We start from the raw sequence: 72,089 nt of genomic DNA on the forward strand, positions 1-72,089 counted from the left end.
TTTCCTTCAGTCTGAGTGTTTTCTGAATCTTCTGTATCACTGAAATATTCCCTCAGGCGCAGTCTCCTGAAATAATGTTCCATATCACTGCGGAGTTCAGTTTTATCTAGGACCTTAGTGGGACAAAATGAGAGTCCTCTAGAAAGCACGGCCAGTTCCACTTTGTTGGGTTTATAATCTGAGAGAGTGATGACACAGTTAGATGCTTTTGTGTCTGGAATGGAGTGTTTGTCCAAGTTGTCAAGTTTTGGATTGGTTTTGTATCTGTTTGTATAGAGTCCTGAATTGAGGCGAGGTCTGTGTAGTTTCTTTTCCTTATTATGAACCAGAAAGGTCCGTAGTTTGTTGTAGTATTGTTGTAATTTTTGCTCTGTGCTTTCTGTAAGTGTTTTCCTCAGAGTTTCATATTGCCCCTGGACTTTACTCCTTATGCTGTAGCAGACATGTAAAAGGTGGTACCTTAGTCTCTCAGAAGTCCTGTGACAAAGGTTTTGTGCATAATGGGTATTGTAGGTATAAAGAATTGGGTTTGTAATCCAGAGTCCTTTGGGAATTAGATTCTCCTTTTTGCATTTAGATAAGAAACAAAATGTCGCTGTCCATTTGTGCACGTTTCTTCAGAAGTGGTTTTAGTTCCATAAAGATGCGGTACATTCTGGTATCCTCCATTTTGATACAGGAAAGATGTACTGTATATCTTTGTACCGTGTTAGCCAGTAGATAGAAAATTATTTAGAATTGAGAGTCCTCAGTGGTTGATACCTTTTAATGGCTAACTGAAAAGATGGTAATACATTGCAAGCTTTCGAGACTACTCAGGTCTCTTCATCAGGCTAGACTAATACAAAATCTGAAGAATCACATATTTATGCACAATACAACACAGAAAAAATGGAATAGATGAGACAAGTGACGTGAAGCAGAACTATCACTATGGGGAGGGAGAAACATAAATATTGGACCAGTTCATAGATAAGGAGTCCGGATGTTTTATAGTCCTCAGATTGGGGTCTCCTAATGTGTTGTGATGCCTCAACAAGGTCTTGAAAGCAAATTCCTTAATTGATGTAAAAAGACATAAATCCATGCGACACATTCATTCCAGCACTGAGAGTGTCAAAGGTCGTCATAAATTTATACTCCCAAACACGTCTCTCTCTCTGAGATGTGAAGTTACCTTTCAATACCAGTAATTTCATATCCATGTTGCTGTGATCAGGGATACCAAAATGTTTTGCCACATGATAGTTCTGCTTCACGTCACTTGTCTTATCTATTGCATTTTTTCTGTGTTGTATTGTGCATAAATGTGACTCTTCAGATTTTGTATTAGTTTAGCCTGAAGAAGAGACCTGAGTAGTCTTGAAAGCTTGCAATGTGTTACCTTTTAATGGCTAACTGAAAAGATGGTATCAACCACTGAGGACTCTCAATTCTGAATAATTTTCTATCTACTGGCTAACACGGTACAAAGATATACATCTTTCCTGTATCAAGATTATGGTGGCCACTGTGCTCTTAGGAACATTGTGTACTGCAGAAATTCTTTTGTAACCTTGGCCAGATCTGTGCCTTGCCACAATTCTGTATCTGAGCTCCTTGGCCAGTTCCTTTGACCTCATGATTCTCATTTGATCTGATATGCACTGTGAGCTGTGAGGTTGCCCTCATCCCTATCCTAGTATGCATGGCCCCATCCCTAACCTGGTATGCAGGGTCCCCCATCTCATCCTAGTATGCATGGCCCCATCCTTATCTTGGTATGCAGGGCCCCCATCTTGTCCTGGTATGCAGGACCCCATCCCGGTTCTGGTGTGCAGGGCCCTCATTTCATCCTAGTATGCATGGTCCCATCCCTATCCTAGAATGCAGGGCCCCAATCTCGTCCTGTAAGCAGTGCCCCCCTCTCATCCTAGTATGCAGGGCACATCTCTATTCTGGTATGATTGGCCCCCATCCCGGTCCTGGTAAGCATGGCCCAATCCTTATAAATGGCGCCCACTTCCATCCTGGTATGCATGGCCCCATCAGAAAACATTAAAAAAATTTTAAAAACACATTACACTTACCTACCCGGCGCTCCCTCACAGTGTCCTGCTCCGATGCTAGCAACTGCCTTATGCTTGTAAGTAGCACATACTCACACCATATCGGGACACATGGTATCTTTACATCAAGCCTCCTGATGAGCCAAAAGGGGCGAAACGCATTGAGGCACTAATTTCCATATGGCAGGTGGCGGTTAATAAGATGAGTATCAATCTTTAATGTGCCATCACAACATTCTCTGTTTTATGTGCCTATTTGATCTTTTGTATTTCCCGGCTGTATAGGTATTGAGACTATGTGGCATATTATCTCTCATCGGGAATATAGGCACTGATTTGAGACACTATCTACAAGATTGTTTTTGATATGCTATGAGACATCATTGTTGTTGTTTCATTTGTCTATTGTTTGTGAATGTTGCTATTTTGCACATTTTTCCACTAAGTGATTTATCTGTGTGGGTTTAATCATGCTCCACCGACATCATGAACTATTCAAAAAGAGAAAAAGAAGCCAGCTCACCTGAAGGCATGTGTAGTGGGTAGCCCGGACCACATGCAGTCTTCACGCAGTAACCAAGGAAAAAGAAAAAAGGTCCAGCTTTGCAAATTCAAGTCCAATTTATTGTTAAAAACAAGTCCAAAACAGGGCAAAAAATGGTGTGCTCACATGAGTAACAAGTAGTAGATTAAGCGTTTCGAACAATAGCTTGTTCTTTCTCAAAACCAAAGAAGAGAAAGAACAAGCTATTGTTCGAAACGCGTAATCTACTACTTGTTACTCCATGTGAACACACTATTTTTTGCTCTGTTTTGGACTTGTTTTTAACAATAAATTGGACTTGACTTTGCAAAGCTGGACCTTTTTTCTTTATCATGAACTATTGATTGTGGAAAGTCTCTTCTAATCCTGCATCATATTTGCTACCGTTTTCCTAATGTGGTCTTTGTTTTTACATTGCTTTGGGGATCTAGGGTCTCCTTAGACATAGGACTGGTCTTTGTTTATTGATAGGGGTCTCTCTAGAGATTGGGTAGTGGGTCTCCCTAGTGGCTGCAGGGTCCCTAGGGACAGCCATCGTGGAGCGGGGGCACCACAACGTTCCCCCCTAGGGTGCCAACCTCCGCATTCAGGAAGGTGTGAGCTTAGGTTGCATACCAGGCACTTCAGTATATCATCAAACATTTTATGTTTTTTTAGCACATTTTTTCGTTTGTTGTTTGTCACTATTTTGGTGTCAACCAGTTTTCTGGTTATTTTAACCAGTAAAGTATTTTTGATAGGGATTTATATGATTTTTTGTTTTGAGGCCTAAGAATCTGTGTATTGACTTGTGATGGTGATAAGGCCAAAATGTTTTTTTTTTTTTTTTTAGGACAGTTAAAATGACAAATCCATAAGCAGTGTCTCAGTGGTATGAAGTATGTACCTACCAGAAGTAGAGAGTACTTGTGTGTCTCAGATAGTAGACACAATTGTTATACAGTATGGGACTGTGTTGAATTTGCTGCTGGCTGAGGTCATGAAAAGAACGTACATATTGGCGTGGTACTGGCTTTCTTTGTGCCATAATGGTGATGAGTCCAAATATTTTTAATTACTTTTTTGTTCAGTACAGTTAAAATCCAGAAGCAGTGCCTCAGTGATATGAACTATGTACATACCAGTAGTAGACAGTATTTTTGTGCCTCAGATAGTAGACAAAATTGATACACAGGATGGGACTGTGGAGAATTTTGTGCTGCATGAGGTAATCAAAAATCGTAAGTATGCATGCGCGGGTACACCGCGCAGTTATGGCTGTTACTGGGAAGAGTGGTGACATATCTGTAACTTGCGCAGGCGCAGTTCATGGCCGTAAGGCTATTACTGCGGCTGCACAAGTAAAACATAGACATCACCGCTATTCCCCAAGCAGGCACAGTAACAGCCGCGTCGTTACCGCTCATGCACGGGTAGAGCGCGCAGTTGTGGCTGTTACTGCGCATGCATGAGAATAGCAGTGAAGTAAATGTCACCTGTACAAGCACGGTGCCTTATGGGATTTAGGGACAGCGTCCGGATGTCCCAACTGGTGATTATATATGTAGATTGCACTCATTCTTTGACAGACCGCAGCATGGCCATTAGTTAGAAGCTGCTAATGATCTTTGGAGCAGGTGAGTTTTCCCTGAGTGGTACATATTGGGCCGTCTGAAAACGGAGTTTAGTCTAGGACAATTTGTCTGCACTACTAATTAACAGCAGTTACATTACCAAACTAGGGCAGTCCCTATAGGAGAAAACACAAGAATTATACTGTATTGTCACATACTATCTATTCCTGACACTGGAGTGGCTTATAAACTTACACAGTATATAGTTTGAGGTCTGGGATCTGCCTATATGTGGCTAGTTGTCTGACTGTTTTGGATAACATGATACATGAATTTAGTTTTTTTTGCCTAGTCTCACTTCAATATAAGTCAATATTAAAGAGTCGTCTTTGGTGAGGACGATGAAACCCATAGAAATGAGAGGCTTGGAGAGTGAGTGTGTATACGTCACCTCACCCCATATACTGAACTGTGGGGTACATGTTTTTTCTATTAGTCACCTTCTGACTAACCTTCAGGGGGTGAATTATAGGTATAGCTTTACATTTGGAATTAATAAAGTTTAGTTTTATTCTTTTTTCAGCAAACATGAGGAATGACAAGAGACAACCCATTTAAGAAGATTCAGTTTTGGTTAAACCTATTCCAACATTATGAACATAAAAAAGTCTTCTCCCCTTTGTGACATCTCTGATGTTTATTAACAGTTGATTTCCAAGTAAAATATTTCCCACATTAAGAAAATGAAAAAGGCTTCTCCTCTGTGTGACTGCTCTGATGTCTAACAAGATTCACTTTCCGGTTAAAATATTTCCCACATTCTGAACAGGAAAAAGGCTTCTCCCCTGTGTGAGTTCTATGGTGAGTAACAAAATGTGATTTATCTGCAAAACATTTCCCACATTCTGAACAGGAAAAAAGCTTCTTCCCTGTGGGAGTTCTTTGATGGCTATCAAGATTTATTTTACATTTAAAATATTTCCCACATTCTGAATATGAATATGGCTTATCTGCTGTGTGAATTCTCTCATGTGTAACAAGACTTGAATTCTCAGTAAAACATTTCCCACATTCTGAACATGAAAAAGGCTTCTCTCCTGTGTGAGTTCTTTGGTGTTCATCAAGATTCCTTTTCTGGTTAAAACATTTCCCACATTCAGAACAGGAAAAAGGCTTCTCCCCTGTGTGAGTTCTCTGGTGTGTAACAAAATGTGATTTCTGGTTAAAACATTTCTCACAATCTGAACAGGAAAAAGGCTTCTCCCTGTGTGAGTTCTCTGGTGCTTAACCAAATCTGATTTCTGGTAAAAACATTTCCCACATTCTGAGCATGAGAAAGGCTTCTCCCCTGTGTGAGTTCTATGGTGCTTAACCAAATCTGATTTCTGGTAAAAACATTTCCCACATTCTGAGCATGAAAAAGGCTTCTCCCCTGTGTGAGTTCTCTGATGTGTAACAAAAAGTGATTGATGTGCAAAACATTTCCCACATTCTGAACATGAAAAAGGCTTCTCTCCTGTGTGAGTTCTTTGGTGTCTAACAAGACGTGATTTAAACGTAAAACATTTCCCACATTAAGAACATGAAAAAGGTTTCTCCCCTGTGTGAGTTCTCTGATGTGTAACCAAATATGATTTATGTGCAAAGCATTTCCCACATTCTGAACATGAAAAAGGCTTCTCCCCTGTGTGAGTTCTCTGATGTGTAACAAAATGTGATTTATGTGCATAGCATTTCCCACATTCTGAACATGAAAAAGGCTTCTCCCCTGTGTGAGTTCTCTGATGTATAACAAAATGTGATTTATGTGCAAAATATTTCCAACATTCTGAACATGAAAAAGGCTTCTCCCCTGTGTGAGTTCTCTGATGTGTAACAAAATGTGTTTTATGTGCAAAATATTTCCCACATTCTGAACATGAAAAAGGCTTCTCTCCTGCATGAGTTCTTTGGTGTCTAACAAGACGTGATTTCAACATAAAACATTTCTCACATTCTGAACATGAAAATGACTTCTTTGCTTTAGGAGCAGTTTGTTTTTTAATGCCTTTTTTGTGACTTTGATTTCCTTTAGTAGTCGGTAATGAATCAGAAAATGGGACCTGTTTCAAAGGATCAGATGACAGATCTTTGCTGTGAATGGATGATGATATATCTGGAGTAATAGCAATCACTTCAGTTGTATCTTGTAGGATCTCAAGATCATCAGATTTAAAAATTGAAGATGTCAGCTGTCCATCTGATCTCCTGGTACAGTCATCTGCTAAGATCAAAACAAATTTAAAAAAAATATATCCTTGAGTTTTATATTTATATTTTTGAATGTTTCTACTTAAACTCTCCATAAAAATGGCAAGCTATGTAAAAAACTTTAAATATTTACCAAGACAATGACAGTTCACAGTCTAATAGAAAACCTTGTTGGATGAGCCAGTAGTGTGTGGTGTTCAACTGTTTGTTCATTCTGCCTCCCAAATATCGAATAAAAAGAAACCAATCAATGTTATGTAGACAAAAATAATACCAATTCTCATCTCACAAAAACAAGTCCCCACTCAGGTCCATCATCTGTCATTGGAAAAACAGAGGTTCCCACACTATTAGTGGCTCAAAGGCTGTTGAAAAGCAACAAGGTTTCTATAAACCGATCCAGCAAAATCCGCTCTCACTTCGGAGTCTTGCAGTGTGCGCAAACAACATTTAGGATCTCTGTATTTAGCAATACTATAGTGAGAAGAACCCACTTAATTTGTGGTGTCTCCTGGAGCACAATCTGGGCACTATGTGCTGGGTAAGAAAATGACAAATGTGTAATTTTCACTCTCCAACATCCACTGTGTGTTAATTTCCGGAAAGTGACTGTGGAATCAAAATATTCACTCCTCCTACACACGTGGTCAATGTTGTTGGTACCCCTCGTTTAATGACAGAAAAACCCACAATGGTCACAGAAATAACTTGAATCTGACAAAAGTAATAATAAATCAAAAATCTATGAAAATGAACAAATGAAAGTCAGACATTGCTTTTCAACCATGCTTCCACAGAATTTAAAAAAAATAAAACTCATGAAATAGGCCTGGACAGAAATTTTGGTACCCTTAATTTAACCGCTTTGTAACCGCCAACAGTAGATAAACGTTAGCGCTAGCAGGGCTTTGTGCAGTACCGAAATTTGTCTACGGTCGGCGGTTTTGTGCTCATCGGGACCTCCACATACCTTATAACGAGGGGATTCTGGCGCACAAAGCTTCCTGTGACCTCATCTAGACCTGATTGGTTCAGGTCCTGATGACATCAGCATCACACTAGCCAATGATACAATTCACTAGGAAAGTTTGTGGTAGCAGCGAGAGATTAGAGGAGAAACAGTGTTACAAGTGCTGCTGGTAACAGCTGTGTCAGCGATTGTGCTATAAAGTACAAAAACAGATAAGGCAGGTTAGGGTTAGTGCTATGGTTAGGGTTAGTGTTAGGGCTACTGCTAGGCTAAAGTTAAGGTTTATTCTAAAGTTAGGGGTAGGCTAAAGAATTAGGCATTTCTCAATTGTCTCCCCAATAATTTGGTCACGTCAGAGTTTTCTATTTCGGGAAAAAAAAAAAAAGAATAAAATGGCCGGTCAGTATTATAGTACAGAGGAGGCTTATGCACTTTTATGTTCTGACAGTGAAGAAAGTGCAGTGTCAGATGGTGATGTAGATTTCGAGGGCTTTAGTAGCAGCGACAGTGATAGCTCAGAAATGAGCAGTGATTCTGGTCCATCCTCACACACAAGGACCAGTACAACAAGAAGGACAAATAGCGCTTCTCGAGAAATGTCTCCAACTCAGGGAACAATGCCCAGTACTAGCGCTGTCCCTAGTGCTCGTGAATTGGCGCACACCAATGTCCAAGGGGCTTTGCCTCTTGATGTAGCATTTCCCAGATGGGAGGCTTCGGATTCGGCTACTCCATTCATCTCTAATTTTAATGCCATTACTGGTATAAATGTGGAGGTGGAAAATTTCAGACCAATTTTTTTAAAAATTTGTTTCTGAGAGATAGCTTGCTAGAGCATATTGTCCTACAAATGTATATGCGTCCCAATTCATCTGCCAGAATCCACAATCCTATTATGTTAGGTCGAATTTATGGACACCAACAAATGTCTAGAAATAAAAGAAGAATATTTAGAATTGAGAGTCCTCAGTGGTTGATACCTTTTAATGGCTAACAGTTAGAAATTAAAATAATAATAATCTTAATAATCTTTATTTTGATATAGCGCTAACATATTCCGCAGCGCTTTTACAGTTTGCACACATTATCATCACTGTCCCCGATGGGGCTCACAATCTGAATTCCCTATCAGTATGTCTTTAGAATGTGGGAGGAAACCAGAGTACCCGGAGGAAACCCACGCAAACACGGGGAGAACATACAAACTCCTTGCAGATGTTGTCCTTGGTGGGATTTGAACCACTGAGCCACCGTGCCGCCCAAATTAAAAGGTATCAACCACTGAGGACTCTCAATTCTAAATATTCTTCTATCTACTGGCTAACACGGTACAAAGATATATATCTTTCCTGTCTAGAAATGAAAACATTTTAGGACTTACATTCGCTATGGGGCTTGTTAAAAAAAATGAGCATTCTGTCCTATTGGTCCAACCGCCCTGTTCAAACCACCTCAATGTTTTCTGCCGTTCTTCCGAGGACCCGTTATGAGATGCTCATGAGATTTTAGCATTTTAACAACAATAGTCAATGCCTGCCCAGAAATGCCCCAGAACATGACAGACTATTCAAAATTGGAACCATCATCAAAGACTTGACAGAAAAGTTCTTAACCCCTTTACCCCCAATGGTGGTTTGCACCTTAATGCCCAGGCCAATTTTTACAATTCTGACCACTGTCCCTTTATGAGGTAATAACTCTAGAACGCTTTCATAGATCCTGGTGATTCTGACATTGTTTTCTCGTGAGATATTGCACTTCATGTTAGTGGTAAAATTTCATACATATAATTTGCGTTTATTTGTGAAAAAAATGGAGATTTGGTGAAAATTTCGAAAATTTTTGCAATTTTCCAACTTTGAATTTTAATGCCCTTAAATCGCAGAGATATGGCACACAAAAAACTCAATAAGTAACATTTCCCACATGTTTACTTTACATCAGCACAATTTTGGAACCAAAAGTTTTTTTGTTAGGAAGTTATAAGGGTTAAAAGTTGACCAGCGATTTCTCATTTTTACAACACCATTTTATTTTTATGGACCACATCACATTTGAAGCCACGTTGAGGGGTCTATATGATAGAAAATACCCAAAAGTGACACCATTCTAAAAACTGCACCCCTCAAGGTGCTCAAAACCACAATCAAGAAGTTTATTAACCCTTCAGGTGCTTCACAGGAATTTTTTTGAATGTTTTTAAAAAAATGAACATTTAACTTTTTTCACAAAAAAATACTTCAGGTCCATTTTTTTTATTTTACCAAAGGTAACAGGAGAAATTGGACTGGAAAAGTTATTGTGCAATTTGTCCTGAGTACGCTGATACCTGATATGTGGGGGGAACCACTGTTTCGACGCATGGCAGAACTCGGAAGGGAACGAGCGCCGTTTGAATTTTTCAACACAAAATTGGCTGGAATTGAGATCGGACACCACGTCACATTTGGAGAGACCCTGATGTGCCCAAACAGTGGAAACTCCCCACAAGTGACCCCATTTTGGAAACTAGACCCCCCCAACGAACTTATCAAGATATGTGGTGAGAACTATGAACCCACATGGGCTTCACAGAAGTTTATAATGTACAGCCGTACAATTAAAAAAACATATTTTTGCCAAAAAAATGATCTTTTCACCAACAATTTTTATTTTCCCAAGGGAAACAGGACCCCAAAAGTTATTGTGCAATTTGTCCTGAGTACGCTGATACCCCATATGTGGGGATAAAACACTATTTGGGTGCATGGCAGAGCTCGGAAGGGAAGCAGTGCCATTTTACTTTTTTGGCTGGAATTGAGATCGGACGCCATGTTGCATTTGGAGAGCCCCTAATGTGCCTAAGCAGTGGAAACCCCCCACAATTGACACCATTTTGGAAACTAGACCCCCCCAAGGAATTTATCTAGATGTGTGGTGAGCACTTTGAACCCCCAAGTGCTTCACAGAACTTTATAATGTAGAGCCATACAAGTAAAAAAAATTATATTTTTTTCGACAAAAATGATATTTTTGCTCCTAATGTTTTATTTCCCCAAGGGTAACAGGAGAAATTTGACCCCAAAAGTTGTTGTGCAATTTCTCCTGAGTAGGCTGATACCCCATATGTAGGGGTAAACCACTGTTTGGGCGCATGGCAGAGCTTGGAAGGGAAGGACCACCGTTTAACTTTTTTAACGCAGAATTGGCTGGAATTGAGATCAGACGCCATGTTGCGTTTGGAGAGCACCTGATGTTCCCAAACAGTGGAAACCCCCCAATTATAACTCCAACCCTAACCCCAACACACCCCTAACCCTAATCTCAGCCCTAGCCCTAACCATAACCCTAACCTTAGCCCTAGCCTTAACCCTAACCCAAATGGGAAAATGGAAATAAATACATTTTCTTTTAATTTTATTATTTTTCCCTAACTAAGGGGGTGATAACGGGGGGTTTGATTTACTATTTATTGCGGGTTTTTACGCTTGGCAGCTGTCACACGCTAAAAGACGCTTTTTATTGCAAAAATAGTTTTTGCATCACCACATTTTGAGAGCTATAATTTTTCCATATTTTGGCCCACAGAGTCATGTGAGGTCTTATTTTTTGCGGGACGAGTTGACGCTTTTATTGGTATCATGTTCGGATATGTGACATCTTTTGATCGCTTTTTATTCCGATTTTTGGGACGCAAAATGAACAAAAAAAACAGCATTTCATGAATTTCTTCTGAGGGGTGCGTTTACACCGTTCCGCGTGTGGTAAAATTGATAAAGCGGTTTTATTCTTCTGGTTAATACGATTACAGCGATACCTCATGTATGCTTTTTTTAAATTTTGACGCTTTTATACAATATGAATATGTGGTGCTCTGCTTACATATTCATCTGTATTGGCTTATGACAGGTCGCTGATCCCTCACTGACCTGCCCCCCATTATTACATAATGCATATAATAGCATTGATATTATTGGTGATAATGCCTATAATATTATGGCTATTGTGAGGCTTAGAAAAAAAAATGACATCCAGAAAAATGTCACCGGCGATGGTGGGCTTACATGCTACAGGATGGTGGGGAAGGAGACAGTAAGTTGGGGGGTTGCAGCTGCTCCAGTGATGGAGAGGCGGTAGCTCCAGTAGTGGTGAGGAGGCAGTGGGGATGATTGCAGGCTGTAGGCTTGGGTTTTCAGGTTCCGTTTGATGGATCCGAGTGTGGTTAGCCGGACGTGTTGGGGCAGGGAATTCCAGAGGATGGGGGCTATTCGTGAGAAGTCTTGGAGGCAGTTGGGTGAGGACGAATGTGTGGAGGTGAGAAGGAGGTCTTGGGAGGACCGGAGATTACGTGAGGGAAGGTATCGGGAGATTAGTTCAGAGATGTATGGAGGAGACAGGTTGCAGATGGCCTTGTAGGTCAGTATTAGTAATTTGAATTGGATACGCTGAGGGAATGGGAGCCAGTGAAGAGATTTGCAGAGGGGAGAAGCGGAGGATTAGTGAGGAGAGAGATGAATTACTCGGGCGGCAGAGTTGAGGATGGACTGGAGAGGTTCGAGGGTGTAAGCAGGGAGGCCACAGAAAAGGATGTTGCAATAGTCGAGGCGGGAGATGAGGGCATGCACAAGTAGTTTAGTAGATTGAGGGTTGAGGAAGGGATGGATTCTGGAAATATTTTTGAGCTGGAGGCGACAGGAGGTGGAGAGAGCTTGGATGTGTGGTTTGAAGGACAGGGCAAAGTCAAGGGTTACTCCGAGGCAGCGGACCTCCGGTACGGGGGAAAGCATGATGTCATCAATTGTTATAGAAAGGTCGGGTAAGGAAGATCTGTGAGATGGTGGAAAGATGATTAGTTCAGATTTGTCCACATTGAGTTTGAGGAAGTGAGAGGAGAAGAAGAAGGATATGGCTGATAGACACTCTGGGATTCTGGAGAGCAGAGAGGTGACGTCTGGGCCAGAGAGGTAGATCTGCGTATCATCGGCATAAAGGTGGCACAGGAATCCGTGGGACTTTATGAGTTGCCCCAGGCCAAGTGTGTAGATTGAGAAGAGTGGGGGTCCTAGAACAGAGCCTTGGGGGACTCCAGCAGAGAGAGGGTGGGATGAGGAGGTAGTGTGGAAGTGGGAGACACTGAATGTGCGGTTGGAAAGGTATGAGGAGATCCAGGATAGGGCGAAGTTTTTGATGCCAAAGGAGGAGAGGATCTGTAGTAGGAGGCAGTGGTCAACTGTGTCGAAAGCAGAGGACAGGTCTAGAAGGAGAAGTATAGAGTATTGTCCGTTAGCTTTGGCTGCAAGTAGGTCGTTGGTAATTTTGGTCAGGGCTGTCTCAGTGGAATGATGGGGGCGGAAGCCAGATTGTAGATTGTCAAAGAGCAAGTTAGATGAGAGGTGGGAGGAAAGTTCAGCGTGGACATGCTGCTCCAGAAGTTTAGATGCGAACGGGAGCAGTGATATTGGGCGATAGCTGGACGTGGCTGTTGGATCGAGGGTTGGCTTTTTAAGGATAGGCGTGATTGTGGCATGTTTGAAAGCAGAAGGGAAGGTACCAGAAGTTAGTGATAGGTTGAAGAGGTGGGTTAGGGATGGGATAAGAGTGGTGGTGATGTTGGGGAGGAGGTGGGATGGGATAGGGTCAAGTGCAAAAGTGGTGAGGTGTGATTTGGAGAGAAGATGAGCAAGCTCCCCTTCAGTGATGTTAGATAAGGAGGTTATGGGGTTTGGGCATTGGTCTGGTATACAAAGGGGTTGTGGTGGTTGGGCAATAAAGACTTGCTGTGTTTGGTCTATCTTGTTTTTGAAGTGTGCGGCAAAGTACTCGGCAGAGATTAGGGAAGTTGGAGGGGGCAGTGGTGGGCGGAGGAGGGAGTTAAAAGTATTGAACAATTGTTTGGGGTTGTGGGATAAGGAAGATACAAGGGATGTAAAGAAGGCCTGTTTAGCAGAGGTGAGGGCAGATTTGAATGCGAGTGTTGCTTGTTTGAGTGCAGTGAAGTCGTCTTGAGAATGTGTTTTCTTCCAGCACCGTTCAGCAATTCTGGATGCTTGCTGAAGCATTTTAGTGATGTTATTGTACCAGGGTTGTCCATTGATTTGTCGCACTCTGTTATGCATGACAGGGGCGACCGAGTCGATGGCATTGTAGAAATTAGTGGCAGTGTCTGTGTCGTGGAGTGAGGATATGGAGGACAGTGGTAGAATAGAGTCAGAGAGCGTGTGGGTGTCTAGGTGTGCAAGGTTTCTGCGGGGGTGCACATGTTGCTGGACTTGGATGACAGGAGAGGACAGGGATGAGAAAGTGAGTCGGATAGAGGAAGAGGGGAGGTGGTGAAGTTAGAAAGAGAGCAGAGGCGGGTGAAGACCAGGTCTAATGTGTGTCCGTCTGTGTGGGTGGCTGAGGAGGACCACTGAGTAAGTCCAAAAGATGAAGTAAGGGACAGGAGTTTGGAGGCAGTTGACTGGTGGGTGTCAATGGGGATGTTGAAGTCACCCATGATGATGGTGGGAATGTCAGCAGAGAGGAAGTGAAGGAGCCAGGTAAAGAATTGGTCAATGAAGGCAGTGGCCGGGCCTGGATGTCGGTATATGACGGCCACTTGGAGGTTGGAGGGAGAATAGATGCAGACAGAGTGGACTTCAAAAGAGGGGAGGATAAGGGAGGGAAGTGGGGGTGTGGACCTTGCAGATCAGGTTTTACAGCCATACCAGGTATCAAGAAAACCATATATCTGGTATAAAAAGTTAGTCATGTATTTGTTTAACGTAGCCACATATAAATCTTTTGGGTTATGCAAAAAAAACGGAAATGCAGACACTTTCCTTGATTATCAGGAAAAGGTCACTGAAAATCTTGTTTTTGATAATTTTGTCCCCGCCAATCTTCTCACATCTTCAGATTCTAAAAGACTCACTGAGCGACATTTTATTGCACTCATCCCAGTAACTGAAACAAGAAAGAACCCCCAGAGAAGATGTCGTGTATGTTCCTAGAGAGGAATGAGGCATGATACCCGCTATTATTACCCACAATGCCCATCATTGCCAGCCTTATGCCTCCATGACGGCTTTACAATCTTCCACACAGAACCACGTTTTTGAACTGTTTTGCCATTCAAGCATTTGGATTATTTAGTGACAGACACATTTGAGTAGAGCGGACTTAACAATTTCCGGGGGTAGGTGGGGGGAGGTCTCCAGAGACACAAGCTGGGCACAATATATTGGGCACTACAATGACATTTTTGCTCTAAAACTTCCTCTACGTGTTTCTGGAAATCATCCATGTAGTGAAAATGGTCACTATATCCATAGATATAGTGCCCTTAAAATGCATTTATTCAGACTGTCCTACCACCTCAACACATTAACCTAATCTATCCCTGTGTGGCACAGCCAAAAGTTGCACCATAACCAGGTTCCCCGCATCATGTTCCCACATGCTTTATGCATCCATTAGTCCTCTGTGTCTGTACTGTTACACACTTAACATTATGGCTGGTCCATACAATCAGGGCAACTGTTACCACCCACCTTTCGTGTCTCCCTCTTTCCTCATAGATTGTAAGCTTGCGAGCAGGGCCCTCATTCCTCTTGGTATCTGTTATGTTATGATCTATGTGATTATTGTTATGCTGTAATGTCTATTGTCTGTACAAATCCCCTCTGAAATGTAAAGTGCTGCGGAATATGTCGGCGCTATAGAAATAAAATGATTATTATTATAGATGAATTCTCAGAGGGGTGTAATTTCCAAAATGGGGTCACTTCAGGAGGATTCTGTTGTTCTGGCACTTAGCGGATCTCCAAAGTGCCATAACAGCAGATTCCCCCCTGAAGTGACCCCATTTTGGAAATGACACCCCTCTGGGAATTGGAAATTACACCCCTCTGTGAATTCATCTATGGGTGTAGTGAACATTTACCTATCTACCTATTTTCCAATGTAAAATCTGGGGTAAAACAACATTTTAGTGGTAAAAATATACCATAAGACTATAAGACACATTTTTTCCCAAGAAATTTGGGGGTGGAAATGGTGCGTTTTATAGTCGGAATATACTTACAAATGTTGCGGCGGCGCTCTGTGCTGCGTGGAGGGCTCCGCCGGCATTTTGTCAAAGCCCGGAGACCCCCGCAGTGGTCTCCGGAAAAATTACCACTGTGGGCGGCGCATGCTCAGAATCAGATCTCATCCCAAGATCTCGTTGCCGAGATCTGAATGTGAGCATGCGCCACCCCAGCTGCCATTTTGCCGGAGGCCACCGCATCACAGCAATGGAGCAGCAGGGGCCTCTGGCTTTGACATAATGGCGGCAGAGCCCCTCACGCAGCAAAGAGTGCCACCACCCCAGCACAGAGTGCCACCGCCCCAGCACAGAGCGCTGCCACCGCCGCCCCAGCACAGAGCGCCGCCGCCCCAGCACAGAGAGCCACCGCCCCAGCACAGAGTGCCACCGCCCCAGCACAGAGTGCCACCGCCCCAGCACAGAGCGCTGCCGCCCCAGCACAGAGTGCCACCGCCCCAACACAGAGTGCCACCGCCCCAGCACAGAGCGCTGCCGCCCCAGCCTGGGATGGGATTTTCCGGAGGCCACCACACCAGCCTGGACCATCAAACAACCTCTGTGTCCACTCTTGCACCTGTGCTGATTCCCCCCGGTAAGGTGAATTCAGACTGATAGATGAACCCCCATTTAGCATATTTTTTCCCCTATTTTCCTTTTGAAAATTTGGGGTGCGTCTTATAGTCCGAAAAAATACAGTAATTATTTTTTCTTCACTGCCCAATAGTATAATTTTCTATGGAACAGCTGTGGTGTCAGTATGCTCACTGCACCACTAGAAGAATTCATTCAGGGAAGTATTTGGTAAAATGCAGTCACTTTTGGGGGCTTATGCTGTTCTGGCACCTCAGGGGCTCTGACAATGTGACATGTCACCCACAAACAATTCCAGCAAAATCTGCTCTCCAATATGGCACCCCTTCCCTTCCGAGCCCTGCCATGCGCCCAAAGAGTAGTATTCTCCCACATATGGGGTATCGGCGAGCTCAGGAGAAATTGCACAACAAATTGTATTGTCCATTTACTCCTGTTACCCTTGCGAAAGTGAAAAAAAATTAGGTCTAAAGGAAAATTTTTGTGAAAGAAAAGTAAATGTTTTTTTCTTCCACATTCCATTTATTCCTGTGAAGCCCCTGAAGGGTTAATAAACTTCTTGAATGTGGTTTTCAGCACCTGGAGGGGTGCAGTTTTACAATGGTGTCACTTTTGGGTATTTTCTGTCATATTGACCCCCAAAACTCACTTCAAATGTGAGGTGGTCCCTAAAAAATGGTGTTGTAAATTTTGTTGTAAAAATGAGAAATCGCTGGTCAACTTTTAACCCTTATAACTTCCTAACGAAAAAAATTGATACAGTTGATATAGATGCTACTGTGCAGGCGCCGCCATCGCCGGTGACATTGTGCTGGATGTAATTTTTTTCTAAGCCTCACAATAGCCACAATATTATAGGCATTATCAACAATAATATCAATGCTATTATATGCATTATGTAATAATGGGGGCAGGTCAGTGAGGGGTCAGCGACCTGTCATAAGCCAATACAGATGAGTATGTAATCAGAGCACCACATAAAGCCCCACCCACAGCCCACCCACAGCCCCGCCCCAGAGCACGAGAATCTCATTAACTGAAAACTACAAATACAGATTACACAACAGTAAACCAGAGTTGCCCTCATTTATGGTGGACCATTGGAGCTACTATGAATCCTGAGCAGAAGATTAGAGAAAATAATATTGCTCCCCATTTCAGGAGAGATTGTGCAGTAATCTGAATTCCTTAGGATCAAAAACAATGTAATTGGTTGTAAGGTCTATAGAAAAGGACTTTCAATACCCAAAGTCAATTGAACAGTTTTGGGTGGAGGAGAATGTTGTGGTCTAGAGACAAAATGGCGATCATGGTAATACGGCCGGACTACACCACCGATAAAGCAGCCACAGCCGGTGACTGAGAGGAATCTGTGACTTCTCTGCATTCAGTGGTTACTACTCACCTGGGTAGTCATATGTGGGAATCTCCTCTTTATACCACTCATCACCCCTCACATATGTCTCTGTAGTATTAATATGGGTCAGATCTTCACCCTGAAACAAATATTGTAAAAGTCACCGACAGATGGAGAAGTCCCATCTATGACCAGCTCTAATCCTGCCATCTCCACCGTTCTCATTACACAAGTATAAAACACATAATACTGGTGGATAAAACAAGACTGAGCACAAGACCTTCACAGCCGTCTACACATCATAGGGGAGATCTCCTGACACCTCTCCATCTACCTGAGGATCCTGAGGAGCACTGGGATCTTCTTGTTTACAGTCCGGTGGAAGAAGAGGAAGGGGACATCTCTCTGGTGTTGTCCTCTTACTGGATAGATCTGGAGGAAACACATACAGGGACTGAATTCATTCTCTACATACAGATAATTATAGGCCGTGTGTATTTAGTCCTGTCTATTACCTGGAGATGTGAGGGGCTGGGGAACCTCCATTATGACGTTCTTATACAGATCTCTGTGTCCTACTAAATACTCCCACTCCTCCATGGAGAAATAGACAGCGACATCCTGACACCTTATAGGAACCTGACACATACAATGATACCGTCATCCCCCGATCCCTTCATAGTGTTACTGTATAATGTCCCAGCATTCCCAGCAGTGTCACCTCTCCAGTCAGCAGCTCAATCATCTTGTAGATGAGTTCTAGGATCTTCTGGTCATTGATGTCCTCATGGATCAGGGGGTGAGGTGGAGGCCCCGTGATTGGGCTCAGGGGTCTTCCCCATCCCTCAGACACAGGGTCCTGACAGCGATCACTAGAGGTCTTCTTCACCACTGTGTAATCCTGGTTATGGAGAGACACATTAATAAATCTCACTACAGACATTTCCAGAGTCCTCACCTCTCCAGTTCTGTCCATCTGTTATTCCCATAGATAAGAATGATGTAATGTGACGTCATCAGAATCTCTCACCTCTCCAGTGAGACGGAAGAGGATCTCTAGGGTGAGGTGTAACATCCTCTCCGCCATCTTGTCTCTGTCCATATCCATCCTTGATGGGTAAATCAGGAAAATTCTCTTCTGTAGAAGATCTTCACTGAGAGGATCCGATATTGTAGAGACCTGAATGAGAAGATGATCCGATGTAACATCATAAGAATCCTGTGTAATAATACAATTACTGGAGATAATAAGGGAAACATATGAGGAGATTTATTATCTTACAGGGTTTAGTTTTCTTCCCTGACATCTACTAATAAAACCTATATATTTAGGCCACAGACAACAAGCAGTTTCCTCCTCGGAGTCGGCAGCTGAACACGTTCCTCATAGACTCATCTTCCATAACGCTAATTCTCGTCTCATTACCGACACTGGAATCGGCATTAGCAATACTGCAGGAGATATTCATTACACGCGACATGAGAAATAACTCCTTCATGATGAGGACGACATCTTCATCTTCTACTGTGGCTCTAGAGACAGGTTTGGCCAGAGTCGGTCACTGCCTCCATCCCCACCGGCCGTCTATATGAAGGTTTCCCGTCTTCCCCGCACTGTAATCTTCTCTCACGTTAGATCTCAGCTCTGAGTCACACACAGAAGTTTGAGGCTTTTAGAAAAGATATTTTGTTTCCACAATCACAACAGACAGAAATGATCTGATCCCAAAGTCTCCATGTACAGTGATTTATGGGGTTTATTTCTGGCCTTAGACTTTCCTATATTACAAGATCGATGTGAAGACTTTTCTGCCCAATGATGATATAAGTATTCTAGGAGTGACGCCTTTATCACCAGATAATAGTATGTTTGCAGCTTGCAGAGCACAGCGGCTCCTTCTTCAGGCTCCTGTAACAATCCAGTCTCTCTCTCAGCACTGACAGCTTCTATGGCTGCTCTGGGGAGAAAACTGTTTTTTGTGGTAAAATGTAATTATTTTTTCCTTATCGCCCAATGGTATAAAATTCTAGGAGAAAGATGCGTAATTGAGAGGTGGCGGGTGTAACATGGCGCCTCTTATTGGGGGCTCTGAGAATGTGACATGGCCCCTAACACCATAAGAGCAGACTCTGCCCGGTCAGACGGCGCTCCTTCCCTCCTGAGGAGTGTCCGGCCCCTTATGGGGTATCGGCGCTCAGGGGAAATTGTGGAACAAGTGGTTTCTGTTTTCTCCTCTTCTCCCGTGTGATAATTACAGACTTGGGGACAGAGCGACATTTTAGTGGGAACATTTCATTCCTCCGCTCAATGTTACACAATTCTGTGACCCCTGAGGGTTAATAATCCTCCCTGCCCCCTAGATGAGCCCCCCAGAGGTGGAGGGGGTAACATGGGGCCACTTGTGGGGTCTCTGCTGTTCTGGTGTCAGAGCTCTTCACACGTCACACGGCGTCCGCCGTCTATCCCAGCCACAATGGCGCCCCTTCCCTCCCGAGCCTGTGGGGTATCGGCACTCAGGAGACACAGCGCACTGTGCGGCCTCAGCGCTCCTGTCACCTGTAGGACAATGATACATTGGGGGGAAAGTCACATTTCTGTGAGGAAAACAGGAAAATTGTCATTTTTTCCTTCCACATTGCTGAAATTCCTGTCACACTGTCCGAATTCAGATATTGTCCTGTCAGAAAGGAGAAGACAGGGAGCGAAAGGGTTAATAGGACTCACAGGAGGAACCGGCCCAGAAAGCAGAAGGTCCAGGAGCGTCCGCCACATATATGACTGCTCTGTGCGCACAGGACCTGTGATGAGGTCACAGGAGGGGAGGAGTCAGGGGTCACATGATCAGGGGCCTCAGTGTCTGCCACGGTAGCCATAGCCCCAAAGGAAAGGGGTGCGGGGAGGAATGTGAGGTACCGGCCATGGTAAAGTGCCCGAGGCAGCTGGGTGTGGGGCAGAACCCTGCTTAGAGGGGCATAATGGGGGCATTACACTGTGTGGGGCCAAGAAAGGGGCCCTGTACTATGGGAACACTCCGTCTCCTCACTGCCTGTCCTCCATAGTGGGGTCGTATGTATCTATTACAGGAAACAGAAACGTGATGATTCTTATAAAGAGTCTCAGTGCAGAAGGGGTTAATGTCCCCTGCGCTCAGTAATGGGGAATCTCCACATACCTCCACCTGCAGAGCCGCACTCCACATATATGGCTCCTCTGTGCACAGGACCTGTGATGAGGTCACAGGAGGGGAGGAGTCAGGGGTCACATGATCTCCGGAGTGCAGACCTCCATGGAGCCTTCTCCTCAGTCAGTGACATTCCCGCCATTATTCGCCCCTCACTACTGGCACAATTACCCCGCGCCGCCTTCTCTACACAGTGTTATGTGTGGAATGTAACGTGTGATTTCTCTGGAGGGAAATAGACCCCACACAGGAGGGAATTCTCACCAGTTACCGGCCGTCTACTATATGGCGGCATATGATTGTGCTATCGACTCCACACCAGGAGCTAAAATGCCCAAATCTCTAATGTAACCGCTATAAGAGAAGATATAACAAATTTCCCCTAAACTCACACAGCGGAGGAGGCCTCACTTGGAGCAATGTGACTCGCGCACAGAAAATCTATTCCCGGTTCTGTGATAAGTTATCGGCCGACAGGAAGAAGAAAGGTCTGAATTACAGCCCAGACTGGAGGAGAAACTGCAGGAGTGAGAATTGGCCAATCAGCGCTCTTCACCCCTATACTTATCTACACAAATACAAGATATGAAATGACAATTAGACGCCATTCTCACCACCAGAACGGAGAGACGCTAACTTGGAGTAAAGCCGCGTTTTATCACCATGCCAATAAGCCTAATAAGATGCCGCTCGTAAGCTCAGAATGAGAGAGTCACTGCATATAATCTCCTCTATAAAAGACCCTAAGGGTCAGATCTCAGCCCACCCCGATGTCATGTATAGCACTTATAATGAATACCCCCAGAGTTTGTATTCCCCCCACAATCACCCCCCTCACTACTGGAGTCATTCCTTCACACACTACATCTACCTAACCTGACTGAGTCCGCGGCACAACAACTCCATTTACACATCTCTGAGGAGGAAATAGTTTCAACAATCAAAAAACTAAAAAGAGGAAAGGCCCCGGGGCCGGATGGTCTTACAGCAATATATTATAAAAAATGCAGCGATGTGCTGACACCACATATAAAAACCTCTGTAATTCACTACTAAATGGCTCACAGCTGCCCCCTGAGCTCTACGTGGCGCATGTAACCGTAATCCCTAATCCTAAGAAAGATCATCTCACCACAAATTATAGACCTATATCCCTCTTATACATTGACTTCAAAATCTTTACATCCATTGTGACTAACAGGATCAATAAAATCCTCCCTCACCTCATCCATCAGGGTCAGGTTGGTTTTATACCAGCGCGACAGGCCCCAGATAATATTAGGAGAGCGTTAAATATTATTCATACAACAAACCTACAGCGAAAGCGACTTCTCCTGCTTGCATTAGATACTGAGAGGGCTTTCGATTCGGCGTCCTGGACATATCTCTTTACGGTTCTATCGGAAGTCGGATTCTCCCCTAATCTTATAAAATGCCTCCAATTGTTATATGATAGCCCTATCGCTTATGTAAAACTCCCGTCACCACATCCCCCTCCAATTAATATTCAGAGGGTACCAGGCAGGGCTGTCCTCTATCTCCGGATCTTTTTGCACTTGCAATGGAACCCATTGTGGAAGCAATAAGGAGAGATCAGAATATCCTGGGCCCTGAGAATATGGGAGACCAATATAAAGTTAGCCTCTTTGCGGATGATCTCCTGCTAACATTAATAAGTCCCCACACTACACTCCCTCACTTGTTTTCTCTCCTTCAAGAATTTGAGAAGATCTCAGGGTTAAAGATTAACATTGATAAACCCAAAGCATTATTTGTAAATTTTCCTAAGACAGAGCAAACTAATATAGCCTCCCATTTTGGGTTTATACACAAAGAACATTATCTAACATATCTGGGTATCAACTTAACAGCCAACAGGTCACCTCTGTTTAGGTGGAATTACTCTCCACTGATCCAAAACTTCCAGAGGGACCTGGATAGATGGGCTTCCTCAAAGTTATCCTGGCCCGGCAGAATACATGCATTAAAAATGGTGTCACTGCCTCGCTTCTTATATCTATTTAGGTCCCTCCCAATTATGGTACCAGCCAGAACATTCACTCATTCACACTCTATGATGTCTAAGCTTCTTTGGCTCGGAAAAGAACCCAGAATTGTGCAAAAACTTATGTTCTGTCACAGAAAAGAAGGGGGTTTATCCCTCCCTAATTTTACACTTTATTACAAGTCGGCACAGATTGCTCCATTAATAAGTGCGTGTTCATATCCCAATAGTCCGAGATGGGTTATTCTGGAATCATTTCTCTCCAAACCATTCTCTTTATCAGGCCTAATGTGGACCACAGACCGACTTCCACTGGGGTTAATGAATGTGGCTCCTTTTACAGTCCACTTGTTGCTTCTTTGGAGGAAAGTCAGGTTTAAATATAACTTACAATCAAGCGCTTCTCCCCTGACAGCTATATTACAAAACCCCATGTTCCCGCCAGGCCTTGAGCCACAAATGTTTTCTTGGTAGAAGCTGAAAGGTATTCATATACTAAAATATTTGTGATCCCCATTTAATATCTTACTTGACAGACAGGAATTTGTTCAAACATTTGAACCTCCAGCTAGGGAGGTAATGCGACTGAACCAGATCTCCCACTTTGCAAAGCAGATCCTCCCAAGCGGTACTACTCTCAGGGCAACAAGTTTTGAAAATAAATGTCTAAATGACCCTTTGGGCAGGGGAACAATCTCATTGATCTACAGTCATGGCCAAAAGTTTTGAGAATGACACAAATATTATATTTTCACATGATCTGCTGGCCTCTGGTTTTTATATATTTTTGTCAGATGTTTTTATCACATACAGAAATATAATTGCAACAATATTATGAGTAACAAAAGGTTATATTGACAGTTAGAATGAGTTAATGCAGCAAGTCAATATTTGCAGTGTTGACCCTTCTTCTTCAGGACCTCAGCAATTCTCCCTGGCATGCTCTCAATCACCTTCTGGATCAAATCCTGACTGATAGTCCATTCTTGCAAAATCAATGCTTTTATTTTGTCTGAATTTGAAGGTTTTTGTTTGTCCACCCGTCTCTTGATGATTGACCACAAGTTCTCAATGGGATTAAGATCTGGGGAGTTTCCAGGCCATGGTCCCAAAATCTCTATGTTTTGTTCCCTGAGCCATTTAGTTATCACCTTTGCTTTATGGCAAGGTGCTCCATCATGTTGAAAAAGGCATTGTTGATCGCCAAACTGCTCTTGGACGGTTGGGAGAAGTTGCTCTCGGAGGACATTCTGGTACCATTCTTTATTCATGGCTGTGTTTTTAGGCAAGACTGAGAGAGAGCCCATTCCCTTGGCTGAGAAGCAACCCCACACATGAATGGTTTCAGGATGCTTGACAGTTGGCATGAGACAAGACTGGTGGTAGCGCTCACCTCGTCTTCTCCGAATAAGCCGTTTTCCAGATGTCCCAAACAATCAAAAAGGGGATTCATCAGAGAAAATGACTTTACCCCAGTCCTCAGCAGTCCACTCCCTGTACCTCTTGCAGAATATCAGTCTGTCCATGATGTTTTTTCTGGAGAGAAGTGGCTTCTTTGCTGCCCTCCTTGAGACCAGGCCTTGCTCCAAGAGTCTCCGCCTCACAGTGGGTGCAGATGCACTCACACCTGCCTGCTGCCATTACTGAGCAAGCTCTGCACTGCTGGTAGCCCGATCCCGCAGCTGAAACACTTTTAAGAGACGGTCCTGGCACTTGCTGGTCTTTCTTGAGCGCCCTGGACCCTTTTTGGCAACAAGGGAACCTCTCTCCTTGAAGTTCTTGATGATGCGATAGATTGTTGACTGAGGTGCAATCTTTCTAGCTGCGATACTCTTCCCTGTTAGGCCATTTTTGTGCAGTGCAATGATGACTGCACGTGTTTCTTTAGAGATAACCATGGTTAACAGAAGAGAAACAATGATGCCAAGCACCAGCCTCCTTTTAAAGTGTCCAGTGGTGTCTTTCTTACTTAATCATGACAGATTGATCTCCAGCCCTGTCCTCATCAACACCCACACCTGTGTTAATGGAGCAATCACTGAAGCGATGTTAGCTGGTCCTTTTAAGGCAGGGCTGCAATGATGTTGAAATGTGTTTTGGGGGATAAAGTTCCTTTTCTAGGCAAATATTGACTTTCCAAGTAATTGCTGTTAAGCTGATCACTCTTTATAACATTCTGGAGTATATGCAAATTGCCATTAGAAAAAATGAAGCAGTAGACTTTGTAAAAAATTAAGATTTGTGTCATTCTCAAAACTTTTGGCCATGACTGTACTATGCTATAAATACTCCACAAGATGATACAAAATTGAAGTATACACTATGTTACAGTGGGAGGAGGATCTGGGGTTTGAATAGTCAATTGATGAATGGTATCGTAGCTGTGACACCCTATCGAAAGGTAGTCACCAGACTTCCCTTGTTGAGACCTCCTTAAAACTATTGCACAGAGTCTATTATGTACTGGAAAAAATTCACAGCATTTTTCCTAAAATCTCAGGAGACTATTTTATTGGCTGTGGAATATCTGGTGACATGAGACATATTTGATGGTCTTGTACGGTGGTTTCTGGGCTTTGGGAGAAGGTGAAGCGTCTGATAGCACAGATGTATGGTTGACCAGTTGATCTGGAACCTTCTACCCTTTTACTGGGAACCAGGCCTTCCCGGCTTCCAAAAAGCTTTCAGAAGCTAGTAAACTACTTATGTATGGCCACTAAAATCCACATTGCGGAAAAGTGGAAGTCGCCCTCATTGTCAATATCTGTGGTGAAAGAGAAGATGAACGACATTATGTTATTCTCATTTGTGGCCCCAGCGTTTCTTGTAGAATAAATCCCTTTTTCACACAGTCCTGTAGTAATGACTTTGTTCTCATGTTTTGTAGGAGGGTTCGTCTGACTCCATCTTATGTTATCAGCATAAGTGCGAGAGATGAGAAGACCGACGACCACAGTTTTACCGTGTGTGTCCGGCATCAGTTCTATAGTGTGAGAGATGCAGGGTCTGTGACCGAAGCTGGGGGTATATGGGTATATACAGTGTACACAGGGGTCTACGACCGAAGCTGGGGGTATACGGGTGTATACAGAGTACACAGGGTTCTGCGACCGAACCTGGGGGTATACAGGTGTATACAGTGTACACAGGGGTCTGTGACCAAAGCTGGGGGTATACAGGTGTATATAGTGTACACAGGGGTCTGCTACCGAAGCTGGGGATATACGGGTGTATACAGCATACACAGAGGGGTCTATGACCGAAGCTGGGGGTATATGGGTGTATACATCATACACAGGGGGGTCTGTGACCAAAGCTGGGGGTATACAGGTGCATACAGCATACACTGAGAGGTCTGCGACCGAATCTGGGTGTATACATTGTACACAGTGGTCTGCGACCATAATTGGAGATATACAGGTGTATACAGTGAACACAAGGGTCTGTGACCGAAGCTGGGGGTATACGGGTGTATACAGTGTACACAGAGTGGTCTGCGACTGAAGTTGGGGGTATACGGGTGTGTACAGAGTACAGAGAGGGGTCTACGACTGAAGCTGGGGGTATACGGGTGTATACAGCGTACACAGAGGGGTCTGTGACTGAAGCTGGGGGTATACGGGTGTATACCCTCCAAGACTTCTCCCGAATAGCCCCTATTCTCTGGAATTCTTTGCCCCAACAAGTCCGACTATCAACCACATTTGGATCCTTCTGATGGAACCTGAAAACCCACCTCTTCAAGAAAGCCTACAGCCTGCAATGACCCCGCTACCTCCTTCTCTCTCACCACTACCGGCGATATCACCTCAACCAACACTGGAACCGCTGCAACCCACCAACCTACTGTCTCCTTCCCCACCATCCTGTAGCATATCAGACCGAAAGGGCAGGGTCCTCTCTCCCCTCTGTATCAGTCTGTCATTGTTAGTTTGTTTACTGTAAGTGATATCTGTAATTTGTATGTAACCCCTTCTCATGTACAGCACCATGGAACCAATGGTGCTATATAAATAAATAATAATAATAATAATACAGCATACACACAGGGGTCTGAGACTGAAGCTGGAGGTATATGGGTGTATACAGCATACACTGAGGGGTTTTGTGACTGAAGCTGTGGGTATACGGGTGTATACAGCATACATAGAGGCGTCTGCAACCGAAGCTGGGGGTGTACGGGTGTATAAAGAGCACACTGAGGAGTCTGCGACCGAAGCTGGGGGAATACAGGTGTATACAGCGTACACAGGGGTCTGCGCCCGAAGCTGGGGGTATACAGGTGTATACAGCGTACACTGAGGGGTCTGAGACCGAAGCTGGGGGTATATGGGTGTATACAGAGTACACAGAGGGGTCTGCGACTGAAGCTGGGGGTATACGGGTGTATACAGTGTACACAGAGGGGTCTGTGACCGAAGCTAGGGGTATACGGATATATACAGTGTGAGAGACACTGGGTCTGAGACTGAAGCTGTGGGTATACGGGTGTATACAGCATACACAGAGGGGTCTGCGACCGAAGCTGGGGGCTTACAAGTGTATACAGAGTACACAGAGGGGTCTGCGACCGAACATTGGTGTATACGGGTGTATACAGCGTACACATAGGCGTCTGCGACTGAAGCTGGGGGTATACGGGTGTATACAGCATACACACAGGGGTCTGAGACTGAAGCTGGGGGTATACAGGTGTGTACAGTGTGAGACGCGGGGTCTGCGACTGAAGCTGGGGGTATACGGGTGTATACAGAGCACACTGAGGAGTCTGCGACCGAAGCTGGGGGTATACGGGTGTATAAAGAGCACACTGAGGGGTCTGCGACCGATACAGCATACACAGAGGGGTCTGTGACTGAAGCTGGGTGTATACGGGTGTATACAGAGGGGTCTGTGACTAAAGATGGGGGTATACAGAGGGGTCCACAGAAAAGCGGCTCCGCTCCGTACACCTTGTACACACTCACACAGCTCCGCTCCGTACGCCTCGTACACACACGGCTCTGCTCCGTACACCTCATACACACATGGCGCCGCTCTGTATACCTCATACACACATGGCTCAGCTCCGTGCACCTCGTACACACACGGCTCTGCTCCGTGCACCTCGCACACACACGGCTCCGCTCCGTACACCCCGTACACACGGCTCTGCTCCATACACCTCGTACACACACGGCACCGCTCCGTACACCTCGCACACCCCGTACACACGGCTCCATTCCGTACACCCCGTACACACGGCTCCGCTCCATACACCTCGCACACACACGGCTCCGCTCCGTACACCCCGTACACACACGTCTCCGCTCCGTACACCTCGTACACACACGGCTCCGCTCCGTACACCTTGTACACACACGGCTCCTCTCCGTACACCTCGTACACACACGGCTCCTCTCCGTACACCTCGTACACACACGGCTCTGCTCCTTACACCTCGTACACACACGGCTCAGCTCCGTACACCTCGTACACACACGGCTCCACTCCGCACACCTCGTACACACACGGCTCAGCTCCGTACACCTCGTACACACACGGCTCCGCTCCGTACACCTCGTACACACAGGGCTCCGCTCCGTACACCTCATACACACACGGCTCCGCTCCGTACACCTCGTACACACACGGCTCCTCTCCGCACACCTCGTATACACGCGGCTCCGCTCCGTAAACCTCGTACACACGCGGCTCCGCTCCGTACACCTCGTACACACACGGCTCCACTCCGCACACCTCGTACACACACGGCTCAGCTCCGTACACCTCGTACACACACGGCTCCGCTCCGTACACCTCGTACACACAGGGCTCCGCTCCGTACACCTCATACACACACGGCTTCGCTCCGTACACCTCGTACACACACGGCTACTCTCCGCACACCTCGTATACACGCGGCTCCGCTCCGTAAACCTCGTACACACGAGGCTCTGCTCCGTACACCTCGTACACACGCGGCTCCGCTCCGTACACCTCGTACACACACGGCTCCTCTCCGTACACCTCGTACACACGCGGCTCCGCTCCGTACACCTCGTACACACGCGGCTCCGCTCCATACACCTCGTACACATGCGGCTCCGCTCTGTACACCTCGTACACACACACGGCTCCGCTCCGTACACCTCGTACACACAGGGCTCCGCTCCGTACACCTCGTACACACACGGCTCCGCTCCGTACACCTTGTACACACACGGCTCCTCTCCGTACACCTCGTACACACACGGCTCCTCTCCGTACACCTCGTACACACACGGCTCTGCTCCTTACACCTCGTACACACACGGCTCCGCTCCGTACACCTCGTACACACACGGCTCAGCTCCGTACACCTCGTACACACACGGCTCCGCTCCGTACACCTCGTACACACAGGGCTCCGCTCCGTACACCTCATACACACACGGCTCCGCTCCGTACACCTCGTACACACACGGCTCCTCTCCGTACACCTCGTACATGCAGCTCCGCTCCGTACACCTCGTACACACAGGGCTCCGCTCCGTACACCTCGTACACACACGGCTCCGCTCCGTACACCTTGTACACACACGGCTCCTCTCCGTACACCTCGTACACACACGGCTCCTCTCCGTACACCTCGTACACACACGGCTCTGCTCCTTACACCTCGTACACACACGGCTCCGCTCCGTACACCTCGTACACACACGGCTCAGCTCCGTACACCTCGTACACACACGGCTCCGCTCCGTACACCTCGTACACACAGGGCTCCGCTCCGTACACCTCATACACACACGGCTCCGCTCCGTACACCTCGTACACACACGGCTCCTCTCCGTACACCTCGTACATGCAGCTCCGCTCCGTACACCTCGTACACACATGGCTCCGCTCCGTACACCTCTTACACACATGGCTCCGCTCCGTAAACCTCCGCACACCTCCGCACAGCAGAGTCCAGTCCTGCACACACTGAGGCCCCTGATCATGTGACCCCTGACTCCTCCCCTCCTGTGACCTCATCACAGGTCCTGTGCGCACAGAGCAGCCATATATGTAGCGGACCCTCCTGGATCTTCGGCTGTCTGGGCCGGTTCCTCCTGTGAGTCCTATTAACCCTTTCGGTCCCTGTGTTATTCTTTCCTTAGTTTCCCTGTCTCTGTGTTTCGGGTCGTTGTTCTGTTCGAAGACCCAGCCTCCACCCATCTTCAATGCTGTTACTGAGAGAAGGAGGTTGTTGGCCAAAATCTCCCGATACAAGACCCCATCCATCCTTCCTTCAATACGTTGCCGTTGTCCTGTCCCCTTTACAGAAAAGCCCCCCCAAAGTATGATGTTTCCCCCACTGTGTTCTTGGGGTTGTACCCATATATTACATATAGATAGAAGATTCCAGTGCGGGGAAGACGGGAAACCTTCATATAGACGGCCGGTGGGGATGGAGTCAGTGACCGACTCTGGCCACATCTGTCTCTAGAGCCGCAGTAGAAGATGAAGATGTCGTCCTCATCATGAAGGAGTTATTTCTCCTGTCGCGTGTAATGAATATCTCCTGCAGTATTGCTAATGCCGATTCCAGTGTCGGAAATGAGACGAGAATTAGCGTTATGGAAGATGAGTCTATGAGGAACGTGTTCAGCTGCCGACTCCGAGGAGGAAACTGCTTGTTGTCTGTGGCCTAAATATATAGGTTTTATTAGTAGATGTCAGGGGAGAAAACTAAACCCTGTAAGATAATAAATCTCCTCATATGTTTCCCTTATTATCTCCAGTAATTGTATTATTACACAGGATTCTTATGATGTTACATCGGCTCATCTTCTTCTCATTCAGGTCTCTACAATATCGGATCCTTTCAGTGAAGATCTTCTACAGAAGAGAATTTTCCTGATTTCATAGAATCATAGAATCGTAGAGTTGGATGGGACCTCCTGGGCCATCTGGTCCAACCCCCTGCTCAAAGCAGGATTTGCTAAATCATCCCAGTCAGATGTCTGTCCAGCCTCTGTTTGAAGACTTCCATTGAAGGAGAACTCACCACTTCTCATGGCAGCCTGTTCCACTCATTGATCACTCTAACTGTCAAAAAGTTTTTTCTAATATCTAATCTGTGTCTCCTCCCATTCAGTTTCATCCCATTGCTTCTAGTCTTTCCTTGTGCAAATGAGAATAAAGTTGATCCTTCTACAATGTGACAGCCCTTTAGATACTTGTAGACCGCTATTAAGTCTCCTCTCAGTCTTCTCTTTTGCAAACTAAACATTCCCAAATCCTGCAACCTTTCCTCATAAGACAGGGTTTGCAGACCGGTCACCATTCTGGTCGCTCTCTTCTGAACTTGCTCCAGTTTGTTGATGTCTTTTTTAAAATGTGGTGCCCAAAACTGGACACAATATTCCAGATGAGGTCTGACCAAAGAGGAGTAGAGGGAAATAATGACTTCACGTGATCTAGACTGTATGCTTCTGTTAATACATCCTAGAATTGCATTTGCCTTTTTTGCTGCTGCATCACACTCTTGACTCATATTCAGTCTGTGATCTATTAGTATACCCAAGTCTTTTTCACATGTGCTGTTGCTTAGGCCTATTCCTCCCATTCTGTATATGCTTTTTTCATTTTTATTGCCCAGATGTAGTACTTTGCATTTCTCCCTGTTAAAAACCATTCTGTTAGTTGCTGCCCATTTCTCCAGTTTATTTAAATCTTTTTGAATCCTCTCTCTCTCTTCTCTAGTATTAGCTATCCCTCCTAGCTTTGTGTCATCAGCAAATTTACCCATCAAGGATGGATATGGACGGACACAAGATGGTGGAGAGGATATTACACCTCACCCTAGAGATCCTCTTCCGTCTCACTGGAGAGGTGAGAGATTCTGATGACGTCACATTACATCATTCTTATCTATGGGAATAACAGATGGACAGAACTGGAGAGGTGAGGACTCTGGGAATGTCTGTAGTGAGATTTATTAATGTGTCTCTCCATAACCAGGATTACACAGTGGTGAAGAAGACCTCTAGTGATCGCTGTCAGGACCCTGTGTCTGAGGGATGGGGAAGACCCCTGAGCCCAATCACGGGGCCTCCACCTCACCCCCTGATCCATGAGGACATCAATCACCAGAAGATCCTAGAACTCACCTACAAGATGACTGAGCTGCTGACTGGAGAGGTGACACTGCTGGGAATGCTGGGACATTATACAGTAACACTATGAAGGGATCGGGGGGATGACGGTATCATTGTATGTGTCAGGTTCCTATAAGGTGTCAGGATGTCGCTGTCTATTTCTCCATGGAGGAGTGGGAGTATTTAGAAGGACACAGAGATCTGTACAAGAACGTCATAATGGAGGTTCCCCAGCCCCTCACATCTCCAGGTAATAGACAGGACTAAATACACACGGCCTATAATTATCTGTATGTAGAGAATGAATTCAGTCCCTGTATGTGTTTCCTCCAGATCTATCCAGTAAGAGGACAACACCAGAGAGATGTCCCCGTCCTCTTCTTCCACAGGACTGTAACCAAGAAGATCCCAGTGCTCCTCAGGATCATCAGGTAGATGGAGAGAAGGTGTCAGGAGATCTCCCCTATGATGTGTAGACGGCTGTGAAGGTCTTGTGCTCAGTCTTGTTTTATCCACCAGTATTATATGTTTTATACTTGTGTGATGAGAGCGGTGGAGATGGCAGGATTAGAGCTGATCATAGATGGGACTTCTCCATCTGTCGGTGACTTTTACAATATTTGTTTCAGGGTGAAGATCTGACCCATATTAATACTACAGAGACATATGTGAGGGGTGATGAGTGGTGTAAAGAGGAGATTCCCACATATGACTACCCAGGTGAGTAGTAACCACTGAATGCAGAGAAGTCACAGATTCCTCTCAGTCACCGGCTGTGGCTGCTTTATCGGTGGTGTAGTCCGGCCGTATTACCATGATCACCATTTTGCCTCTAGACGACAACATTCTCCTCCACCCAAAACTGTTCTAATGACTTTGGGCAGTGAAAGCCCTTTTCTATAGAACTTACAACCAATTACATTGTTTCTGATCCTAAGGAATTCAGATTCCTGCACAATCTCTCCTGAAATGGGGAGCAATATTATTTTCTCTAATCTTCTGCTCAGGATCCATAGTAGCTCCAATGGTCCACCATAAATGAGGGCAACTCTGGTTTACTGTTGTGTAATCTGTATTTGTAGTTTTCAGTTAATGAGATTCTCGTGCTCTGGGGCGGGGCTGTGGGCGGGGCTGTGGGCGGGGCTTTATGTGGTGCTCTGATTACATATTCATCTGTATTGGCTTATGACAGGTCGCTGATTCCTCACTGAGGCTACTTTCACACTTGCGTTTTTTTGCGCTGCACACCGTGCGCAGTGCAAACGCACATAAAAAACGCATCATGCGTTTGTGCGTTTTTTTGTGGGTTTTGGTGCTTTTTTTGCGCATACGTGTGCACCCATAGATTATAATGGGTGTTTAGCTGTAGAAAAACGCATTGCGTGTGCATGCGTTTTTTTGGGGCAAGTCGGACACACAAAAAATGCAACAGGATGCATTTTGTGCGCCCAAGCGCACACTTCAAAAAAAGCATGCGCATACAAACGTGTACAAACGCATGTGTATGCGCACCTATGCACACCCATGTAAAAGATAGGAAAAAAACGCAAGTGTGAAACCAGCCTGACCTGCCCCCATTATTACATAATGCATATAATAGCATTGATATTGTTGATAATGTCTATAATATTGTGGCTATTGTGAGGCTTAGAAAAAAATTACATCCAGCACAATGTCACCGGTGATGGCGGCGCCTGCGCAGTAGTGTCTATATCAACTATATCAAATTTTTTGGTTAGGAAGTTATAAGGGTTAAAAGATAAACAGCGAGGGGGTAAATATGACAGAAAATACCCAAAAGTGACACCATTCTAAATACTGCACCCCTCAAGGTGCTCAAAACCACATTCAAGAAGTTTATTAACCCTTCAGGTGCTTCACAGGAATGAATGGAATGTAGAAGGAAAAATAAACATTTACTTTACAAATAACAAAAATTTTCCTTTACACCTAATTTTTTCTTACTTTCGCAAGGTTAACAGGAGAAAATGGACTATACACTTTGTTTTGCAATTTCTCCTGAGCATGCCGATACCCCATATATGAGGAAAACTACTGTTTGGGCGCACGGCAGGGCTCGGAAGGGAAGGAGCGCCATTTGATTTTTTGAATGTAAAATATGCTGGAATAATTAGCGGTTGCCATGTCACGTTTGGAGAGCCCCTGATGTGCCTAAACAGTGGAAACCCCCCACAAGGGACCCCATTTTGAAAACTAGACCCCCCAAGGAAATGTGTAGTGGGCACTTTGAACCCCCAAGTGCTTCATAGAAGTTAATTACCTAGAGCCATGAAAATAAAAAAATCATATTTTTACAACAAAAAATTATCTTTTCGCCCTCCATTTTTTTTCAAAGGGTAACAGGAGAAATTGGACCCCAAAAGTTGTAGTGCAATTTGTTCTGAGTATGCAGACACCGCATTTGTGGAGGTAAACCACTGTTTGGGCGCATGGCAGCGCTCCGAAGGGAAGGAGCGTCTTATTGGAGAGCAGATTTTGCTGGAATTGTTTGTGGGTGACATGTCACATTGTCAGAGCCCCTGAGGTGCCAGAACAGCATAAGCCCCCAAAAGTGACTGCATTTTGCCAAATATTTCCCTGAATGAATTCTTCTAGTGGTGCAGTGAGCATACTGACCCCACAGCTGTTCCATAGAAAATTATACCATTGGGCAGTGAAGAGAAAAATTACATTTTTACCACTAAAATGTTGTTTTAACCCCATTTCCAAAATGGGGGTCACTTCAGGGAGGATTCTGCTTTTATGGCACTTTGGAGAGCCTCTAAGTGCCAGAACAAGAGAATCCCCCCCTGAATTGACCCCATTTTGGAAATGACACCCCTCTGGGAATTCATCTATGGATATAGTGACCATTTTCACTACATGGTTGATTTCCAGAAACTCGTAGTAGAAGTTTTATAGCAAAAATTGCAAAAATGTCATTGTAGTGCCCAATATATTGTGCCCAGCTTGTGTCTCTGGAGACCTCCCCCCACCTACCCCCGGAAATTGTTAAGTCAGCTCTACTCAAATGTGTCTGTCACTAAATAAACCAAATGCTTGAATGTCAAAACAGTTCAAAAACGTGGTTCTGTGTGGAAGATTGTAAAGCCGTCATGGAGGCATAAGGCTGGCAGTGATGGGCATTGTGGGTAATAATAGCGGGGATCATGCCTCATTCCTCTCTTGGAACATACACGACATCTTCTCTGGGGTTCTTTCTTGTTTCAGTTACTGGGATGAGTGCAATAAAATGTCGCTCAGTGAGTCTTCTGACATCTTCACATTCTAAAGGATTGGCGGGGACAACATTTTCAAAAACAAGATTTTCAGTGACCTTTTCCTGATAATCAAGGAAAGTATCTGCATTTCCGGCTTTTTTGTAAAACACAAAAGAATTATATGTGGCCACCTGAAACAAATACATGACTAACTTTTTATACCAGATCTATGATTCTCTTGATACCTGGTATGGCTGTAGAACCTGATCTTCAAGGTCCACACCCCATATATTTGTTGTAGTCAATGACAGACACCGGTTTTGGAGTAGTGGATCCCTGTTGGTCTGCAGTGGCCCTTGTGGCATCTGTGTGGATCGAGCTCAGGATAAAAATATATTTTATTTATCCTTGTACTTAAGGGCAAGCAGCTCTCCATTGCGTAAAGCCCCTGACTGCCTCTTTCAGAACTTTTTGCTGACCAATGATTGTGGAAACCCCTGACGGTTTTTGCGAATGGTCCCACAAGCCCCTATGTTATGTTCAACCAGACTTTTAAATAGAGGTAGCTGCCAAACCATTTTTCCAGATGTCCCCAGATAAGTAGGGCCTCCTGGTGGGTTTAGTTTGTTGTCATTCCCCTCATAAATGTGAAAAGCTGATGTGTATCCGGTTGAACTCTCGCACATTTTATAGAGCTTTATTCCGAACCTTGCCCTCTTAGAAGGAATAAGTTGCTTGAGGTGCAGTCTTCCTTTGAATTTTACAAGGGACTCATCAATGGAAATGTTTTCTGTTGGGGTGTAGAGCTTTAAGAACTTTTCTGTCAAGTCTTTGATGATGGGTCTGATTTTGAATAGTCTGTCATGTCCTGGGGCATTTCTGGGCAGGCATTGACTATTGTCGTTAAAATGCCAAAATCTCATGAACATTTCATAACGGGTCCTAGGAAGAACGGCAGAAAACATAGGGGTGGCTTGAACAGGGCGGTTGGACCAATAAGACTGAATGTTCGTTTGTTAACAAGCCCCATAGCGAATGTAAGTCCTAAAAATGTTTTAAATTCTAGGACATTAGTTGGTGTCCATAAATTTGACCTAGCATAATAGGATTGTGGATTCTGGCTGATGAATTGGGACACATATAAATTTGTAGGACAATATGCTCTAGCAAGCTATCTGTCAGAAACAAATTAAAAAAAATAATTGGTCCAAAATTTTCCACCTCCACATTTATACCACGAATGGCATTAAAATTAGGGATGAATGGAGTAGCTGAATCCAAAGCCTCCCATCTGGGAAATGCTACATCAAGAGGCAAAGCCCCTTGGACATTGGTGTGCGCCAATTCACGAGCACTAGGGACAGCGCTAGTACTGGGCATTGTTCCCTGAGTTGGAGACATTTCTCCAGAAGCGCTATTTGTCCTTCTTGTTGTACTGGTCCTTGTGTGTGAGGATGGACCAGAATCACTGCTCATTTCTGAGCTATCACTGTCGCTACTACTAAAGCCCTCGAAATCCACATCGCCATCTGACACTGCACTTTCTTCACTGTCAGAACATAAAAGTGCATAAGCCTCATCTACACTATAACACTGACGGGCCATTTTATTCGTTTTTATTTTTTTTACCGGAAATAGAAAACTCTGACATGACTGACGTGACCAAATTATTGGGGAGACAATTGAGAAAAGCCTAATTTTTTAGTCTAACCCTAACTTTAGAATAAACCCTAACTTTAGCTTAACAGTAACCCTAACAGTAACCTTAACAGCAACCCTAACTTTAGCCCCAACATTAACCCTAACTATAGCACTAACCCTAACCTGCCTTATCTGTTTTTTACTTTATAGCACAATCGCTGACTGACACAGCTGTTCCCAGCAGCACTTGTAACACTGATTCTCCTATAATCTCTCACTGACAGGAGATCTGAGGAGAAACAGCGTTTATATGAGGCAGATCACCCGGGAAAGTTCACTGCTACAACAAACTCTCCTAGTGATTTGTCTCATTGGCTGGTGTGACGCTGACGTCATAAGGACCTGAACCAATCAGATCTCAATGAGGTCGAAGGTCACAGGAAGCGTTGTGCGGCAGAATCCCCTAGTTATAAGGTACGTGGGGTCCCGATTGAGCACAAAACTGCCGACCGTAGACAAACGACTGCGCTGCACAAAGTCCTGCTAGCGCCGACGTTTATCTACCGTTGGCAGTCATGAAGAGGTTAAGTTAAGGGTACCATAATTTCTGTCCAGGTCTATTTCATGAGGTTTATTTTTTTTTAATTCTGTGGAAGCCTGGGTGAAAAGCAATGTCTGACTTTCATTTGCTCATTTTCATAGATTTTTTATTTATTTCTACTTTTGTCAGATTCAAGTTATTTCTGTGACCATTGTGGGTTATCCTGTCATTAAACAAGGGGTACCAACAATTTAGACCACTTGTGTAGGAGGAGTGAATATTTTGACTGCACAGCCACTTTCCAGAAATTAACATGCAGTGGATGTTGTAGAGTGAAAATTACACATTTGCCATTTTCTTACCCAGCACATAGTGCCCAGATTGTGCTCCAGGAGACACCGCAAATTAAGTGGATTCTTCTCACTATAATATTGCTAAATACAGGGATCCTAAATGTTGTTTGCGCACACTGCAAGACTCCGAAGTGAGAGCGGATTTTGCTGGATCGGTTTATAGAAACCTTGTTGCTTTTCAACAGCCTTTGAGCCACTAATAGTGTGGGAACCTCTGTTTTTCCATTGACAGATGATGGACCTGAGTGGGGACTTGTTTTTTGTGAGATGAGAATTGGTATTATTTTCGCCTACATAACATTGATTGGTTTCTTTATATTTGATATTTGGGAGGCAGAATGAACAAACAGTTGAACACCGCACACTACTGGCTCATCCAACAAGGTTTTCTATTAGACTGTGAACTGTCATTGTCTTGGTAAATATAGTTTTTTACATAGCTTGCCATTTTTATGGACAGTTTAAGTAGAAATGTTCAAAAATATAAAACTCAAGGATATTTTATTAAAAATAATTGTTTTTTTTATCCTAGCAGATGACTGTACCAGGAGATCAGAGGGACAGCTGACATCTTCAACTTTTAAATCTGATGATCTTGAGATCCTACAAGATACAACTGAAGTGATTGCTATTACTCCAGATATATCATCATCCATTCACAGCAAAGATCTGTCATCTGATCCTATGAAACAGATCCCATCTTCTGATTCAGTACTGACTACTAAGAAAAATCAAAGTCACACAAGAGGCAATAAAAAACAAACTACTCCTGAGGCAAAGAAGTTATTCTCATGTTCAGAATGTGGGAAATGTTTTAGGCAGAAATCAGATTTGGTTAAGCACCATAGAACTCACACAGGGGAGAAGCCTTTTTCCTGTTCAGAATGTGGGAAATGTTTTAACCGGAAATGGCATCTTGATCGCCATCAGAGCAGTCACACGGGGGAGAAACCTTTTTCCTGTTCAAAATGTGGGAAATGTTTCCTTGTGCAAATGAGAATAAAGTTGATCCTTCTACAATGTGACAGCCCTTTAGATATTTGTAGACAGCTATTAAGTCTCCTCTCAGTCTTCTCTTTTGCAAACTAAACATTCCCAAATCCTGCAACCTTTCCTCATAAGACAGGGTTTGCAGACCGGTCACCATTCTGGTCGCTCTTTTCTGAACTTGCTCCAGTTTGTTGATGTCTTTTTTAAAATGTGGTGCCCAAAACTGGACACAATATTCCAGATGAGGTCTGACCAAAGAGGAGTAGAGGGAAATAATGACTTCACGTGATCTAGACTGTATGCTTCTGTTAATACATCCTAGAATTGCATTTGCCTTTTTTGTTGCTGCATCACACTGTTGACTCATATTCAGTCTGTGATCTATTAGTATACCCAAGTCTTTTTCACATGTGCTGTCACTTAGCCCTATTCCTCCCATTCTATATATGCGTTTTTCATTTTTATTGCCCAGATGTAGTACTTTGCATTTCTCCCTGTTAAAAACCATTCTGTTAGTTGCTGCCCACTTCTCCAGTTTATTTAAATCTTTTTGAATCCTCTCTCTCTCTTCCCTAGTATTAGCTATCCCTCCTAGCTTTGTGTCATCAGCAAATTTAATCAGTTTACCCTCAATTCCTTCATCTAAATCGTTGATAAAGATGTTGAACAATACAGGGCCCAGGACAGAGCCCTGTGGTACCCCACTTGAGACATTCTTCCAACTGGATGTGCAGCCATTTACGACCACTCTTTGGGTCCGATCACTAAGCCAGTTATGAATCCACCTAACAGTTGCCTTGTCCATTCCATACTTAGTCATTTTTTCAATAAGGATTGTATGAGAGACTTTGTCAAATGCTTTGCTGAAGTCAAGATATACTATATCTACAGCATTTCCTTGATCCACCCAATCAGTGATACCGTCATAGAAGGAAATTAAGTTAGTCTGACATGACTTATTAGTTACAAACCCATGCTGACTCTGTTTAATCACTTCATTCTTATCCAGGTATTGACATACATGTTGTTTAATAATTTGTTCAAAGATCTTTCCTGGTATAGAAGTCAGACTCACCGGCCTATAGTTGCCTGGGTCCACCTTCTTCCCCTTTTTGAAGCTAGGAACAACATTTGCTCTTCTCCAGTCTTCTGGCACTTCTCCTGTTCTCCAAGAATTTTCAAAGATTATGGAGAGGGGTTCAAAAATTTCTTCTGCTATCTCCTTCAGTACTCTGGGGTGTAATTCATCTGGACCTGGAGACTTGAATTCATTTAGGTTAGCTAAGTGTTTCCTCACTATCTTTCTGTTTATAGATATCCTGGATTCTTCTATTCCCTTAATAGGACAGTGAATAACAGTTGATGTTGCATTTCCTTTCTGAGAGAAAACAGATGCAAAATAGGAATTTAAAAGTTCAGCCTTCTCAACATCCTGTCTTACCATTTCATCATTTTCATCCTGTAAAAATCCTATAGCATCTTTGACTTTTCTTTTACTTTTGACATATCCCCAAAATCCTTTATTATTGCTTTTGACATCTCTTGCAAGCCTCAGTTCATTTTCAGCTTTAGATAATCTGATTTGTGCCCTGCAGGTTCTGCAGACAGCATTATATTCTTCTTTAGATATGCCTCCCTCTTTCCATTTTATAAACATTTGTTTCTTCCTTTTTAGCATGTGCTTAAGTTCTGTGTTCATCCATCCTGGTTTCCTTAAATGCTTCCTATTCTTCCCTCTTTTCGGAATTGTTAACAACTGTGCTTTGAGAATTTCATTTTTCAAGATTTCCCATCCTTCCTGGACATTTTTGTCTTTAAGGATATCCAGCCATTGGATCCCTCCAATTCTCTTTCTGAATCACTTAAAATCTGCCTTTCTGAAATCTAACCTTGACGTCTGAGTCTTCACAGGTCTTCCACCTCTAGTTATCCAAAATTCTAAAATAGCATGGTCGCTACCTCCTAGGGTCCCAGCCACTTTTACCTCCTCAACCATTTCCTCCCTGTTTATAAGGATTAGATCCAAGGTAGCAGTTCTCCTTGTTTTCTCCCTTACCTTTTGGAAGATAAAGTTGTCAGCAAGAGAGGATAAGAATTTCCTTGACCTGTTAGTTTTGCCTGAGAGAGATTCCCAACAAATGTCTGGATAGTTGAAATCTCCCATGACAACTATGTCATATTTTTTGGAGAACTTGGCCATCTGATGCATAAAGAGTTCATCTATATCTTCGGCTTGCACAGGCGGCCTGTAGTAAATGCCTACAATGGTGTCCTTTCCATTGTTCTGTCCTTGTATTCTTACCCAAACAGTTTCCACAGAACTCCCAGTCTCTGAAGCTTCAATCTCTGTGCAGATATACACGTTTCGAACATACAATGCGACACCCCCTCCTCGTTTATCAAGTCTGTTTCTTGCAAATAAGTTGTATCCTTCTAGTCTTGTATTCCAATCATGTGTATTGTCCCACCAAGTTTCAGTGATTCCAATGACATCATATTTCTTTTCCTGTGTTAGTAGTTCCAATTCTCCTTGTTTGTTGCCCATGCTTTGTGCATTAGTATAGAAACATTTTAGTTTGTGATTGGTTTCTCTTTCTCCAATATTTTTATTAATTAGATTCTTTCGTCTTTGTTTTAACCACAAAGGGAATCTTAATGAACATCAAAGAACTCACACAGGAGAGAAGCCTTTTTCATGTTCAGAATGTGGGAAATGTTTTAACCAGAAAGGGAATCTTAACGAACACCATAGAATTCACACAGGAGAGAAGCCATATTCATGTTCAGTATGTGGGAAATGTTTTAAATGGAAAACAAGTCTTGATCGCCATCAAAGAAGCCACACAGGGGAGAAGCCTTTTTCCTGTTCAGAATGTGGGAAATGTTTTGCACGTAAATCACATTTTGTTACTCACCACAGAACTCACACAGGGGAGAAGCCTTTTTCCTGTTCAGAATGTGGGAAATGTTTTAACCAGAAATCAGATTTGGTTAATCACCATAGAACTCACACAGGGGAGAAGCCTTTTTCCTGTTCAGATTGTGGGAAATATTTTAACCGGAAAGCGCTTCTTGTTAGACATCAGAGCAGTCACACAGAGGAGAAGCCTTTTTCATTTTCTTAATGTGGGAAATGTTTTACTTGGAAATCAACTGTTAATAAGCATCAGAGACACCTTTTTTATGTTCATAATGTTGATATAGTTTTAACGGCGAGTACTCCTGCAGCTGTGCTCTGCTTGTGAGCAACGCATTATGTCCCTGCCATGTGCTGCTTACAAGCATAAAGCAGTTGCTGGTATCAGAGCAGGATTCAGCAAGGGAGTGCCGGGTAGGTAAGTGTAATGCTTTTTTCTTAATGTTTTGTGATGGGGCCATGGATACCAGGATGGGGGCCAATTAAAATGATTGGGCTATGAATACCAGGACTGGAATGTGGGGCCAGTCATACCCGAATAGTGATGGTGCACTGCATATACTAGGAAGAGATGAGGGCCCTGCATACCAGGATAAGGATGGTGGCCATGCATACTATGATGAGATGGGGCACTGCATACCAGGAGCGGGATGGGGCCAATCATGCCACAATAGGATGGGACCCTGCATATTAGGATAGGGATGAGGGATCTATGTATACCAGGGTAGGGATGAGGGATCTATGTATACCAGGGTAGGGATGAGGGGACCATATATACCAGGATAGGGGATATTAAGTACAGAATTGACCACATTTTTTGCTTCAATTTTTTTTCTAATTTCCTCTAAACCTAGGTGTGTCTTATAGTCCAAAAAATACGCTATATATATATTTTTTTTTCTCAGTGAACTCATTCCTTATGTCTGGCCTCATTAAAATAAAAACACTCATACTCCACTGGCGTGCCGGCTCCACTTCAGCGGTGTTGAGACTCACTGTCCCGGGGCTTATGTGAGGTTCTCACATCACACGAGCCCTGCACCCAATCAGCAGCATCTTCACTGCTCCTTCCTTCGGACATATTGAACATGAACATGAAGCCAGGGCTGCGGCTGCTCTCTGACGGCCTCATGATGCTTGATGTGTCCGAAGGTGGGGACAGTGACGTCAGTGCTGATTGGGCACATGGCTCACATGACGTAAAAACCTCAAAAGTGCCAAGAACGCAAGTGCCGACACCGCTGAAACGGAGCCAGCATGGGAGGTTTTTGTAAGTGTTTTTATTTTAACAGGATCAAACATGAGGAATGAGAAGGGGTTGTCCAACTAGTTGTCAACCTTTTTATCAAAAATCCCACACAGCGAAAAGTCATTATTATACCGAGAGCGTGAGAAATGAATTACAGGAAAATCGTATTTTGTTGACCTTCAAAAATAACTCAGATGAGGAAAACCTATATATATTATTCAGAAATTGTACAAAAACATGATGCACGCGGCGTGCGTCCAAGATGGAATATTAAATGGGAGTTTTATAGGATAAATTCAAGGTGAGAATATTATATGGGAGTTTTATAGGATAAATTCAAGGTGAGAATATTATATGGAAGTTTTACAGAATAAACCAAATACCAACAGAAAATAAATGACCCAAAACAAATATTTATCAGTAAAAATAACTCCTCTTTATTAGGTAAAGTATAAAAGAATTGCGCCATTTTCCGATACCCGTCGCATCTCAGAGAGAAACAGCCAGAGAGATTCTGCCAAGACATCCATACATCCCAAAAGGACCAGAGACAGGGCCGCAGCCATTTACATCATGACTCCATTACGAGGGACACGGATCTATCATTCTATAGGAAATAACCTAGGGGTTTTCAGCCTCGGTTGGAAGAATACAGATCTGCTCCATTGACCATCGCTGATCCATGGATACGTTTGGAGAAGCAAGGTTGGGATCCTCGGATCAACTGGCCTTGCACCTTGTATGGACTCAATGGACTGTCATCTTCCTACACTTGTTGTTACCCCATCTCTGTGTGCGTGCCACAGGTGGAGTAGTTGACAGCTGACATGTGTCGGAAAAGATGTGGGCTCAGCGATGGAGCCCACATCAAAGGAAGGGAGTCCGACGTTGGCGTACATTTATGCCCAATGTCGGAAAGGGATTAAAGGGGATTGTTTTTACAGAGACTGAAGTGGTAATCAATCATGTATACATACAGATAATTACAAAAATACACAGCTTCTTATGGTAAATAGTATAGAGTTAAGACAAGAAAATATAATTTGTGTAAACCATGTGTAGATATAAAAATGCAGGCAAATGTCAAATGTTGTAGCTCCACAAATATTTAAGAATGGTGTACTTAATTATTTGTACCAACTGTCCAACTGGGGGTCTGTATGTGGGAGAGACAGGGCAAAAACTTAGGACAAAGATGAATTCTCACAACTACACAATAAGAGAAAAAAGAATAGATCTACTTGTGGCAAAACATTTTTGTAGCCCTGATCACAGCACCATGGACATGAAATTACTTGTATGAAAAAGGTAACTTCAAATCTCAGAGAAACAGAAGTATCTGGGAGTATAAACTCATGACAGCCTTTGACACTCTCAAAGCAGGAAAGAATGTGTCGCATGGATTCATGTCTTTTTATATCAATTAAGGAATTTTCTCCTCTGACCCTGTGGGGGCATCACAACACAGAACCAGACCCCTATCAGGGGACAATAAAACTTTCACACTCCTAATCTATGAACTGTTCCAATATTTATGGCCACCACTGTTTATCCCTCTCCCATAATGATAGTTCTACTTCACGTCATTTGTCTTACCTATTGCATTATGTCTGTGCTATGTGATTCTTCAGATTTTGTATTATTCTATCCCTGAAGATACCTGAGTAGTCTGGAAAGCTTGCAATGTGTTACCATATTTTAAGTTAGCCATTAACGCCTTTACCCCCAAGGGTGGTTTGCACGTTAATGCCCGGGCCAATTTTTACAATTCTGACCACTGTCCCTTTATGAGATAATAACTCTGGAACACTTCCATGGATCCCGGTGATTCTGACATTGTTTTCTCATGACATATTTTACTTCATGTTAGTGGTAAAATTTCTTTGACATGATTTGCGTTTATTTGTGAAAAAAATGGAAATTTGGTGGAAAATTGTGCAATTTTCCAATTTTGAATTTTTATGCCCTTTAATCACACAGATATGTCACACAAAAGACTTAATAACATTTCCCACATGTTTACTTTACATCAACACAATTTTGGAACCAAAATTTTTTTGTTAGAAAGTTATAAGAGTTAGAAGTTGACCAGCGATTTCTCATTTCTACCACACCATTTTTTTTTAGGGACCACATCAAATTTGAAGTCACTTTGAGGGGTCTATATGATAGAAAATACCCAAAACTGATACCATTTTGAAAACTGCACCCCTCAAGGTGCTCAAAACCACATGTCAGAAGTTTATTAACCCTTCTGGTGCTTCACAGGAATTTTTGGAATGTTTTAAAAAAAAATGAACATTTAACTTTTTTCATAAAAACATTACTTCAGATCCAATTATTTTTTTCCCCAAGGGTAACAGGAGAATTTGGACTGCAAAAGTTATTGTGCAATTTGTCCTGAGTACGCTGATACCTGATATGTGGGGGTAAACCACTGTTTGGGCGCATGGTAGAGCTCGGAAGGGAAGGAGCGCCGTTTGACTTTTTCAACACAAAGTAGGCAAAAGAACACGGCACTCCAGAGAAAAAGGAAGGTTGTTCGGTGCTCAAGTAAGGTTTCCAACCCATAAATATGTACAAAAATACTTAGCACTCAAAATATGAAGAAGCAGTATATTCTTTATTTAGCATCCAGACAAAAATAGACTCATATCGTATGAACGTTTTCGGTCCAACAACGGACCTTCATCAGAAAGGTTTTTTTGGTTTCTTTTGGTAGAAAACTGCAAAAGATACAGATAGGGTAATAGATATCCTTAGGTGGTAGCAAAGTCTATGCTGCTGGTATTATATAGAGGCTGGAGCACGAGTCTATCTGGTTGGAGTTAGATTAATGTGACTGGAGAAAGCAGGGCTACAGGAATGGGTTAACAGCGCTAGGAGTGCAGGCTCTGCAAACATACAGCGCTTATTGCCTGCAGGAGGAATCCAGGGTGCTCCTTACACGGTGGCACCCTGGATTCCTCCTGCGGGCACTAAGCGCTGTATGTTTGCAGAGCCTGCACTCCTAGCGCTGTTAACCCATTCCTGTAGCCCTGCTTTCTCCAGTCACATTAATCTAACTCCAACCAGATAGACTCGTGCTCCAGCCTCTATATAATACCAGCAGCATAGACTTTGCTACCACCTAAGGATATCTATTACCCTATCTGTATCTTTTGCAGTTTTCTACCAAAAGAAACCAAAAAAACCTTTCTGATGAAGGTCCGTTGTTGGACCGAAAACGTTCATACGATATGAGTCTATTTTTGTCTGGATGCTAAATAAAGAATATACTGCTTCTTCATTTTTTGAGTGCCAAGTAGAGTTGAGCGATACCGTCCGATACTTCAAAGTATCGGATCGGAATGGATCGGCCGATCTTAAAAAAAAGCATCGGTATCGCCGATTCCGATACCGGAAGTCCCATTCAAGTCTATGGGACTTCCGGTATCGGAATAAGAAAAACCCTGTTTTTGCCTTGTACAGCCTCTCTGGGGTCTGTACGGGCCTTTCGGGGGGCTGTGCCGGCCTGCCAGGGGGTCTGTGCAGGCTCCGGTGGTCTGTGCCGGCCTGCCGGGGGGCTGTGTCGGCCTGCCGGTGGTCTGTGCAGGCTCCGGTGGGCTGTGCCGGCCTGCCGGGGGGCTGTGCCGGCCTGCCGGTGGTCTGTGCAGGCTCCGGGGGGCTGTGCAGGCCTGCCGGTGGTCTGTGCAGGCTTCGGGGGTCTGTGCAGGCATCGTCCGATGGGACTACAAGTCCCATCGGGCGATGCCTGCTACCATGACAGTGATTGACACATTAGCCAATGATGGGACAGTAGTAGTCCCATCATCCGGCTAATGTGTTGATTGTAAAAAAAAAAAAAAATAAAAAAAAAATTACATGCTACATGCATGCTACATACATACAACATGCATACTACATACATGCTACATTCATACTACATACATGCTACATTCATACTACATACTACATACATGCTACATTCATACTACATATATACTACATGCAACATACATACTACATATATACTACATGCATGCAACATGCATACTACATATATACTACATGCAACATACATACTACATATATACTACATGCATGCAACATGCATACTACATATATACTACATGCTACATACATACTACATATATGCTACATACATACTACATATATACTACATGCATGCTACATACATACTGCATGCTACATACATACTACATGCTACATACATACCACATATATACTACATACATACTACATGCATGCTACATGCTACATACATACCACATACATACTACATACATACTACATACATACTACATGCATGCTACATGCATGCTACATGCTACATACATAACACATATATACTACATGCATGCTACATACTACATGCTACATACATACCACATACATACCACATACATACTACATACATACTACATGCATGCTACATGCTACATACATAACACATATATACTACATGCATGCTACATACTACATGCTACATACATACCACATACATACTACATACATACTACATACATACTACATGCTACATACATACTACATATATACTACATGCATGCTACATACATACTACATGCTACATACATACTACATATATACTACATGCATGCTACATACATACTACATACATACTACATGCATGCTACATACATACTACATGCTACATACATACTACATATATACTACATGCATGCTACATACATACTGCATGCTACATGCATGCTACATACATACCACATATATACTACATACATACTACATGCATGCTACATACATACTACATGCATGCTACATACATACTACATGCATACTACATGCTACATACATACCACATATATACTACATACATACTACATACAATACATTCATACAATACATACATAGACATACAGTACATATAACATAGAGTAACATACTTACCAATACTTGTCACATTGTTCCCCGAAGCCATTGTCTTTTACGGAATAAATATTAACATAACAAACCACAAAAATACTCACCCACGATCCGAAGCAGTCCACGAGTGTGTCCCACGACGATCTTGGGTAGAGAACTGCAGCATCAGCTGATGGATGCCGTTCTCTACGGGCTGCAGGAATCCAATGATGGAAGGTAGGTATCCTTCCGCACTGTATTCCTCCGCCACTTAAAAAAAAAAGTCCCTAGTCTCACTTTATGCCATTGCTGTGTGGGAATTTCCCACGCAGCAATGGCATAAAGTGAGACTAGGGACTTTTTTTTTTTTTAAGTGGTGGAGGAATACAGTGCGGAAGGATACCTACCTTCCGTCATTGGATTCCTGCAGCCCGTAGAGAACGGCAGCATCAGCTGATGCTGCAGTTCTCTACCCAAGATCGTCGTGGGACACACTCGTGGACTGCTTCGGATCGTGGGTGAGTATTTTTGTGGTTTGTTATGTTAATATTTATTCCGTAAAAGACAATGGCTTCGGGGAACAATGTGACAAGTATTGGTAAGTATGTTACTCTATGTTATATGTACTGTATGTCTATGTATGTATTGTATGAATGTATTGTATGTAGTATGTATGTAGTATATATGTGGTATGTATGTAGCATGTAGTATGTATGTAGTATGTATGCAGCATGCAGTATGTATGTAGCATGCATGTAGTATATATGTAGTATGTATGTAGCATGTAGCATGTATGTAGTATGTATGTGGTATGTATGTAGCATGTAGTATGTATGTAGCATGCATGTAGTATGTATGTAGTATGTATGTAGCATGCATGTAGTATATATGTGTTATGTATGTAGCATGCATGTAGTATGTATGTAGTATGTATGTGGTATGTATGTAGCATGCATGTAGTATGTATGTGGTATGTATGTAGTATGTATGTAGTATGTATGTAGTATGTATGTAGCATGCAGTATGTATGTAGCATGTCTGTAGTATGTATGTAGTATATATGTAGTATGTATGTAGCATGTAGTATGTATGTAGCATGCATGTAGTATATATGTAGCATGCATGTAGCATGCATGTAGTATGTATGTAGTATATATGTAGTATGTATGTAGCATGTAGTATGTATGTAGCATGTAGTATGTATGTAGCATGCATGTAGTATGTATGTAGTATATACACTCACTGGCCACTTTATTAGGTACACCTGTCCAACTGTGTGTTAAGACTTAATTTCTAATCAGCCAATCACATGGCGGCAACTCAGTGCATTTAGGCATGTAGACATGGTCAAGACAATCTCCTGCAGTTCAAACCGAGCATCAGTATGGGGAAGAAAGGTGATTTGAGTGCCTTTGAACGTGGCATGATTGTTGGTGCCAGAAGGGCTGGTCTGAGTATTTCAGAAACTGCTGATCTACTGGGATTTTCACGCACAACCATCTCTAGGGTTTACAGAGAATGGTCCGAAAAAGAAAAAAAATCCAGTGAGCGGCAGTTCTGTGGCCGGAAATGCCTTGTTGATGCCAGAGGTCAGAGGAGAATGGGCAGACTGGTTCGAGCTGATAGAAAGGCAACAGTGACTCAAATTGCCACCCGTTACAACCAAGGTAGGCAGAAGAGCATCTCTGAACGCACAGTGCGTCGAACTTTGAGGCAGATGGGCTACAGCAGCAGAAGACCACACTGGGTACCACTCCTCTCAGCTAAGAACAGGCATCTGATGGCTACTTTCAGCAGGATAATGTGCCATGTCATAAAGCTCGAATCATCTCAGATTGGTTTCTTGAACATGACAATGAGTTCACTGTACTCAAATGGCCTCCTCAGTCACCAGATCTCAATCCAATAGAGCATCTTTGGGATGTGGTGGAACGGGAGATTCGCATCAGGGATGTGCAGCCGACAAATCTGCGCCAACTGTGTGATGCCATCATGTCAATATGGTCCAAAATCTCTGAGGAATGCTTCCAGCACCTTGTTGAATCTCTGCCACGAAGAATTGAGGCAGTTCTGAAGGCAAAAGGGGGTCCAACCCGTTACTAGCATGGTGTACCTAATAAAGTGGCCAGTGAGTGTATGTAGTATGTATGTAGCATGTAGTATGTATGTAGCATGCATGTAGTATATATGTAGTATGTATGTAGCATGCATGTAGTATGTATGTAGTATGTATGTAGTATGTATGTAGTATGTATGTAGCATGCATGTAGTATGTATGTAGTATATATGTGGTATGTATGTAGTATGTATGTATGTAGTATGTATGTAGCATGCAGTATGTATGTAGCATGCATGTAGTATATATGTAGTATGTATGTAGCATGCATGTAGTATATATGTAGTATGTACACTCACTGGCCACTTTATTAGGTACACCATGCTAGTAAGGGGTTGGACCCCCTTTTGCCTTCAGAACTGCCTCAATTCTTCGTGGCAGAGATTCAACAAGGTGCTGGAAGCATTCCTCAGAGATTTTGGACCATATTGACATGATGGCATCACACAGTTGGCGCAGATTTGTCGGCTGCACATCCCTGATGCGAATCTCCCGTTCCACCACATCCCAAAGATGCTCTATTGGATTGAGATCTGGTGACTGAGGAGGCCATTTGAGTACAGTAAACTCATTGTCATGTTCAAGAAACCAATCTGAGATGATTCGAGCTTTATGACATGGCGCATTATCCTGCTGAAAGTAGCCATCAGATGTTGGGTACATTGTGGTCATAAAGGGATGGACATGGTCAGCAACAATACTCAGGTAGGCTGTGGCGTTGCAACGATGCTCAATTGGTACCAAGGGGCCCAAAGAGTGCCCAGAAAAAATTCCCCACACCATGACACCACCACCACCAGCCTGAACCGTTGATACAAGGCAGGATGGATCCATGCTTTCATGTTGTTTACGCCAAATTCTGACCCTACCATCCGAATGTCGCAGCAGAAATCGAGACTCATCAGACCAGGCAAGTTTTTCCAATCTTCTACTGTCCAATTTCGATGAGCTTGTGCAAATTGTAGCCTCAGTTTCCTGTTCTTAGCTGAGAGGAGTGGTACCCAGTGTGGTCTTCTGCTGCTGTAGCCCATCTGCCTCAAAGTTCGACGCACTGTGCGTTCAGAGATGCTCTTCTGCCTACCTTGGTTGTAACGGGTGGCAATTTGAGTCACTGTTGCCTTTCTATCAGCTCGAACCAGTCTGCCCATTCTCCTCTGACCTCTGGCATCAACATGGCATTTCCGGCCACAGAACTGCCGCTCACTGGATTTTTTTTCTTTTTCGGACCATTCTCTGTAAACCCTAGAGATGGTTGTGCGTGAAAATCCCAGTAGATCAGCAGTTTCTGAAATTCTCAGACCAGCCCTTCTGGCACCAACAATCATGCCACGTTCAAAGGCACTCAAATCACCTTTCTTCCCCATACCGATGCTCGGTTTGAACTGCAGGAGATTGTCTTGACCATGTCTACATGCCTAAATGCACTGAGTTGCCGCCATGTGATTGGCTGATTAGAAATTAAGTCTTAACACACAGTTGGACAGGTGTACCTAATAAAGTGGCCAGTGAGTGTATGTAGCATGTAGTATGTATGTAGCATGCATGTAGTATGTATGTAGTATTTTTTTTTTTTTTTTTAACATTTAACACATTAGCCGGATGATGGGACTACTACTGTCCTATCATTGGCTAATGTGTCAATCACTGTCATGGTAGCAGGCATCGCCAGATGGGACTTATAGTCCCATCGGACGATGCTTGCACAGACCCCCGGACATCAGCACAGCCCCCCGGCAGGCCGGCACAGCCCCCCGGCAGGCCGGTACAGACCCCCACAGGGTGCACAGACCACCGGCAGGCCGGCACAGCCCCCCGGCAGGCCGGTACAGACCCCCACAGGGTGCACAGACCACCGGCAGGCCGGCACAGCCCCCCGGCAGGCCGGTACAGACCCCCACAGGGTGCACAGACCACCGGCAGGCCGGTACAGACCCCGGGCAGTCCACACAGACCCCCGGCAGGCCGGCAGAGACCCCCGGAAGGCCCGAAATGACGGCGCATCATGATGCGCACACACCGCGCATCATGATGACGTCAGGCTGTCAATCAACTTTGAACTTCCGATTCCGATGCCGACTTCCGATATTGAAAAAATATCGGAAGTCGGTATCGGAATTCCGATACAGCAAGTATCGGCCGATACCCGATACTTGCGGTATCGGAATGCTCAACACTAGTGCCAAGTATTTTTGTACATTTTTCAACACAAAATTGGCTGGAATTGAGATTGGACGCCATGTTGCGTTTGGAGAGCCCCTGATGTGCCTAAATACTGGAAACCCCCACAAGTGACCCCTTTTTGGAAAATACACCCCCCCAAGGAAGTTATCTAGATGTGTGATATGAACTTTGAACCCCCAGGTGTTTCACTAAAGTTTATAGCGTCTGGGCGTGAAAATATAAAAATCATTTTTTCTACAAACATGATTTTTAGTCCCCAATATTTTATTTTCCCAAGGGTAACAGTAGAAATTGGACCCCAAAAGTTGTTGTCCAATTTGTCCTGAGTACGCTGATGCACCATATGTGGCAGAAAACTACTGTATGGGTGCACATTGGGGCTCGGAAGGGAAGTAGTGACGTTTTAGAATGCAGACTTTGATGGAATGGTCTGATGGTGTCATGTCCCGTTTGGAGAGCCCCTGATGTGCCTAAACAGTGGAAACCCCCCACAAGTGTCCCCATTTTGGAAACTAGACCCCCCAGGGAACTTATCTAGATGTGTGGTGAGCTCTTTGAACCTCAAGTGCTTCACAGAAGTTTATAACGTAGAGCCATAAAAGTAAAAAATATTTTTTTCCACAAAAATGATCTTTTCTAAGCCAATTTTTTATTTTCTCAAGGGTAACAGAAGAAATTGGACCCCAAGAGTTATTGTGCAAATTGTCCTGAGTACGCTGATACCCCATATGTGGGGGTAAACCACTGTTTAGGTGCATGGCAGAGCTCAGAAGGGAAGGAGCGCTAGATTTTACTGTTATGGTTTGCAGGTGTCATGACACACTGGGAGAGCCCATGAGGTGCCAGAACAGCAGAACCCCCTATAATTGACCCCATTTTATGAATTACGCCAATCAATGAATTCATCTAGGGTTTGCAGTGATCATATAGACATCATAGGTGTGTCACAGAATTTTATACCATTGGGCAGACATGCGGAGAGACTCGGGAGGAACGGAGCGCTATTTGCCTATTCAAGAGAATGGGTCTGTGCACATGTCAGTGTGTTTCCACGGACCGTGTGTCCATGAGCAAAACACGCTGACGTCGATTTTGAATGTCAGCGTGGGCCAGCATACGTGCACACATAAAACACATGGATGTCATTCATGTGACACGCATCGGCATCGGGGAAGAAGCGTTACAGTAAGCGCTGTTCCCCAGTGCCAGGTGCTGAACACGACTCTCATCATTCTCCCCTGCTTGTGCCGATCGCCGCCACAGTACCAGTACCAGAAATATCAGGACACGTGAATGAGGTGTTATAGCGGGTTTTTACGTTTGGCAGCTGTCACACACTAAAGGACGCTTTTCATTGTAAAAATAGTTTTTGCATCACCACATTTTGAGAGCTATAATTTTTTGACATTTTTTGATCGCTTTTTCTTCTGATTTTTGGACGCAGAATGAACAAAAACCATCAATTCATGAATTTCTTTTGGGGGGGGGGCGTTTATACCGTTCCAGGTGTGGTAAAATTGATAAAGCAGTTTTATTCTTCGGGTCAGTACGATTACAGCAATACCTCATTTATATCATTTTTTATGTTTATACAATAAAAACTATTTTATATAAAAAATAATTATTTTTTCATCGCTTTTTTCTGAGAGCTATAACTTTTTTATTTTTCCGCTGATGACACTGTATGGGGGCTTTTTTTTGTGGGACAAGATGACGTTTTCAGCGGTACCATGTTTATTTATTGATCACGTGTTTTTCCACTTTTTGCATGGCGGTATGAAGACAAAGCGTTTTTTGCCTTTGCTTTTATGGTGTTCACTAAAGGGGTTACCTAGTGGAACAGTTTTATAGGTTGGGTCGTTATGGACGTGGCAATACCTTATATGTGTACTTTTACTGTTTAGATTTTTTTTAATTCAAATATTTAATGTTAGAATAAATATTGACTTTTTTATTATTATTATTTTTTTTTTTTTTTCTTTTCTATTTTTACAATTAGTTACATTTTTTTTTATTTCATTCTATCTTTTACACTTTGTCCCACTATGGGACAGTCATTTTTTGCAGGCTGATCGCTTCTATGGCAGGCAGATGAAGCAGCATCCCCATGCTATAGAACAGGGGTGGGAATCTTCTTTCTTCCAAAGGCCATTTGGATATTTATACCATCCTTCGGGGGCTGTACAAGCTCCGCCCACAAAGTACATCCTGACTCTGGCACTGGTTTCATGACTTAATCTTTCATTGTATGCCCTTCAATGTTCAGTAGTGAACACTGTGTGTGTGTGCTAACAGAGCAAGAAGAAATTAATGAGCTTCTGGCAATCACAATACAGCTCCCTGCCCAAGAATGCAGTCCCTGAGAATCTGCTAAAGGGCCTGATAAAAGGTCATCGAGGGCCATAAATGGCCCTGGGGCCTGAGGTTCCCCACCCCTGCTATAGAAGCTGTCAGCACTGCACTCAGTGCCCTGACACTGAGTGACTTCCTGACTTGCACTGCGCATGACAAGGAAGTTTCTTTGCTCTGGTGGTGACAACATCAGGTTACCATGGCAGTGATCGCGACCTCGCATCACGTTGTGGGGTCTCTGATCCAAAGGCAGAGGGACTGTCAGCCCTCTGCCTGCTCCTGGAATGCTGTGATTGTGTTCGATTGCAGTATTTTGGGGGATAAAATGCCGGGATCGGTCTGTGACTGCTCCTGGCACTTAGTGCTGGGTGTCAGCTGTGAGAATCAGCTGACACCTGGCCGCGATCGGCCGCACACCACCCGTGTGCGCGGCCGATCGCCGAGACGTACTATTCCGTCAATGGTCAAATTGGCTCAGGGCACATGGACGGAATAGTACGTCTGATGTCAGAAAGGGGTTAAACACAACACCACTCCTCTTATTTATTGTATTACGCTGCATTAGAAACTAAATAATTACGGCATGATGAAAATCAGCTTAAAGTTTCATGGAGCAATGTCTACCTTTCCCTCTTCTCCCCCCTTAGTTCGTATGATCCCTATTTTTTGTGCTTCAGTTTTCCTTGGTTTTTCCTTTTCTCTAGGAGCCAAGTCATATGTGATTCCCCTATTACCGACTCTATGGTCTCTGCGCTGACTGTAGGACTTGTAGCTGTTTAACATTTAATAAAAATTCATTGGTTATAAAGAAGCTGTCCGGTTGAGTTATGAAACGAGCCATGTCCTCATGATTCTCTCCTTCTGAATTCAGATCTGACAATGACAATTTTACTTGTCCCTTGTTTCTACGATATCTACAAGTTTTCCTTTTACCGCTACATGTTACTGATACATAAAAGTTTCAGGACTCGGAAACATTAATTTTGCAAATATAAAGATGCGTGATATTTTGTTAGGCCAATTGTCTGATACTTCGAGGAAGCTTAGCAGCAATTCCAATATCTAAAACATATCTAAACACTATTACGAATTATAAACAGTTACAAAAATTGCATTATAAAATTTGGTCCACTGTTGTGAACTCATTTTCTGGTTTACCTCTGGCTTCTGGTGAGGGTGGTGGAGCTGGCTGTGTTGACAGAGGAGTCGTGAGTTCTCCATCTGGGCTCCCTCTAGTGGTGACAGTAGGTAATGAAGCTGATCTAAATTGCAGAGACCTGCCACCTGAGGAGGAGGACTGTGAGTGGACATCAGGAGTCTCTAACTGGATTTAAGACAGCCGACTCCCTAATTTTGTGCTGGTGATTTTCCTGCCCTGAGGTTCTGGATTCCAGTTCTGTTCCTGCCTTCTCAAGCTAAGTGTGCTCTGCTATTTTTTCACATGAGATTTGGTCTGGTTTACTCAGTTTTTGTGGTCAGCCAGCCCCTGCTGGGGCTGTGCTGAATTTCCATTCTTATGTCTCTGTTTATGCCAGTTTGTTTTTTGTCCCAGATCAGATTGGTCTCTTTTTGCTCTGTCTTCAGAATATACCAGAGTGCTGATAAAGGGAATTGAAGTCTAGCGACTTCAGGGTTTTTGTTATCAGAAAGTGTTGGACATTTTTTGGCAGGGTTTTGTGCGTGATTGCAGACAGCATCTTTCCTTTCCTGTCCTTTCTAGTTAGTGTGGGCCCCATCGTTTGCTCAGCCTATTTTTCTATCTGAGTTTGTGTTTTCATCTTGTCTCACCGACAATACATGTTTGGGGGCTGTCTATTGCTTTGGGGTCTGCTCTGGGGCAGTTTAGATTTCCCTTTTATTGCTTTAGGCTTATTTAGTTCTCCGGCTGTGACAAGGCGCCTAGGATCATCGTAGGTACGCTCCACGGCTACTGCTAGTTGTGTGGATAGGATCAGGGGTCTGCAATCCGCTTAGTTACCAACCTCTCTAGTTTTCTGTGGCTTAGCTTGTTTTTGTTTTTCCTCCTCGGTGACTCATTCATAACAGTCCTCATTCAGTGACAACTCTTTTTGCTTGTCTCTTGTACTCCTGCACCGGGTCATCTCTTACAATGGCCCAACGTTATCTACAAGCATTGATGGATTCCATTGTCCTTGATCTCTTTTTTCCATAGGTGCAATATCTTGGTGAAATCTCTCACCGTGCTCATCGCTCACTACTTCGCAGTTTGGTTGAAAAATGTCTTGATGCGAATGTAAGAAATGAATCTTTAAGGACATGTACAGCCAAGATCCTGACACAGTGCGGAAAATAAGTATTTGATACGCTGCCGATTTTGCAAGTTTTCCCTCCTACAAAGAATGGAGAAGTCTGTAATATTTATCACAGGTACACTTCAACGGTGAGAGAAAATCTAAAAATAAAAAAAGCAAAAAATCACATTGTATGATTTTAAAATAATGAAATTGCATGTTATTGCATGAAATAAGTATATGATCACCGACCAACCACCAAGAATTCAGACTCTCATAGACCTTTTAGTTTTTCTTTAAAAAGCCCTTCTACTCTGCTTTCACCTGTATTAATTGCAACCGGTTTGAACTTGTTACCTGTATAAAAGTGTCATGTCCGCCATGTTTGTCATGTCTGCCATGTCTGTTTTGTCTCAAGAACTCCTGGAGTGATGTGCATGTGCATATCTTGTCTGCTGTCCGGCATGTTCGCTAGAGCAGTGTGCACACTCACCTCATGTCTGAGCTGCAGGATGCCTGCGTTTCTGCTCTGCCTTCTGTGATCTTCTCGTCTTGTCTAGAGTCCCTGATCATGTGTCCCTGCCTGGATCCTGCACTGTCTGGTTCTGCAATCATCTCGTCATGTCTGGAACGCTGATCATGTGACGTTTCCTAAAGATCCTGCACTGTCTGGTTCGGTAATCATCTCGTCATGTCTGGAACTCTGATCATGTGACCTGTCTAGGTTTCAGCACTGATTCTGCAGTCATCTCGTCATGTCTGGATCTCCGATCATGTGACTACGCTCTGTTATCCTGTGGATCTGAACCCGGAAGTGCTCCCCTGGTCCTGACCTGGAAGAGGAGGTGCTATGCCCTATATCAGGCCGCCCCTTCCTATGCTCTGGGCCTGAGTATTGTGTGGTGTCCCTGCATGGCTGCTTGGTCTGTGGGGCGCTCCCTCTATTCTATGCCCTTGCACTCTGCTCTGTCGTGCATCTCTGCACACGCTCCGTGCTCGTATTCCGTCTCTTGTCTAGTGTTTGTCTCTCGTGCCATGTTCTGTCCCTGCTCTGCTTTGCCTTGTAGTCCTTGTTTGCTCTGCTTCTGTTCCGTGTTTCTGTCCTCGTGTCATGTCTCGCTCTGCTTTGTGGCTTCAGGTACCCTGCCTCAGTCTCTGTCCCTGGCGTGCCTCTCTGCACGCGCAGGACTCTGCCTCGCCTGTCCCTGGCGTGCCTCTCTGCACGCGCAGGACTCTGCCTCGCCTGTCCCTGGCGTGCCTCTCTGCACGCGTAGGACTCTGCCTCGCCTGTCCCTGGCGTGCCTCTCTGCACGCGCAGGACTCTGCCTCGCCTGTGTACCTTGTCTAGTCCCAAGGCCCTGCCTTGGCCCGGCTCTGGGCTTCGGCCTACGCTCCGCTGCTAGACTGTCCCTGTCCCTGGCATGCTCTTTGCATGCGCAGGTCTCTGCCTTGTTCTTTGTATTGTCCCTGATGTTTTGTGCGCCCTTGCACTTTTCGCACTAGGCTTTGCCGTACTGTCTGTACGTGTCTCTGTCCTGTGTCTTTGCCTAGCCCTGCCTTGTGGCTCTGTGCCTCCTTGCACGTGACTGGTCATCTGTGCCTGCCTGGTGTGCCTCAGCCGTGCCGCCTCTAGCCATGCTCTCCTGTGTGCCTCAGCCGTGCCCCGTCCAGTGCTATAGTGATCTGGCTGCGTGGCCCCGCGGCGGTGCCGCCTCTAGTCGTGCCCGCCTGCAACTGCCATCGTCAGTACCACCTGCCGGCGCTCCCAGCCGTGGTCTCCGTGCTCCCTTGCACTCACGCTGGTTCTCGCACTGTGTCTTTTCGTGCTACTCTTGCACAACACTTTGTTAACTTTGCTCTGCTCTGATTCCTGTCTTGCCTGGTCCTTGAACCCTGTTCCTGGCGTGCCTCTCTGCACGCGCAGGACTCTGCCTCGCCTGACCCTGGCGTGCCCTTTGCACGCTCAGGACTCTGTCTCGTACCTTGTGCCTTGGCGTGTCTCTACACACGCACTCTGTCTCGTACCTTGTGCCTTGGCGTGTCTCTACACATGCACTCTGTCTCTTGCCTTGGCGTGTCTCCACACACGCACCCTGTCTTGTTTTGTGAACCCTGGCGTGTCCCCTACACACGCACCTAGCCTTGAACCCTGGCGTGTCCCCTACACACGCACCTTGCTTTGCACCTAGCCTTGAACCCTGGCGTGTCCCCTACACACGCACCTTGCCTTGCACCTAGCCTCAGACCTCGGCGTGTTCTGTAACACGCACCATGCCTGGATACCTGTCGTGCCTCCTTGCCTGAAACCTGGTTTGCCTGCCGGATGTCCGGAACCTGCCGATCGCTGCCAGAGATCATGAGCTGGATGACTGCGGCCTGATGTCCGGAGCTGATGTCCGCAGCCTGATGCCTTGATGATGTCGATCGTTGCCAGCAGTCCGGAGTCCGATGCCATCGTGCCGTTACCTGTACCTAGGCGTGCCACCTGGCACATACCATGCTATGGACCTTGGCGTCCCCACGCACGCACCTTGCACGTTTTGCTTGTTTACACTGTATGTGATCCTGAGTTATCCTAATGAAGTTACCTTGCACCTACGTCTTGTCTCGTCTTGCTTCCTGCTCGTCCTTGTCATCAGACACTCGTCTAGTGTCCCCTGAGCTGGCCGTCTGGTCCCAGCAGTCGTGGTGGCTCACCCCCTTGGTCTTGCCCCTGACACTCCCTGTATAGGAGGTGGATTCTCACAAGGTAAGCTCGCCCTCGGTGGGTGGGTGCCATGACCCAGAGGGTCCACTCAAAAAATGGGCTCAGCAGGAGCTGAGTCCGTCACAAAAAGACACCTTTCCAGATAATCAGTCACACGCCAACCTCTCCACCATGGCCAAGACCAAAGAGCTGTCTAAGGACACCAGGGACAAAATTGTAGACCTGCACAAGGCTGGGGTGGGCTGCAGCACAAAAGGCAAGCAGCTTGATGAGAAAGCAACAATTGTTGACAAAATTATTAGAAAATGGAAGAAACACAAGTTAACTGTCAGTCTTCTTCGGTCTGGGGCTACATGCAAGATCTCGTCTCGTGGGGTAAGGAAAATTCTGAGAAAGGTCAGAAATCAACCCAGAACTACATGGTAAGACTTGGTCAATGACCTGAAGAGAGCTGGGATCACAGGACCGGGCCTGCTCAGGAAGTGTGCATAGCTAATCAGCTACCTAGTGTTCACTGGTGGATACAGACTGACCTGCAGGTAGCCGCCAGGTACCACTCCTGGGCAGAACCCAGTATTGCAGCTGCAGACCCCAGAGGTCAGGTTCACTGACACTCAATAGGGATACGTCTCTGTTCAGACTAGTAAGTTCTGGTACCTCTACAGAATGGTTACTGACACTGATTAGGGCAAGGTTAAGACACTCTGGTCTATGATACTGGAACAGGGTTTGGTCGAACACAGAGCAGATGACAATGTTCAGGCACTGGCCACTCATGGACAAGCTTCAAGCACTGGCCGCTCCGGGAATGAGATTCAGGCCCTGGCCTTTCTGGATCCAGGGGACTACGGATACAGGACGTGCTACACCAGAATGAGTTTCAGACACTGGCTGCTCTGGGACCAGGGGATGACGGATTCAGGACTGGCCACACTGAGGCAAGGAATACAGGTTTAGGACACTAGCCAAACCAGGACCAGGGGACCTCATAACTCACTAGTAGTACACCTTACTGACTAATGATTCTACACGTTGCATGGCGAATCCCTAAGGGAGAGGGAGTCTTTTATATAGGATGACTCCCAGTAATTAGCTGGAAGCCATCTTCCAGGTGTAGTAATTATACTAAACATCTCTGAGCAACAAGCTAAGAGTATTTAGTATATCCACCTGTCCCCCCGCTATTCCCCAGCTTCTCCCCTCTGTCAATCCCTTCACTGGCTCCCAATTGCCCAGAGACTTCATTACAAAACCCTAACCATGACATACAAAGCCATCCACAACTTGTCTCCTCCATACATCTGTGACCTCGTCTCCCGGTACTTTCCTGCACGCAACCTCCGATCCTCACAAGATCTCCTTCTCTACTCCCCTTTTATCTCCTCTTCCCACAATCGCATACAAGATTTCTCTCGCGCATCACCCCTACTCTGGAACTCTCTACCACAACATATCAGACTCTCACCTACCATCGAAACCTTCAAAAAGAGCCTGAAGACCCACCTCTTCCGACAAGCCTATAACCTGCAGTAACCACCGATCGACCAAACCGCTGCACGACCAGCTCTACCCCCGCCTACTGTATTATCACCCATCCCTTGAAGATTGTGAGCCCTCGCGGGCAGGGTCCTCTCTCCTCCTGTACCAGTTATGACTTATACTGTTTAAGATTATTGTACTTGTTTTTATGTATACCCCCCTCACATGTAAAGCGCCATGGAATAAATGGCGCTATAACAATAAATAATAATAATAATAATAATAATAATATATACTTGCTCTGCCCCTTTAAGAATGGGTGAATGCGCGCATGTGTGTACTAGGTGCATCGCTTGGAGCTGCGGGGCTCACACAACCAGGAAGCAGGAGAACGCTGAGGATTGTGCCGAGGGTCTGAGGCAGTAAGCTGGCGTCCCACCATGCAGGGGTGCCGGTAATAGAGCTACAAGCACATTATGCCATCATGGATTAATATCTTCCAGGGCCGCAAGGTCCTGCTACTCACACCAGCATATGTCAAGGCCCATTAGAAGTTTGCCAATAGCCATCTGGATGTTAGGAATCTGGTTTCTACCATGCCTATGCAGGAATCCAGATTCTCACATTTATCTCCAGAGGCTAAGTCCTTTGTGCCATCTTCTGAGCATGCTCACGAGACGAGCTCCCACTGGAGTTCAGGAGTCAGGTGCTCAGGTCCTGCTCCGGATCCTTTTGGCTCCTTTTGGAGACCTGGAGATTTCTGGCAGGTCCCGTATGCTATAAAAAGTGCGCATGGCCGTTCCGCCATGCGCTAGTATTTTCAAACGGCTGCTGTATGTATGGCGATGGATGCTTGGACTGGTGACTGACTTATTAAGAACCCCTTCCCTCTGATAATACGTCTGTGTGAGTGTTTGGGCATCAGCCAGTATTAGCGCCAGCGCGCTCAAGCTTCATCTTTGCCAGCAGCTAGCGTTTCCTGCATCACGCTTGCAGCATAGCGGTGCTTTCTCTGTGGCTCAGTTCACGCCGCGCTGCGGTTGCAGCCTGTCGGGCGTTGGCAGTTGCGATGTTCCACATCCTATTTTTACGGTAGGTCTAGAAGGAGTAGTCCTGGTGCTTAAGGCTACTCCTGTGACCTTTAATACCGTATCTGCATCGCTGGAAGTCTGTGACCCTGTACAGACTCAGCGTTATTTATGCTTTTGTTTGCAGCTCTGTGCATATAACAGTCTGCTTCAGTGCACTGGGTGCAGCTAAAACCCTGTGCACATTACTGCCTTAGGGCTCTGCCTCTTTTAGCAGCGGTTATTCCATCCACCCCACAGTGGACCCCGAGTGGCGAAGGCACTTTATTTATTTTTTATTTAGTGTCTTCCTTCACTCATAACACTGGATGATCCCGAGGAGGCAAGGGAGAATGTCACTTGGTCAGATAACACCAACATAGAACTTTTTGCTATCATCACCACCTGCCATGTTTGGAGGAAGAAGAAGGATGAGTGCAAATCCAAGAACACCGTCCCAACCATGAAGCACGGTGGGGGGGAAACATCATACTTTAGGGGTGTATTTCTGCAAAACAGACAAGATGACTTCACCGTATTTAAGGGAGGATGGATGGGTCAAGGATCGCAAGATTTTAGCCAAAAACCTCCTTCCCTCAGTTGGAACATAGAAAATGGGTCGTGACCTCTGTAATTACAAACAAAGGTGTCTGCACCAAATATTAAAAGTTATCCACTACCCTAATTCGTTTAATTTTGCATTCATTAATCTTACCATTATGTGCCAGTAATGGATCCATACTCTTATTATAGTAATATATACCTTTATAAGGCAGATAGCATCACTTGGTGTCTGCCAGATGCAGCTCTGATGTTTATCAATCACTTCTTGTCCCCCGGTGTACTGCGCTCTAATACTACAAGCTCCACTATGCGTTGCAGTGGCCTGTGAGCCAGCACTTAGCACGCCTTCTCCATTTTTCACACAAACTCCTCCCTGCCTCCTCACCATCACTATAAATATACACACACACTGTATATATGTATACATAGACATATGCATACACATTTCCTATTCTTTGGCATGTTTGTCACACATGTATCAGATCACCAAACAAATGTAAATATTAGCCAAAGATAACACAAAATGCAGTTTTTTAATGAAGATCTTTATTATATAGGGAAAAAGAAATCCAAACCTTCAGGGCCCTGTGTGAAAAAGTGATTGCCCCTAAACCTTATAACTGGTTGGGCCACTCTTAGCAGCAACAACTGCAATCAAGCGCTTGCAATAACTGGCAGTGAGTTTCTGGAGGAATTTTGGCCACTCATGTTAGTAGAATTTCCAAGCATGGACCGCCTTGTTAAGGTAATGACACAACAGCCTCTCAATTGCATAGCTCCCAACCATCCCAGATTCAGCTGGACTGTCATGTCCCGTCTCAGCTGTTCTCCCAACCTCTATATTCCTCTCTCCGACATTTTCATTGCTCCTGTAGCTCCTCCTGCTCGGAGGGATTGGCCGCTTCTCTCTGCTAAGTGCATAAATTAGATTATAGATTCACTTCCTCTCCCTTCAGTGATTGGTCTCCCCAGGAGTATGAGCTTCCATCTCAGTCTCCACAGGCTGCTGCTTTACCAGTGAGCCACAGCTCACAATGCTGGAGATGGGAGAATTTGGTCATATTTCCAGCAGTGAACTCAGAAGCAGAGTATACATATCCATAGCAATACATTGTGTATAAGAATGCTTTTTATGGTGCCTGTATACTGAGGGGAAGAAAAATATATTTTTTTGTTCCTATAAAAGTATTAAAAATAATAAGCAATTACAAAAATGTATTTTTTTATGTTACACTCCCAGATCCCAAACCCACAGCCTCAACATTACTGACAGGCACTGTAAGCTGCTGAGCCACAAGCTCCAGTGAAGTGACTGCAGGATTGTGTGCACTTGATCTATATTCCAGGCTCTGACTACAGGCAGATTATTCAGATAGAAATACACTGCTGTGTACAATGGATGTTTCTGTATTCTAGAGGAGAATAAGAGATTTTTTCATCCTATAATATTACTAATAATAATGTCCCCCCCCTTTCGGCCCATTCAAAATAAAACAATAGAAAAACCAAACATACACAAATTTGTTATCGCCGCGTTCAGAATCGCCTGATCTATCAATAAAGAAAGGAACAAACTGATCACTAGACGGTGTAGTGAAAAAAAAAGGCAAAATGCCAGAATTAAGGTGTTTTGGTCGCCGCGACATTGTATTAAAATGCAATAACGGATGATCAAAAGATCGTATCTGCACCAAAATGGGATCAATAAAAACATCAGCTCGGCGCGCAAACAATAAGCCCCCACCCAACCCGAGATCATGAAAAATGCAGACGCTACGGGTCTCAGAAAGTGGCGCAATTTTTTTTCCAACAAATTTTGGATTTTTTGTCACCACTTAAATAAAAAAGAACTGAGACCTGTTTGGTGTCTATGACCTTGTAATGAGTTGGAGAATCATAATGGCAGGGCAGTCTTAGCAATTGGTGAATATGGTAAAAAGAAAATCCCCAAAAAGTTGTGGAGTTGCACTTTTTTTGCAATTTCATCGCCCTTGGAATTTTTTCCCATTTTTGAGTACACGATATGGTGAAACCAATGATGTCGTTCGAAAGCACAACTTGTCCCGCAACAAACAAACCCTAACATGGCCATACTGACGGAGACATAAAGAAGTTATGGCTGTGGGAAGAAGGGGAGCGAAAAACAGAAACGCAAAAACGAAAAAGGGCAAGGTCTCTAAGGGGTTAACAAACCCCTATTTTTCCTTCCCCATTCTCCTCCTTAACCCTTTCTCCCCTTTCTCCCGCCTCTCTCTTTCATGACTTTACATTTCTCTTTTTTGCTGTTGTTTGGTTCTTGTCTGTATTACTGGGTATTTATAATCTGTCTCCCCTTTTTCTTTACCCCATTTATGTAAATAAATCCTTAATAAAAACTACTTTACCATAAAAGGCGCCCGCTGGGCGCCCAAGGCACGCGGCTGATCTGTGCGGATTTGGGGCTTTTCTCTCTCTAATAAAATCGCAGGTAAAAAACTGCAGAAACTTTATTAAGTGCAGAATCAAAGCTTTTCTGTCCTCTAAAAAGCGCAATAAAAACGCGGCTTCACCTCTGCACCAAGAACGCATCAAATAAGGGGGAGAAGATCGTTATTGTAGATGGTGCGGATCCTGCAGAAAACAAAAAACACCGTATTGCAATGTGTGAACACGGCCTTACAGACACAAATAAGCCGGATGTCGTATAGTGACGCTACATAAAGAGGAGAACGTTCTGGAGGCTCCGACTGTGAATGATGGCACAAAAAATAATCCCCAGGTCCCACGCACGCTGGACCAGAGAGCCATGAATCCACCTGCTCATCTCTAGTCCCAACTGTCCCGGATACAGCGGTCAGTCCCAGATTTGGGTCTACGTCCTGCAGTCTCAGGCGTCTGCTGAATATCCCTCACTACCAGCGCCCCTCTGACAACTCCTCCTGCCGGGGGAGAAAGCAGTGGTAAATGGCCGTGGATTAGTGTGAGGCCAAAGTTTGCTGCTATGTGCGCCGCATGCTCTGTGCCTTTATCTGTGCTTCAAAAGTTGTGAGGTGTGCACAGTTACTTGGTGTAACACTGGTGGATGTGGACCCACTGCACCATCGGCCAGGCTTACCCTAGAGAGGTGTAACTGGGAGTCCACCAGGTCTTCACTAGAGCTACTGGTGGACAGGATAGGCCGGAAAGCCGGTAGACACCAGGAACTACTCCAGGGTAGTCCCCAAGACTACCTCAGCTGATTGGTGGGTCAGAGACACAAGTGTGCGGAACAACAGGCAAAGTGAACTGCCTAGGAACCAACATCCAGCAGAGAGCGGACGGTGGAGCTACCTAATATAGGACCTGCCGGCACAGGATAGGCTGGGGAACCTAATCTGTGAAGGACACGGCAGGGTTAAATCCCTGTAGAGACTGGCCAATCCCCCAAGGCTAAATGGAAGCAACATGCTGAGAAGCTGCAGTGACCATAGTGAGTAGGGAGGTGCTGAGCGGGCATGTGAGGCACCACCATAACACCTGGTTAGGAGCCCACTCAGATGTTTCCCCACCTGAGCTGAACCCCGTACACACGTGGCTCCGTACACCTCGTACACATGCGGCTCCGCTCCGTACACCTCGTACACACACGGCTCTGCTCTGTACACCTCGTACACACACGCAGCTCCGTACACCTCGTACACACACGGCTCCGCTCCGTACACCTCGTACACACACGGCTCCCAACCGTCTCGATTCCCGCCGGGAAGTCCCATTTTTGACATCCACCTCCCGCGTCCCGCCAGGGATGCTATTTTTCCCCCATCCAGCACCATGACAACCAGCACAGCAGAGTCCTGCACACACTGAGGCCCCTGATCATGTGACCCCTGACTCCTCCCCTTTGTGACCTCATCACAGGTCCTCTGCACAGAGCAGCCATATATGTGGAGTGCGGCTCTGCAGGTTAGTGATGGGCAGTCCGGCTCTTCTGGCTCCTTTCCCCACTTTTCTCCCTCCTGTCCCTTCACTATAAAGCCTGGGCCTCATTATACAGCTGTACAGGGGTCTAGTGAAGGCTTTTTAGCCCTTTCCTCAGACTGTAGCTCCTGGGAACAGGCCCTCACTCCTGTCCCTTCACTATAAAGCCTGGGCCTCATTATACAGCTGTACAGGGGTCTAGTGAAGGCTTTTTAGCCCTTTCCTCAGACTGTAGCTCCTGGGAACAGGCCCTCACTCCTGTCCCTTCACTATAAAGCCTGAGTCTCATTATACAGCTGTACAGGGGTCTAGTGAAGGCTTTTTAGCCCTTTCCTCAGACTGTAGCTCCTGGGAACAGACCCTCACTCCTGTCCCTTCACTATAAAGCCTGGGCCTCATTATACAGCTGTACAGGGGTCTAGTGAAGGATTTTTAGCCCTTTCCTCAGACTGTAGCTCCTGGGAACAGGCCCTCACTCCTGTCCCTTCACTATAAAGCCTGGGCCTCATTATACAGCTGTACAGGGATCTAGTGAAGGCTTTTTAGCCCTTTCCTCAGACTGTAGCTCCTGGGAACAGGCCCTCACTCCTGTCCCTTCACTATAAAGCCTGGGCCTCATTATACAGCTGTACAGGGGTCTAGTGAAGGCTTTTTAGCCCTTTCCTCAGACTGTAGCTCCTGGGATCAGGCCCTCACTCCTGTCCCTTCACTATAAAGCCTGGGCCTCATTATACAGCTGTACAGGGGTCTAGTGAAGGCTTTTTAGCCCTTTCTTCAGACTGTAGCTCCTGGGAACAGACCCTCACTCCTGTCCCCTCACTATTGATAGGAACTGAAGGCGTTAAATTGAGTTCTGTCTATGTTGCATTCTCTTGTTTAAAACCTTATCTGTTCTTCGAGGAGATGTCTCAGACATCTCCCTTGTGAACCAAGGTCAAATACCTCTGCTTTTTCGCCTAAATGACTTTCTTTGTCGAAAACAAGTTGTAAAATCATTTGTACTGCGCATGTCTGTAAAATGTTTAAATTCTTTACTATAAAAGACGGAAGCCTAACTGATAAGCCAGAGGCGTCTTGAGAGGCATCCCGAGTGGTATTATACAGCTGGTGTCTGTGTAGTTCTTCTCGACGGAGCTGATTTAATTAGAGACATATGATGCTTCACACCTAAGAACATCGGTCCTTCAGATGAAAGAGTAATCTGAGGGATCCCGACAGTTTCCTGGCGCCCGAAACAGGGACCTGATATAGGCACCTCTCCAAGACTACCCGATCTACAGACCACTCCAGTTACTGATGAAATTGTGAACAGCAGACCTAAACACCTGGCCAGGTAAGAGATCAATTTTTCTCTTCTCTGCTCTTCATAATCTATCATTATAACTAAGGTCCGTATAAAGGGGAATCTAGTAGAGGAGGGGGCCGTAAAATCAGGTCCATATAAGAACTCTGAGGAAATCGGGTGTGACATGCATATGTAATTTCTGCTCGAATGAGAGGTTACTGTAGGTTCTGTGTGTGCACAGCTATTTTTAGAAAAAGAGCTGATGCAAATCAAAATGGGAGAGGTCTGACATTATGGAATATAAGGCTGGGTGAACAGTTCATACTGCGCAGCCCGGACGGACAAGTTTTTCACAATAGACGGTTCCGCACTAGGAATAGAGGAGGTTGTTGAATGGCTACTTTGATTTGAAAGGTTGTGGAAAGTAGAAAAATAAGCTGCACAGTAGGTATTCGTTCAAAGAGTGGTGATATTGCCTAACTGGGTCATGTGACAGCGTCCTTTCGGGGAGGTCACCGCCTAAGCTTAAATCAACACCCTTTACGAATAAACCTTGTGACAGATAAGAGTGTGACCGAATGAGCACAGGACCGTGAAATGAGCCTGTGACAGGATATGACTGAAGAACCCCAGTAGATGGACACTTTATTTACAATCCTGTGTGTTGTGGGAGTATTTCTGTTCGGATGCTACCTAGCATATAAGTACACGAAACACGTAGTACACCGAGGAACAGACACTCCATTTAGCCTGTTAGCACCTTAGGAAGAAGGTAACGAGGTATAGTAGAGCCTAGTCTTGAGCTTACCCAATACACCACCTAAGGCAGGGGACTAACAGGAAGACAACAAGAGAGACAGGATAAGAATAAAAGATAAGATGGGGAACAGTCAGGGAAAGACACCTGAAGAAGGAAATCGGTTATGTGATATAATTGAGGATAGATATGGAAGTAGTGCAGCAAAGAACCTGGAAAAAGTATTAATCAAATCCAAAGTGCAAGATAGGCAGGCTGTGTGAATCCTTGTATATATGTCTATGAGAACCTCTGAATAAGATGAGAGATGAGTAATTGAGTATAAAAAAAAAAAAAAAAAAAAAAATCAGTGAATGAGCACGTATGAATGAATCATCACACATCATTTTTGTGTCAAGAGATTTGTGACCTTTCTAGTTGTGGTGGAATCCCGGACAGATGCGTTATAGATATTTCAAATCTACATCTGAGACTGAATGAATTGAGTAATGATATAGTTCGTGTTATATGTGGCATTACATTGTAAAGTTTCCTGAATGCATTTGGCCAGAAAAAGGGCAAGGCATGGTTAATCTCATTATACAGTTATCTGCTCTTACAGTGAAATCCCGTGATTTTGAGTTTCTTTGTGGAAATTGATTTTGATAAGTCTAAAGAACTACAGAATTCTGTGAAGGACGACGCTGCATTCTGACGGGAGGGGTGAAGGATGGAGCTGCGTAGTTTTTCTTCTCCCTTCGCTCTTATCTCTGCTGAGTGTGAGCTGTGCTCAAAATTCTCTGTAATTCTATCCGTAAGGTACACGCTGAAAGATTTGTGCATTTTAAAGCAACAGTACTTAATTGAAGATTGGAAGTTAAAAGTAAGATATGGTGCCTAATTTAGAAGGGAATTGTAAGTGATTGCTTGGTCATTAATGTGTTTGAACCTGCTTCTAGTTGTGTGATTGATTTGTATAGCAAATTGTGTCAAATTACAAGAGACAGAGAAGGAAGGAAGCAGTAAAACAAGTGGGACAAATATTGAAAAAGGCAAAAATACCAGAGTGTGAATGTTTGGATGTACAAAAAGGCACAGAGAAGGGAAGAAAATAGCAAGTGAATAAATGATGCTTGAGAATGTGCAGCAGTATGGAAGGTGTAGTATGAATGTTTGATTGACAAAGTGTAACCAGAGACCCAGACAAAATAGATGGACTTGTAAACACTGTGGTCAGACTCAGACAAACCCAGACTGAATAGCTACTTGTGTGACCTGTGCTACTGACCTAAGAGAATTGCACTAAATCCTATCCAGACAAGATCATAAGAAGCTGACATAATAGTGTGGATAGTGGGTAGTGGGGACATTGGCCCTTGAGGAGTAAGCTGACAGTAGACATCAGACGGCCAACCCCATCAGGACCTAGAAGTGTGACTAGAATAAGAAAGATACAGGTGTATTATCCCTGGAGCCCCTCTGACCAGCTAGCTTTACTGAAGCAGCTGCCTGCCCCTGAAGACCAACCATTCCCGTTTTACAGACACATAAAGGAAGTACAGCAGACATATAAGTGTACCTGGGCAGACCTAGAGAGGTTGGTGAGTTTAAAGGCAGGTGACGCACTAGATCATATAATTAAGACACACACAGATGTGACAAAGAATCAGGCTTGGGGCATGGATGATAAATCTGCACGATCTGGGGAGACGTACTGTGAGTCACTAAGACAATGGGCTGCAGTGGAACAATCAGAGCAGTCTGTACTCCTGACTAATGTGACACAGCAAAGAGGAGAGAGAGAGTAGAGATATACCTTGGACGGTTACAGCTGAAATGGGCAGACATGGGGTACATTTGCATAAACCCACTTGATGTTAGAATACTGGTGAATGCATTCATTGACGGTATGAACAAAGACTTACGAGACGCAGTACAGACAGTCAGACCTGAATGGAGACATGTAGATCCGAAAGACCTCCTTAAGGTAGCTAAAGAAATTGAGCAAACAAGGACAATAAAACGACCTGTCATGTATGCTGGAGCACAAGGAAAACAGTGGAGACGTAATAGGGAAGGCATGTGAGATGACACTGACGATCCATGCCATACTCCTACAAGTTCAACCAAAACATCTGTCTATGGCCAGACAGCTCCGACTTGAGTGTGCTCTACTAATTCCTGAGTATGTCACTCCTCAAAAGATGTAACGTTCTGAATCCAGCCACCCTCCTGCCTGTGGATTCAGAAAAGGGGGAATTGGTGACCGTATGGGCAAGTGAGGAAGGATACTTTGACATGACGCATGAACATGTCTGCATAGAACTGATGAGTCAGGAGACAGTTGGGTTTGCACACATTCATGAAAAACCTGTTCCTAATGCAGACTTTGAGTTTCTTTTTTGTAGATGGCCCCAGATACCACCAGGATGGACGATTCTACACTGGATATGCAGTAGTATCCTCACATGAGGTAATCCGAGCGGAACCACTCTCTCCTCACATGTCGGCGCAGGAGGCAGAGTTGAAGGCACTCACTGAGGCGTGTAGAGCCGCTGCAGGTAAAGTCGCTAATATTTTCACAGATTCGAAGCCCATTAAAAATGCAGAGCTGGTGAAACAATTGATGGAGGCATTGATGTTACCAGTCCAGGTTGGCATTGTCAAGGTAAAAGCACACACAAAGGTGACTCCGTGGAGGTAGAGGGCAATAGAAGGGCGAACGAGGCTGCTAAAATAGCACAAGGCGGCCTAGAGAGAGCAGTGGACGGTGGCGGGGAGTCAGCGTATTCCAGCCACATTGGGTCTAGATGTCCTGAAATCCCTCCAGCAAAAGGCTGCCCAAACAGAGAAGGTACACCGGGGGAGACTGGGAGCTGAGCTGAACTCAAATGGAGTATGGGAGAATAAGGATAAAATGTGCCCACCAAAGTCCCTGTTCCCAATCATGGCGCAAGCAGCACATGGCCCCAATCACACCTCAAAAAGTCACATGTGTGCCATGGTAGATGCCTTCTGGATCGCTCCTGGCTTCAGTTGCGCAGCCGCGAAACTTGTACAATCATGCCTCATCTGTGCACAGCACAACCCAGGTAAAACAGTAAAAGTCCCTAAGAAAGCGACACCTAGGCCTCTCTACCCGTTTCAGAGACGGCAGATTGACGACATACAGCTACCAAGGTAGGAGTGTATGCAAATATCCTAGTATGTGTAGATCTCTTCTCTGGATGGCCAGAGGCCTACCCGGTGAAAACGGCTACAGCTCGAGCTACTGCAAAGAAACTGGTGATGGAACTAGTACCACGATTCGGTGTCCCTGAAACAATTGAATCAGACAGAGATCCAGATAGTGTGGAAGGAACTCACTGTCTACAACCTGGTGATTACGTATATGTCAAGAAACACTCCAGAAAGACCCTTGAACCCCGATATCAAGGACCTTACCAAGTACTCCTAACAACGCCTACTTCTGTTAAGTTGGAAGGACGACCAACCTGGATCCACGCATCGCATTGCAAACTAGCCACAGGAGTTAACAAAGCATAAGAGTGCATAATGTTTTGGTTTGGTTTTGTTGCATTATCTGTAATAATGGTAGCTGCGTGGGATAGTTTAAATTCTCCAATGTCCTTGAATAATAAGTTTATACAACATCATGAAAAAATACTAAATGATTGGTCAAAAGACACTCAGTCTCCAGCAGATTGCTGGATCTGCACACATTCACCAATATCGGCCACTAGTATTCCGTTCCTTGTTATTCCTGTGCCACCCGAGGAATTATTTGCCTGGACCAGTTGTTCTGATACACTCGCTAATAATGCCACAAATAATGTGAAGTTATGGAACACAACTGTTGGAATACCTATTGTGGGATGGGTAGGATACCCTTGGTGGCAGGGTAATCTTTCAGGAAGTAACACATACCTTCAATATCTGGCATATAAAGGGGGGCTTGGGT

General features: G+C 44.5%; 2 protein-coding genes and 1 long non-coding RNA gene across 3 annotated transcripts; 2 read left to right on the forward strand and 1 right to left on the reverse strand.

Annotated features, from left to right (window-relative positions):
• Window positions 1-4,683: 4,683 nt before the first annotated feature.
• On the reverse strand, window positions 4,684-23,103 carry LOC141074052 (gastrula zinc finger protein XlCGF66.1-like). Its single transcript, XM_073561570.1, has 7 exons — window positions 23,077-23,103; window positions 18,391-18,540; window positions 18,082-18,261; window positions 17,876-17,999; window positions 17,695-17,792; window positions 17,409-17,499; window positions 4,684-6,405 (listed from the first exon to the last, which is right to left on the reverse strand). Exons 1-7 carry the CDS (start codon window positions 23,101-23,103, stop codon window positions 5,720-5,722), a joined length of 1,356 nt encoding a protein of 451 aa, XP_073417671.1. The 3' UTR covers window positions 4,684-5,719.
• Window positions 23,104-29,553: 6,450 nt separating this feature from the next.
• LOC141074053 (gastrula zinc finger protein XlCGF66.1-like) lies at window positions 29,554-42,147 on the forward strand. The gene is made up of 6 exons (XM_073561571.1): window positions 29,554-29,625; window positions 30,357-31,388; window positions 31,518-31,697; window positions 31,781-31,904; window positions 31,988-32,126; window positions 41,018-42,147. The coding sequence occupies exons 2-6, from the start codon at window positions 31,311-31,313 to the stop codon at window positions 41,523-41,525; spliced, it is 1,029 nt and encodes a 342-aa protein (XP_073417672.1). The 5' UTR covers window positions 29,554-29,625; window positions 30,357-31,310; the 3' UTR covers window positions 41,526-42,147.
• Window positions 42,148-56,333: 14,186 nt separating this feature from the next.
• On the forward strand, window positions 56,334-58,952 carry LOC141074010 (uncharacterized). Its single transcript, XR_012227115.1, has 2 exons — window positions 56,334-56,503; window positions 56,915-58,952. It is a non-coding gene; the product is annotated as an uncharacterized lncRNA (long non-coding RNA).
• Window positions 58,953-72,089: the final 13,137 nt, after the last annotated feature.

This window comes from Dendrobates tinctorius, unplaced genomic scaffold, assembly GCF_039654945.1.
Source record: "Dendrobates tinctorius isolate UK_male_01 unplaced genomic scaffold, ASM3965494v1 ptg000322l, whole genome shotgun sequence".
NCBI lineage: Eukaryota > Metazoa > Chordata > Amphibia > Anura > Dendrobatidae > Dendrobates > Dendrobates tinctorius.

Coding starts and splice junctions, on each gene's coding strand:
- LOC141074053 (XM_073561571.1), top strand. CDS start 31,311: ATGGATATGGACGGACACAAGATGGTGGAGAGGATATTACACCTCACC. Junction 31,698..31,780: donor CTGAGCTGCTGACTGGAGAG/GTGACACTGCTG, acceptor TGTATGTGTCAG/GTTCCTATAAGGTGTCAGGA. Junction 32,127..41,017: donor GGAGATCTCCCCTATGATGT/GTAGACGGCTGT, acceptor TTTATTAATTAG/ATTCTTTCGTCTTTGTTTTA.
- LOC141074052 (XM_073561570.1), bottom strand. CDS start 23,103: ATGTTTGAACAAATTCCTGTCTGTCAA. Junction 18,262..18,390: donor TCTTCCGTCTCACTGGAGAG/GTGAGAGATTCT, acceptor CTCCATAACCAG/GATTACACAGTGGTGAAGAA. Junction 18,000..18,081: donor TTGAGCTGCTGACTGGAGAG/GTGACACTGCTG, acceptor TGTATGTGTCAG/GTTCCTATAAGGTGTCAGGA.